The 60,948-nt window shown below is 37.4% G+C and overlaps 8 protein-coding genes, 1 long non-coding RNA gene and 1 other non-coding gene across 16 annotated transcripts in view; 2 read left to right on the top strand and 8 right to left on the bottom strand.

Annotated features, from left to right (window-relative positions):
• Positions 1-3,497: 3,497 nt before the first annotated feature.
• Positions 3,498-5,190, bottom strand: LOC103454453 (uncharacterized). The gene is made up of 4 exons (XM_008394036.4): positions 4,831-5,190; positions 4,614-4,720; positions 3,929-3,963; positions 3,498-3,811 (listed from the first exon to the last, which is right to left on the bottom strand). Exons 1-4 carry the CDS (start codon positions 4,831-4,833, stop codon positions 3,744-3,746), a joined length of 213 nt encoding a protein of 70 aa, XP_008392258.1. The 5' UTR covers positions 4,834-5,190; the 3' UTR covers positions 3,498-3,743.
• A 1,683-nt stretch (positions 5,191-6,873) lies between these two features.
• Positions 6,874-9,590, bottom strand: LOC103454454 (protein ABIL2-like). Of its 4 annotated transcripts, none has more exons than XM_008394039.4 (10): positions 9,282-9,590; positions 8,904-9,026; positions 8,730-8,812; positions 8,343-8,493; positions 8,158-8,257; positions 7,960-8,043; positions 7,755-7,782; positions 7,548-7,621; positions 7,322-7,419; positions 6,874-7,234 (listed from the first exon to the last, which is right to left on the bottom strand). In XM_008394039.4, the coding sequence occupies exons 2-10, from the start codon at positions 9,015-9,017 to the stop codon at positions 7,058-7,060; spliced, it is 909 nt and encodes a 302-aa protein (XP_008392261.3). In that variant the 5' UTR covers positions 9,018-9,026; positions 9,282-9,590; the 3' UTR covers positions 6,874-7,057. The 4 variants fall into 4 exon arrangements, with proteins under 4 accessions (XP_008392261.3, XP_008392260.3, XP_028948777.2 ...); XM_008394038.4 differs by having other exon boundaries at positions 8,730-8,815; positions 9,310-9,487; XM_029092944.2 differs by having other exon boundaries at positions 9,310-9,483.
• A 1,204-nt stretch (positions 9,591-10,794) lies between these two features.
• On the bottom strand, positions 10,795-14,093 carry LOC103404687 (26S proteasome non-ATPase regulatory subunit 8 homolog A-like). Of its 3 annotated transcripts, none has more exons than XR_003768421.2 (7): positions 13,888-14,089; positions 13,340-13,418; positions 13,014-13,116; positions 12,591-12,854; positions 12,203-12,314; positions 11,226-11,385; positions 10,795-11,143 (listed from the first exon to the last, which is right to left on the bottom strand). XR_003768421.2 is itself a non-coding variant. In XM_029092756.2 (6 exons), exons 1-6 carry the CDS (start codon positions 13,990-13,992, stop codon positions 11,003-11,005), a joined length of 804 nt encoding a protein of 267 aa, XP_028948589.1. In that variant the 5' UTR covers positions 13,993-14,093; the 3' UTR covers positions 10,795-11,002. The 3 variants fall into 3 exon arrangements, 1 of the variants encoding a protein (XP_028948589.1); XR_011575201.1 differs by having other exon boundaries at positions 11,226-11,379; XM_029092756.2 differs by lacking the exon at positions 11,226-11,385 and having other exon boundaries at positions 13,888-14,093.
• An 858-nt stretch (positions 14,094-14,951) lies between these two features.
• Positions 14,952-17,152, top strand: LOC103404676 (small ribosomal subunit protein bS6c-like). The gene is made up of 2 exons (XM_008343615.4): positions 14,952-15,433; positions 16,757-17,152. Exons 1-2 carry the CDS (start codon positions 15,062-15,064, stop codon positions 16,994-16,996), a joined length of 612 nt encoding a protein of 203 aa, XP_008341837.3. The 5' UTR covers positions 14,952-15,061; the 3' UTR covers positions 16,997-17,152.
• A 9,838-nt stretch (positions 17,153-26,990) lies between these two features.
• Positions 26,991-29,468, bottom strand: LOC103404851 (uncharacterized). The gene has a single exon (XM_008343822.2). It carries the CDS (start codon positions 29,466-29,468, stop codon positions 26,991-26,993), a length of 2,478 nt encoding a protein of 825 aa, XP_008342044.2.
• Positions 29,469-32,626: 3,158 nt separating this feature from the next.
• Positions 32,627-40,089, bottom strand: LOC139191403 (uncharacterized). The gene is made up of 5 exons (XR_011575460.1): positions 39,855-40,089; positions 39,687-39,765; positions 33,746-33,896; positions 33,098-33,491; positions 32,627-32,990 (listed from the first exon to the last, which is right to left on the bottom strand). It is a non-coding gene; the product is annotated as an uncharacterized lncRNA (long non-coding RNA).
• A 2,960-nt stretch (positions 40,090-43,049) lies between these two features.
• On the top strand, positions 43,050-45,583 carry LOC103404667 (RING-H2 finger protein ATL58). Of its 2 annotated transcripts, none has more exons than XR_011575550.1 (3): positions 43,050-43,402; positions 43,768-43,853; positions 44,842-45,583. XR_011575550.1 is itself a non-coding variant. In XM_017325039.3 (3 exons), exons 1-3 carry the CDS (start codon positions 43,154-43,156, stop codon positions 45,305-45,307), a joined length of 672 nt encoding a protein of 223 aa, XP_017180528.1. In that variant the 5' UTR covers positions 43,052-43,153; the 3' UTR covers positions 45,308-45,583. The 2 variants fall into 2 exon arrangements, 1 of the variants encoding a protein (XP_017180528.1); XM_017325039.3 differs by having other exon boundaries at positions 43,052-43,402; positions 44,971-45,583.
• Positions 45,584-50,449: 4,866 nt separating this feature from the next.
• Positions 50,450-50,531, bottom strand: TRNAS-UGA (transfer RNA serine (anticodon UGA)). The gene has a single exon. It is a non-coding gene; the product is annotated as a tRNA-Ser (tRNA).
• A 1,118-nt stretch (positions 50,532-51,649) lies between these two features.
• LOC103404841 (cellulose synthase-like protein G3) lies at positions 51,650-56,269 on the bottom strand. The gene is made up of 6 exons (XM_008343814.4): positions 55,623-56,269; positions 54,656-54,805; positions 54,104-54,229; positions 53,557-53,991; positions 53,123-53,470; positions 51,650-52,272 (listed from the first exon to the last, which is right to left on the bottom strand). Exons 1-6 carry the CDS (start codon positions 56,205-56,207, stop codon positions 51,721-51,723), a joined length of 2,196 nt encoding a protein of 731 aa, XP_008342036.1. The 5' UTR covers positions 56,208-56,269; the 3' UTR covers positions 51,650-51,720.
• Positions 56,270-60,714: 4,445 nt separating this feature from the next.
• The window catches only part of LOC103404658 (cellulose synthase-like protein G3), a 4,629-nt gene continuing 4,395 nt past the window's right edge, over positions 60,715-60,948 (bottom strand). The window contains exon 6 of the mRNA XM_008343593.4: positions 60,715-60,948. This exon is cut by the window's right edge and continues 548 nt beyond it. Coding sequence (XP_008341815.3) covers positions 60,945-60,948 — 4 coding nt within the window. The 3' untranslated portion in view covers positions 60,715-60,944.

Here is a 60,948-nt window from a genome sequence, read left to right as displayed (position 1 = left end):
AGTACTTCAAATCATACATAAGCATTACTCATGTCAATCATACATAAACATTCATGAGCATCACTCATGTCAACATCCATGAGCATCACTCATGTCAATCAACATAAACATTCATGAGCATCACTCATGTCAATCAGCTTCAAAAGCTTCATTTACAAAAGCTCTAGCTTCAAAAGCTTCATTTACAGAGCTCTAGCTTAAAAAACTTCATTTACAGAGCTCTAGCTTCAAAAGCGTCATTTACAAAAAGCTCCAGCTTCGAAAGCGTCATTTACAGAGCTCTAGCTTCAAAGCTTCACTTACAAAGCTTCACTTACAAAGCTTCAGGGCAGGGTATACAAATACCGCCTTCGAACAACCGTCACTTCGGCCCATACATGGATTCAATTTGAAATCTCCAGCCAATATACTCTATTGACTAAAGACTTGGGGGACTACATTATGTACCATATATTGGGCCTCAACTGGGCCTCATGAAAAATACTTGGGGGACTCTAACCCATTATTCATGTATTGAGGAGTAAGCCCTTATTCTATAAAAGAGACTCCCTCACCATCATTAGAGAGAATCAACTCTAGCCCATTATTCATGTATCAAGGAGTAAGCCCTTATTCTATAAAAGGGACTTCATCACCATCATTAGAGAGCATCACTGCCTACTGAGCAACCGTCTCGCCACGAGCACCACTCCTAACCCATCATTTATGTATTGAGGAGTGAGCCCTTATTCTATAAAAGGGACTCCCTCACCTTCGATGCCACAAGCTGAGCCAACCAAGGCAACATAAGCCACAAGCCGAGCAGTCTCACAACATGTGCTACTTCTAGTTGAGCATCATTTCAGATTGAGCACCGCCTCATATCGAGCATCAGTTCAAGATAACATCTAGTTACTTCGGCCTACATATGGACTGAGTTTCAAGTCTCCAACCAAAAGACTCTCTTGACTGAAGACTTGGGGGACTACTGTTTATACCATACTTAGGGCCTCCGTATTTAGATCTCGTATAAATACTCGAATGACTTAAATGTAATTATGTAATAAAAGAATGGGCAAATATGTAATAAGTGAAAAGCCCTTATTCTATAAAAGGACCCATCACTCTCCTCATTAAGGGATGGCCATTTCTGGAGCCTTCTCACCCCTCTCAAAGCTCTCACTCTCAGAGCTCTCTCTCCCTCAGATAAATACATAATCAGTGTGGACGTAGCCTAAACCTTGGGGTGAACCACAATACATCTTGTGTTATTTACATTTCATGCAGATTCACGGTCAGATTTACATTGTTCCAAAACCTCCGGTTTTGTGCATCAACAAGGTCAATAACTTTAGATTCATTATCAGATTAATGGACTGCAAGTCACTTTTAATTAATTCAATAAATTGGGTCATATCGGGTCGATTGTAGAAGCTAAATAATATTAAAATAATATTATTGGATCGAAAATATAGCCCTAAAATAATTTGGGCTTGGTGTCGTGAGCAAAAAGCTTGAATGGCTGCTAAAGCAGCCCATAGGGTGGTTGCAGGCCACGGGTCCAGAGATGGGACAGGCCCAAGGGCCTATGGGGTGGCACAGGCAAGTCCAGCGAAAGCTGGCCTGCAAGTTTGAGTTACAGGAGAAAAGGCCCAGCCTTGTAAGCTAGTGCATGTCGTGGGAAACACCCAGCCAACTGGGCTGGATTTGAATGAAGGTTGCGGGCCTAGGTTTGCTGCGTGGCTACGGGCCACAGTGTAAGGGTGAAAGGCTGCAAGCCCATCCATTTGGTATTAGTATGCATAGTGGTGGTGTGGTGGGTGTGCAACACCATGCCCAATTTCCCCTTCTTTTTTTTTTTCAAATCCCTTAGGGTTTAGGAAACCCATATTTCCTTCTAATTTAATTTTGTACTCTGACTCACAAATTCCACATAACAATTTAATTGTGCGATGCATGGGGAATGTTTTCATATTTCGTGGACGTTTCAAATATCTTCTTTTATTTTAAGCGTACCTGATTAGCAGAAAACGAATAAGCCTTTGAATTTGGTGGATGATAGCCTCCTCCAACGATGTTTCAATTTCTCAGCTTTTGGCAAGAGCATGCTGATAACGTGTTGTAGGCCTATTTGATTTAATGATCTAGGGTTTAGAGAGAGAGGGGGGTTTAACAATATTGAGAGAGAATAGAGATTGATTTAATTGTGAGGTGTGTTTGATTCACCCCATTGTGCCTTTATTTATAGTAGTAGAAATGGTAAAACCTTTCCCTTTAAGATTACAATATTTAATAAGTAATCTAATCCTAATAGGAATATAAGATACTTTCCCAGATTCCCTAAGATTTACACAATCACAATCCTATTCTAAATATGACTGCAACATAAATAAGTTTTTCAGTTATAACTTATCGGTTGGCAATTTTCACACACGTAATTTTTAAGTACTTATATATATAAGGTGGTCATTTTCAATTGTTAAATGAGGTGTGTGAAAATTACCACACACCTTATTTTACCTAACATACACGCTAAAATTATTAAACAATTAAAAAGGTGCTCAAGAGATAAAAAAAAAAAATTTATCCAAAAATATTGAATGTTTGCTCAGTTTGCAATAACAAAATGCTGATTTTGTTACTTCCACGGTTCCACCACGCCCATGAAATAGCTTTCCAAATGCAAGCTCAAACTTACCCAAGCGGAGGAAGATGAACCCTTCAAATCCTGATGATGCGACTATAAAACTTCCCATCAAAAGTTGGTTCGTAAGGAAATAATTGGAATCAACCTGCTGTGCCAAAACTAATTTAGATGGCTCATATGGTGCCTCATATTAGATCAAATTGAATGATTCACGGGATTTAAAAAATAAATCGTTTATATAATATACAAAGACAAAATATTTCAAATAATCCAACTGTCACACCCTTAACTCAGAACTCAAAAAACTTATATGGTTAATATATAAAAACGAAATACACTCAATACTCAAAATGCTCGTATGATTAATATAAAAGAACAAAATACATGAAAAAATCCAACTGGTGCTTAGAATAACGCAGAAGGCTCTTTTGGTGGCTGGTGCTTTAGATTAAATTAAAATGGATAACACACGATTCATAATGGAGATCATTCACAAAATATAAAAAAAGATCGTACCCAGTGCACAAAGCTCCCGCTTTACGCAGGGTCTAGAAGAGGTGAATATCCGCTAGCCTTACCCCCATTTTATGGAGAGGCTGCTCCCAAGTCTCGAACCCGAGACCTACCGCTCATGGACGAAGCACTAAAAAAGAGAGTACTTACATTCGATGCTAGTCGTCGAACTAAAAAAAGCGTGCGCAAAAACCATTTTCGGTTGCAAGAGATCGTGGTGATCAAGCAAACATTGGAGAGAGAGAGTCTGCCCACTTTCCTGAAGTTTAGTCTATCGTTATAAGGATAGAGAAAGAAATAACGAAAAATCAACAACTAACTCAATTCATTCAGAAGGATTAACGCATGCGAACGCAGAAACAAGAAACTGGTTTCAATTCATTCATGAACGGTAAGAGAAACAAAGAACTGTGGAATACTAATCTAAATCACCAACTACATGTTGAAATCATATGTGCAAGCCGGACACCTATCACATAAATCCATTAGCGTTGCAGTTCGAGCAAAATCAGGTTAAGAACATGAACCAAGCGACGCGTTGGAACAAATAGACAAATGAACTAAGAGATCCAGCTGCTTCCTGGAGCACAAAAGCAACTTGTGCCTAGAAAAATATAATTGAGATCCCCATTGTAAAGCATCCAAACGCAACCCAAGGGCTCAAGCGTTCGCCTGTTTCAAGTACCCACACAAAAGTCATCCACCGGAAACATGGACTGGGGAATCAAAATTATTCTAGCAGCACCAAGATCGCAAATGAATGAAAGAAAACCCTTAAAAAAAACGTACCTATTCTAGCTGCCTTCCAGAAAAATCCCCGGAACCTGCCAGGATGAGAAACAAAGTCAGAACACGAATTGATCGTGAAGTTTGACATATCATACAAAGGCATGGAAGCATGAAGGACAGTAAAACACAAACATTACTGATTGGAGGAAAAACACATAATACGGCGGAATCAAATAGAACCAATGCAAGTACCACTAACTACACAATTCTTGCAGGATAAGCAGTAGAATACGTAACTAGTATAAATCATAGTCCAAATACCAACCATCTTGTGCGTGTGCATCCAGTTTTCAAAATCACACCCCTTGTCTTCGTGACGTTGAAGGGAATCAAACTTTAGACCTATCCTCATCCTAAACCCCTTTCCCCACCCTCGCTCGGTACTTGGGCTAACCGCAAGTGCTTAAAATCACAACCCTTTTGTTTTTAAGCAATCCTACTCAAAACCGATGCTAAACACAACACCCGGGCAGAATTAACATTTAAATGAAGTTTTCTTAACCTCAATTAACAATGTGCATAGGAAACATTGATTAAATGCTGAAAAATGCTTCATTGCATACGATTGGATTATGCTAAACTTTTATTAAACACACTCTAATTAAAGCAGAAAATTAAATTCAAATGAATAAAAACACACAGATTTACAAAATTAGAGAAGCAATGGGGAAGTGAGACTACCGACCCTGTTTTCTGCTCCAGGACGGCCGGAAACTGCATCTTCACAAACGTGCACGTGCAAATCACGAGCAGCACCACCGTCAAAAACGAATTGAAATTGAAAAGCGCCGACTGGATGCCATAACCAAAAAACCCAAATCAAAAACCCTAATTTTTAATCATAAACCCAAAATTTCAATCAAATTATATATACATGGATAAGAAAAGTCACAGATTATTACCATGTTTCGACTCCGAATCTTCGATTTCGTAAGGATCAACGAGAAAGATCGGAGATCTGAGCAAATGACTGAAGATTTCCGAGAAAGCCCTGCAATACCTACCTTGAAAGAGAATCCACAAAGCTGAAGCAGTTTTAAAACGTCGAGTCGTTTATATGGAGGTCATCCAAATTTACTGGAATACCCCTGGGTTTGGTTTAAATTACGCAGCTGAGTACCGGCAATTCGAAAATTACGAACCTGGCAGATGTTTGCTAGCATTTATCGGGATTTCTTGCTTCACATTTGACATACTGGCAGGTTCTGTACACCACACAACTCACTCAAAAGGCCAAGAAATATCATGACGGTTTCTTACAATTTTCGACTTCTTGGTCTTATGGAAAGCGGGTTGAATTATATGATAGTCAACTGACTTAAGATACAAGTAATTCTAAGCCCATAGGGATTTACAAAACCTAGCCCAACAGAATCCTAAACGGATTCTCCTACACTAACACTATCTTTCTATTCTAATTTGCAAGTCTCATTTACCTCAACGGATGGCCATTCAACCATCTCTTCTTACTTTTTTAGTTATCAATCTCAAATTTTGCCCCTTAAATTCTTAAGTGCTCAATTAGGCAAGTAGAAAGCACTTAAGAATTTCTTTGTTGCCCTGTGTGTGTGATTGCAAACAAATGTACTTAAGGCAAACTTGACGCACATGATTTAACTTTTTTAGCTCTCTGTTCAGATGATACTGTTTGATGCAAGCAGGAATCATTTAGACAGCAGGTTCCTTAAGAAAGATGAAGTGGTAGCATCCGGTGAATCAATAAGATTTGATGCTCATTTAGTTGAAATTGGAGAACGCGAAGGAGATCGTAAACCTGAAGCGGATTTGCATACAAGAGAAAACAAACATAATGTTGTTGCTGAGGCAGGAATAAAGCCTGAACAGGGTAGTGGTGCTATCACAGATAAGGCTGCTGGAAAAGGTTAGTAAGTGAAAGGTTTTTTTCTTTTAAATTGAACTTTTGCATCTCTGAAAGTGACTGCTTAAAGTTTTTTCCTCCATTGATCCTATCTTCCCCACCCCTAATGACCAGGTTTTATATTTGAGCTACCAAAATATCTGGTGGAGGTCGGTGGACCTTACCCAAGTTCCGGAGATATGGTGCTGTTCCGGTAGTAGTTTACACATTGATGCTTGCTGAGGTCTTGATCATGTCTCCTGCATTGTTTTTGCCAGAGGGTGAAGGAAAGTTTGACAACAAAGATTGTTCAAAGAAAGCTTCAAACTCAAATCATAGTATCTCTAGTGTTGAGGAAACAAAACCAGGGAGGGCCGTCCCTACAAACAAGCCTTTGCGTGACGGTTGTCCCATAGTTTCTATGTATAATGTATTGCCATTTTTTCTCTGCTGGTGCTATTCCAATTTAAATTATCTGCAGTTCTTATCAGCCACCAAAATAGAGGAGGAATTAATTAGAACTATTGGCACTGCTTTGCGTAAACAAGGTGCCGTTAGGATTTATGTAGTTGAACCCATTTCATGGTGAAGAATTTGTGGCCATGGTTATATTTCTTGAAATTTAGGAAGACAACATAAGTTGCACTGCTATCTTTTATTTATATGATTTCTTGTTTTTCCAATGCATTTCACTCTTTTGGCAACCATCAGAACTTTTTGTAGCTTTGATACGATGTATTGTGTTTGTAATTGTTTCAAGCAGCATTATTCAGGCACTAAAAAGCGTGACAGAGCATACGCTTCAGAGAAATCACGTCCGAGTTTGTGTGCTTCTCATGATGCTGCTGATGAGAAAAGAACTCGTTTTGAGGAGCTTGTTTTGGAGCAAATCGAAGTATGCCCAAGTTTTGATCTTGGATTTTAAATAACTTCCGGGAAATGTTCTTTCATCTCCGGTGATAACTTATAGTGGATCCTTGTTTACTGACTGAGTTAGCTATCTAATCGCCTCATGCAAGAGCCGAGAGTGACACCAGAAAGCCCTAGATCTTCTCTAATCAATTGCCGAATGGCCAGTGCTTGTAAATTGTGAATTGGAAGATTTTATTCACTCTGTTGCTCTCTTGCGGAAATGCAAAAAAAAACTCGAAAACTGAGCAGTTCTTACACTTTACTTGGAACGATATACAAATTTGTAGCACGAGCAATACAAGCGGGAAAGACTAAACAAAAATTCGGACAAGCTTCTACCTCTCTTCTGTTATGTGCTCTCAATTCTCATCCAAATATTTGTAGAATATGGTGTCCTTCCTAGACTTTCCGAAGCTAAGCAAGGCCTTATAGAAGCGTTTATTTTTGCCCGAATGCTGCTCAGTGTCTCTTGTCCTGGCTCTTTCGGTATCAAGAGATAATGACGTTGATCTCCTGGTCCGGGGCTCTGACGAGTACTGCGAATATAATTTGAACGTTATATTCTTAATATCATCATATGTGTTGGATTGTATTTGACATTCTGCAGTTCAAAAGTGCCTTACCCTCTGTTTGCTGCTAGAAGAGTTCAGAGTGCTTGATCTCTTCACATGAGAACCACAACGTGGAAGTGGAAACCGGTGTGGCGAGACTGTTCTTTTCTCTGAGTTTATGTATAGAATTAAAATAAATAAATTGCATATAAACATAGCAAGATCAACGAAAAGCTCGCCAACGTATTATTTTCAGTTGTAATTTGTTTGTATGGAAGAAAATTTCTTTTGCACAAACCATGTTTGGATGCAATTCTTGGGAACTGAAATGCTCCGGGTGAAGATTCTGGAGAGTGCAATGCAGACTTTTCACTGCATCAGAATATATAGCACACGCGATTAAGAGCATTCACTATGCACTGAGTTTTTGTGTTTGAATCCCCTCTCTCCCAATATCCGTTGTATCAAAAAATAAAGACGAAAAAAAAGCGTTAAAAAGATGTACCTGACAATTGGAGAAGTATTCCTCGTTGCTTCAGAAAAATATTCACACAAACAAATTATCAGATTTTTCCCAGTAATTTAAACCTTTTCGGGTGTTAATCGAGCAAATCGGATAGCTAAGAAATGAGGCCGCAGTCTCGAATTCTATTATCTTTCTCGTAATAACTACAAAGAAAACTACCAACATGTAAGGATGGAATGAATACCAGATTTAACCTCAAAGAAATCCTCTTTGGCAGCGCTTCGATATGCCAAGGCAGACTGGCCGACAGCATCCATGGCTGCCCCAACTGAACACATAGTAACTCTCAAATTAAGAATGCAGCGTAATACGAAGGAAACTTCAAATAGTAGTCAACCAAAACAAAAAAAGAAACTTCATAGAACTATAAAAGGATACTTGCCTGGCAAGGTATATCGCCTATGGTGCATCGGAAAGCTTATGGCTAGCGAATGTTTGGAGACGCCCCCTTGACCGATGAAATCTTCACACGTTCTCAGTCGCTGTGATTGCCACAAAAATGCTTAGAATTTGTCAAAGTTAAACAGAGGAAAAATGTTCCAACTCCTAAGGAGTAAAATGCCATACCTGTTGAATGCAAGACATCCTGAGCTCAGTTTCTGAAACTTCGTCGACTTTGTCATCCAAAAATACGTTGACCTTATATGCCATTGAACCTAAGTGATCCACAGTGTTGATAACTGCCTTCATCACATAATCTTTCAAAGTCTCCACCACTCTACCCGAAGAAAAAAAAAGAAAATATCGAAACAACAATTAAAGATTCGAAACCTAAGTACACTACAGGAAAGAGCTAGTTAGAAAAAGGGCAGTGATTTTCACACTTCCGTTTTCTCCTTTTGCACTCCCCTTGTTTATGATTCATTCAATTCGAGCGCTAGAAATAAATGAGTGCAGGGGAGAAAAGGGGATTGCAAAAATCACTTCCCTGGGAAAAACAAGTCTTCAACTCACAATTGTTGTTGGTCCTCTTTTCTGTAAGATATTTCGAAATATTCAGCTGCTGAGTACAACTGTTTCCTCAGATTCTTCAGTTCCTGCTGAGCAAATTGCCATAACATTTAACAACTCTAAAATCAATAAGAAAAATGATCAAATTTATAGGTGAAAAAAAAAGCACACAGAGACATTGAGGTTCTCTGAAAAGAGCACTCTCTGCTGCATGAAGAGTTCATCATCATGGTGGGAAGCTTTCTGTCGAGGAGGAGAAGCAACTGAAGAGGAAGAATTCACAATCTGCATTTTTTCCACCTACAACACATATATATAGCTTCTGATATAATTATAGCTGAAAGCAAAAAAATCCCATGAATCTATGAAATTAAAGTTGTTCTGGCAACAGAAAATTCAGATGAAAGCAAAAAAAACCCAACACACACACACACATATATATATATATATTATATAACTTCTGATATAATTATAGCTGAAAGCCAAAAAACCCCATGAGTCTATGAAATTCAAGTTGTTCTGGCGACAGAAAATTCAGATGAAAAGTAAGCTCACTGCGCAGAAACTGCAATCCAAAACGCACTTGTTGCTAAAACTTGAGTAGTCTGAATAAGTATCCAATTATTGAGAAGAGCAAAAGAAAGCTAATTGGTTTTTGTTTCATGGAAAAGTATGTCTCTGTTGACAAGAAACTCTCAGAATATAGAATAGAAGATGCCGACATTCCACTCAAGAAAAAAGTGAGTGAGAAACTTCCGTTTGTGGTTTTATTAGGAAATCGACAAATTACTACTAAATTTTCAAAGCAAAATATCAACAACTAGGCTACTAATTATTTGTTGTTAAATTACTTGTAACACCAGCAGAGTGTGTTGTTAATACAAGTGGATAATATAGTTGATCAAGAACACAGGGTAAACATGTCCACATGTTATAATATCAGTAGATTGGTAACATTACGTAACAGTGTGATAATTATATTGAAAACTTATTTGCACGTAACGGGTTCCTTTAAGAATTCTTTGAAAAATAGGACAAAGAAAAGCCTAATAAGTCAATTAAAACGAGTCACTTGTCGTCCGCATGGCGGTTCGATTAAGGTGAAACGTGGGACCCCAAAATTGATGGGAATAGGGTGAATCTTAAATCTGATCTCAACTTACATCAAGGGTGGAATGATTACAGTGCATGGCTTGCTTGGCTGAAGAAAGTTGAGTGTGAGTGTAAATAGAAGATGCAATTTTTGTTCATCACACATTTAATCCAGTGGTTCAATTTTATCATGTCTTACCTTTCGACCCAACTACTTTGCCCTCCCCCTTTATGATGATACCAATTTCTTGACTTATAGAAAGTGATGGATCATGGGGAAAATTAAAGTCAAGAAATTGTAATTTTTTTTTAACAAACGATATTAACTAAAGTAAGAGAAAGAGAGTAGGCTTAGTCTTACAATAAACTAGCAATAATATTGTTCAAACTCGCCACTCTGGCGAGAATTGAACTTAAGACCTCTCATTTACAAGTGAAAATAAATACCATCAGACCGTAGTACTAAGTGACAAGAAATTGCAATTAATTTGGTAGAAAGGCTAAATATGGTAGGGAATGCCAACAAGATATTTTTATTGTATGGCAGTTGGGGATTCCAATTAGACGTTGGAATTGGATTTATTTGACATTACAAATAGGACTGATGGCCACTTGTAAACCACCATTAATCATTAATTTGCATTAGCTAGGCTTTTTGATATAGATGATATCTTGGTAAAAAGATTGATTCAAACTCAAACGCATAAAAAGTACAATTACTAGCCTGTGAGATATGAAACTTTCGGGGTACGGATAGCAGGGCAGTCTCACCTAAGAATCATCCCACAACGCATTATACTAGACATTTTTTTGAGTGACGTTTAACTCAAGCAGACAGATTTGTAATTAAAAGCAGGGTGTTGCTATTCGCCTCTTTTTATCTTTCATGCACCTCCTCTTAATTTCTATCATTTGATTTGATAACCAAAAATTATGAGAGGTGTATAGAAAGTAAAAAAGTGTGTCAATAGCACCATTCTAAAGGTAAAGCAACCTTTCTGATTAATGAAATTGCAAGAACATAAAATCTGAAAAATATTGCCACCCAAAGTGGTCAAACTAAAATACAATAGTACACACAGTTTTGGGCTCGGTTCTAAAATTGAGAAGAAATTTTGGAAGTGACAGTTTGAGCAACAGTTGTGAATCACAAAACAAACAACCAGAATGCGGTAGCAGCTCTTTTAGACAATCCGCTCCAACTCTCTTGCGTAGCTGAGAGTTTGGTTGATGAGTTGTAAAGAAGGTATCTCTTTGCAAGGTGCAGACTCCTTTGCCTTCTGGAAATAGACCGCATCATTCTTCACTTCCCACTCAGGATGATCCTGTATCCACGGAACAAAGTCTTATAAATTTGTAGAACCAAACATAAAACTAATTGGCAATATGAGGAGTAGCCCAACTTACTTATAAGCTCATGCAAGGTCCCTCCTACCATCGATGTGGGATTCATTGTCAACACGCCACCTCACGTGTGGCCAATTCTCAAGCCTAACACGTGGACAACACAACGGGATGACGTGAAGCGCATGTTGTCATTTGACTTCACACATGGGACAACCTGGCTCTAATACCATAAAGTTGAGGTTCCACCATAAAACCAATCGGTAATATGGGGAAATGATCGTGTTACTAGAGCAGGTGGAGCATAAGCAGTAGTGCCTTGATGCTGTGTATATAGTTTATATTTTGATTTTATACTCAGAAGTTGAAGCCCATGAATAGACTTGTAAACGGGTCGGGTTTATTGGGTTTGGATCAGGTTCAATCCGACCCGTTAAGTTAACGGGTCACCCAAACCCAACCTGTTAAGCTAACTGATCACCCAAACCCAACTCGTTAAGCTAAAGGGTCACCCGTTTCACCTGTTAACAATTATTATTATTATTATTTTTTGCATAGAGTTTATATTTTGTTGTTAAGACCTTATTGAAATTACTAAAACATCCTCAACTAAAGGGTGCTAACGGGTTGACCCAAAGTGACCCATTATTTAACGGGTTGTTAACGGGTTGACCCGTTAGTGACCCAACCCGTTAAGCATCCATCCAAATACTAATATTAACGGGTCGGGTCGGGTTAACGGGTCGGGTCCAAAATGCCAGGTCTACCCATGAAGCCCATGGCCAAGCCTTGGGTAAGGTTTCCATTCAGTCTTTTACTTGGGAATAAGGGGCTCGATCAATTTAAATCATTGGAAAGTTACATGTCAAACAGGTGCCTTTCCCACTCATGATTTGCAAGGATATGCATTTTTAACTTTCTGCCAGATAGCGGTAGGCATTTTACGTGATTTCAAAAACAGAAGATCAATTATTCTTAAGAAGTTCAGTCAATTTGGACTTTTTATGAAAAAGGAAAATAACATGTTACACGCGACGTACCTCACTGACATATGCCAAAAGTTCACGGTCAGAAGGAAACAGCAACATTTGACGGGCATCCTTAATAGAGAGAAAATCATACGCCTTCTCGCTGCATCCGGCTAACTCATCCCTAAAAGTGACAGAAGAGATCAACCAACTAGAAATCCGCAAAGACATTTTAATTGTACATTGTAACATATCATCTAAATAGCTAACTACACAATAAGTTCAATAACAGGAAGATGACGGGCTCAAATCATTCACATATTCCTATGAGCCACGGACAATGATGGAACATTCCAAAGAAAATACATTCCCAACTTCCAGATATTAGCATTTCTTGTCACAAGTTTGAAGAACTTTTGCAATTATTTAAACATAATAATTACTAAGTAAAACAAATTACCTGACTGTTTTAGCCAGGAGATCCATGAAATAAACATAAGTCTCGTGTGGTACTGTCTGACGAGCGCTCAACACACGGTTGTAAGCCCCCTCCATGAAAGATTGCTCTAGCTCCACAGCATGCTTAATGCAAGGGTTCTCCAAAGCAGCAGATGAAAGAAGTTCCAGTTCAGTGTGGAACTCAGCAATTCTATTCTGGACAAGGAGTCTCAACAGGTTGAGACCTAAAATTGGGTACTCTTGAGGGGATGGTGGAAGACGATCTCTACTCCATAAGAAAAGTAAAATTCATTAACAATCTTTCTAAACAAACATTTATTTCTGTTTAGAAAAAAAGACCGAGTAATTGGTATAAGATAAACAAAGCTATAACCGCATAGACAGAATGCAACTTCATAGTTAGCTTAAGGGGATGATAACTTACCGAGCATCTACGTAATAAGACTTCAACTGAAAGAAATCCCTTTCAAATGCATCTTGATCCTCAATCTTAACACTAAGAACAACAGCATGCTCATATATATCCCCTGACAGTTTTGAAACATGAAATTGAGGAGGTAGTTGGGTTAAGATAATGAAGGTGACTACACCAATGAACAATGTTAAACTAGCACACTCTTTCGTAGCCACATAAGTAGGTAGCAAAATGAACTATAAAAGCATAATTTTTGTTTCTGGCGCATTCACTAATTAGTTTGGAACTACACGAACAGGAAAATAGAAGCAATAGATTTGGATGAAGAACATTACTAGCTAATGTTAATTCCTTGACAGCATTAGGTGTGTCTTGAAACAACGGCGGTAGGCTTCCTAATTCAGTCAGCTTAACCTGAAAACACAACCGATACAACTCAATCCACATACAACAACAACTTAATTCCATACATCTTCACATAAAAACCAGTCAATAAATCCTCCGAACTAACGTCTTTGAGTGGCATTTCACTCCCTAGCAGCTTAACAACCAAATACTTGCGACAACTCGAAATCTCGAAATCTTGTAAATTCAATTCACCAATACCCAAAATCTAATTATAAAATATTTCAAAGGAAGAAAATCAAAACGACAATCGCATTACTCTTACTGACCCAAAAACCTAATCACATCGGGGCAACAAACAAGAATCATACTTTAGCACTAACACACAAGAATCATACTTCAGCACTAACACACAAGAATCATACTTTAGCACTAAGCAGTGAAACGACATAAAAATATTACTAAATCATGTGAATAAGCAGCTGATAATCTCGAATTGGGGATTGAAAATTAGGGTTTTTGAGGATTGGTGAGTTACCTTGAGCTGGGAGAGGAAATTGGAGCAGGTATCGAAATCGCTCCGTACGAATGCAGCTTTGAATCGCTCGAAGAGCTGTGCGATCTCTGTGAACTTCGGATCCATCTCTCTCGTGTTCCTGCGGTTGCTTGCCTCGTCGTCTTCTTCTTCCTCCGATTACTTTTGCTTTTTTGCTTCTCTGAGTTTATGTTCGCTCTTTGCTTCCTTTACAAGAAGAAAATAGAATTTTATTGGGCTTCAATATGGGCTGGTCTTGGGCCTGCAGGTTTGATTTCATGTGCCGGGGTGGTAATGGGCCGTTTTCGAATATACCCGCTAAACAATAAATTAATAGTATTTATCAGAAAAAAAAAATCAAGAATTATGATTTCATTAATGAAACATTAGCTGAATGATTATTATTCGTATTCCAATTGTGTTAAGAGCAACTCCACCCATGTGGGTTGCTCGGGGGACAGTGGAGAAGAAGGGCCGGAGGCCCGGTGGAGAGATGTCCAGCCGTGTGGAGGCCGAGCGACGGTGGGAGCCTGAGCGAAGGGGGGGTGGGGAGTCGACGGGCCTGTGGCATGAGGGCTTTGCAATTTTTTATTTTTTTTGTGTCAGAGAGAGAGAGAGAGAGAGAGAGGGGGGGGTTTTTTATTATTTAAACAAACAAAAACAACTATTATTTTAATTGCTTATTACCAGGGGAGAGGGTTCCAAGGGTGGAGATGTAAATGGCAATTACTGTTCATTAATGGTAGTTACTATTCATTTAAGGCAGTTACTGTTTAATATGGTGGATTGAATAGTGGATTGCCAGGAAGGAGGGCTCCATGGGTGGAATTGCTCTAAGAGTGTGAGGATTACCACCACTTATTATTCTGGTTTAATAATATTTTTCTTTATTTGTAAGTAAGTAATAGTATTTTTCTTCATGTGTAAGTGAAAATTTTTAAGTTCCTTTCTCATAAATTTGAATCGAATTAATGCTAGTTTATTGCTAACCAATTGTAATATTTGGTCCACATGTCCGAATTGTCAACCCGTCAAATTATATTACGACCTACGGTAAAACGCAACATATACACGACCCGTCGTTTCATTCACCACTGTCATCTCCTCTAGTCCCTTATCAATATCCACCTAGGACTGACCCAAAAGCTTTCTTCTGTTCCAAACAGAGGTTCCAGCAATGGCTTCCACTTCTTCCCTCATTTCATCTCTTACCCCTTCTTCAAATTTCCCGTTTTGCCCCAAAACAATTTCCCAAATCCCATCTCTACCTCAAACCGTCTTCTTCCCTCGCTTTAACCGAACCGGACCGAATCCCAGTTCGCGCCTAACCGCCAATGTCCAGTCCCTGGAGTTCTCGGGCTCGTTTTTCGAGGGCGGGTTCCAGTCGGAGGACGACCCGACTTCCCCGCCCGGGTCGGGCTTGACCGCCGTGGAGGAGAAGGAGGAGCCCCCGTGCCCACCGGGGCTCCGACAGTACGAGACCATGGCGGTGCTCAGACCCGACATGTCCGAGGATGAAAGACTTACTCTTACCCAGAAGTACGAGGAGGTAAAAGGAATTTCATTTTTTTTTTTTTTTCCAAATTCTGTTGCCTTTTTATTTTGGTGAAGTAAATTTGATTTCTTTGGCTCTTAATATTAGTGGGTTTTATCCATTTGTTTCAATTTTGGCTTGTAATCTGTTTGGCGGATGAGAAAATTTGAGGAAAAGATAAGAAAAATTAGTGAACAAAGTTGGAATTTTTGGTTGAATTGATACATATAATATAATGGCAATTGGCGGATAGTATTTGATGCATTTATTTCTTAGTGAGTTAGGACCTTCAGAGATGTTTAGTTTTGAAAAGTTTACTTTGCATTTGCAGTGCGAAACGCTTTTCGCTATTAGAGCGATATGTCGAAGATACTACTAATCTAATGATTTTTGAGTCCTCATAATGTAGGTAAGTTTGCAGTACATCTGCTGATTTAATATGCATAAGAGAAACTTTCCTCTGAAAAACTGTCTTTAGGTCCCCAATTGTGTATATTGAGAAGTACTCATATGGTTCTTCTGGATCTTTCGGACATCTTTTATAATCTAGTCGAAGATATAAGTTCACGTCATGGATTACAAGATAGAAGTAGTTGTTGGTTTATCATGATACCAAAGCAGGAGATCCCAAATTTGACTTTCTACACATGGGAGGCGTTATTAGAATTTGGAAATAACCATATCCTAATAGCTTAAACCTTTCGGGAATAGTGGTAAACTTGTATCTTTTATTATCATCATATACGTATTAGTCTGTTAACCGTGGTTGTTTTCGATGGAGAAGTAATAGTTGTTATTTGAATTGTATGCTGTGTTTGTTTGGATGTGCAATGAATTAGTACAGTGAGCAATCAGTCACAATGAGAATGTGCAATACTACACGAGCTATGCCCTTGTTTTCTTAATTTTTTTAAATGGTGGGAAAGTTGGGTACTACGGGCAAACCTGATATATTGTGATTGTCACCCAGTAATTCCCGTAATATCAAGAAATGCCAGATTATATCTTGTCATGCGTTATTTTACCCCTCTGATTTCTAGTCATGCATTTTATGCCTTATTTTTAGCTACGAAGATACGGAGAACTAGGCTGTGGACTTCCTGTTGATCTCATGATGACTTAAGTGTGGTGTCTTAGTGTTGGACTGGTCTAGGCTTTTAGACATAGCTATACATGTACGATTGCGTCATGGCTGTGATAACCGTGTAAGAGCTTATTTGAAATAAGATGAATTTTGACACATGCAATTTACTTTAAGCAGCATTACGTTTCCTGCTCAGGTTATAAAACAGTGTAGTTGGTTACAAGGTTTTATTCTGATGATCCATGTTTTTGCAGTTGCTAATAGCCGGGGGTGGCATGTATGTGGAGGTCTTCAACAGAGGGGTAATTCCTCTAGCGTATGGCATCCAGAAGAAAAACAAAGCCGGAGAGTCTAACACTTACCTGGATGGTATCTACCTCCTCTTTACCTACTTCACAAAACCCGACTCTCTCGAAGTTCTTGAAGCAAATCTCAAAGCCGACGATAATGTCATCCGATCGATGAGCTTCAAAATAAGGAAGAGGAAGTACTAGTTTAGTTTGAATCTTTTGTCCATCTCTTAGAGGAAGGCAGGAAAGAAAAAGTTGCGTGTACAATGTAATTTCGGATGTTCTGAACTGCCCATTCGTTCCTTTGTAACATATTTGAATTAACGGCCAAAGGAAAAATATGCAGTTTCCAGAGTGAAATTTGTAGCAGAAACTCGAATGGAAGAATGAAACTTCAAACCTTTTTTCTTCGATTCGAATACAGATTAGATAAAAAGGCCAGTTGCTGGCAGAGATAAGGTTAGCTTCCTATGTGCTTTGCGCCAAGGCGAATTAAACTACGTCAATGGACCGTATACATCCCTATTACGGATGATTTCAAGAGGAGAATCATGATGGGTGCAGAGGTGAATTCAAATTCGAGTGCAGAGGCAAAAGTCCAGGTCTGCTAATGCGCTGAATCCCCACTTTGTTGGTGCAACCTGGATGTAGACTTGTGGAATGAATAGGATACACGTATTTGTTCTGTCGTAGGTTCATCGCATTGCTCAAATTATCTTTTAGGCTTTTAGCACAGCAGAATGCGCAATCTCAATGGTGGGGGTTTGCTTTTTTGACCAAAAATGAACCAAGTCCATATTTAATTGTCTTATTTAATTTAATCAAATGCATAAACTTGTTCTTGGATAGCACTAATTAAAACACACCTTTGCCTTCAATCATCTTTGTTTATGGTGTCTGCCTTTTTGTAAGTGATGATTAAGCAAAGCACGATGATACAGCCATAACTCACAAGCCGCCGCCTAATGGTAGCCGAATTGGACACATTCTTTTAATTATCTAGATGCAGAGATTCCATGGGTGCTAAAGGATTACTCGGAAATAAAGTAGGAACACTTTACTCAGTAAGAACAAACTGTGTGAAATAAGATATAGCTAGTAGCTTTTTCTTTATACAAGCGATATCAACTTCTCAACAAATAACAAGGCGATATCGAGGAGGAATGAATTCAACTGAGTACTTTGTGTGCAAAATAAATCATCTTAACTGCTTGAGTTATAAGTTACTCTGGTGATGGGATTATCTTAATTAATTAAAAGGACAACGACACTAGCTCAAATTTCAACGTTTTAATACGATATGTGGATCGCAATTGTGATAGTAAAAATATGCCGTCTTTAATCTTGACGAATTTGTACCTACAAAATAATTAACACCTTTGATTATAGACCAAAGCCTCATGAGCCAACAAGGTGGGTGGTTTGCCCAATGGATCTCCAATGCCTAATTCAATAACTTTTAAAAGAGTGAGTGTTTAGGGTTGTATACATAGCAAAGAGCTTACCAAAATTTAGTGGAGATTGAGGTATTTATAGCAAGGATAGGCTGGTCATAGGGTTAGGGTTTTGCCCCACCCGTGACGCCATCTTATTGGTCAATGAATGAGGAAAGAATATTCTCAAGATAATAATTAGGAGATAATATCTTGAGATGATGATAGAAACATTCATGGTTGATTGTGATAAGGATTCCTTACTCGATGGAGTTGGTCTTCAATTGGGAATGTATTAAAGATAAGATTTAGTAATTAATCATATCTTTAATGTCTTTGACTTTTCCATGCCATGAGCAGGGGAGTTTTGAGCAGTAGTCTTGGACCTTCAGGATGTTGAGCTGCGCGTAGGAATATTTGTATGCATTACCCATTTAATGAGGGCATTCATGTCTTTGTAGAGAAAAAGTCCACGCGTCGTCCTTTGAATTTTTGGGGTTATTTTTTGCTCCATAACAATAACTTGATACTATATGTGGTGTTTCTCATGAGTCATGACAGTTTACTGGTTCTAAATTAATGAGGTTACCGATAGGGCAATATATATATATATATGTATGTATGTGTATATATATATATATATTAATAAAAGAAAGATAATGGATAAAACGAGTTGAGTTACACATAAGGTTTGATTAATGGTCTACCAAATTATCCTTACTCTCCAAACCCGCACAAAACAGTTAAAATAGCCAAGACCCCTGGATAGCCATCAACTACAAAGGAGGCTATTTCTTTCATACTCAAAGCGATTAGAAAAAGGCTAACTCCCAAATAAAACGTCCTTACTTTTTGAATTCCGATGGAGCAAGAGATAAAGAATCTGTTAACATATCAAATAACGAGCAGAAAACTGACTGCAAACTCTGATCATTATTTCATTTAATGAAATGAAAGAAGAAAACTACTTATTACCAAAATGACTACATTATGGGATGGACTACATCTTGCCTCATAATCTATACAAAGTTACAAGAGGTGTATTTATAAAAATCCAATCCTGGAACAAACAAATGAGCAATCTTCAAGCTTAATAACAAGTAAAAAATAAGTATTCTACTAGAAAGCGCTAATACATAAAATATAAAGGGCATGGTTATTCGCACACTCTCTTTTACCTCCTGCAAGCATCTTGTTAAATTTTGTCATTTAATTTTTTTTAATTTATTTGATATGACGGCCAAAAATTATGAGCAGTGAATGAAAAATAAAAAGAGGTGTGTGGATAGCATCACCAATATAAAAAGTAAATATAAAAAATAAATCAAATTGCCATATCGCTAACTTTTCCAACATAATGAACAGCAGCCACATTGTTCAGAATTTAGAGAGTTTTAACATGAGTTAGTGCTAGTTAATAGCTAGGAGAATCAAATTGTAGCTACTAATCTAATTTGTGCACCTGCAAGTGGCCTTTTACCACAGTAGTGAAATGAAGTTAAACCATTGCATGACGACGTGGATTCAAGTCAGTGACTAATCTAATAATATTTGTCGTTTAAAGAAAAAATAATAATTTGTGCACTTTAAAATTTAGGGACAAAACTTGGCTGCTTAATAGTTAGCAGGAAGTCCTTCTGAATGGCTATTGTGGATGCTTACCAGTTTGACACCTATCCATTGTTTTTCTCTTTTCTAAAAAAATTATCCAATATTAAAATATTATGTAAAGGATCAAAACAACCTTATGCCCCGGTTCAATTCGTCCAGTCGTCTCTTTTTCCTCTCTTTCGTTTCGCACAGACCCTAACTTTTCTTTTGTTCCTCTTCTTAGACAAAAGTCAATCCTCTTACTCATGGATTCTATTTAATTTCCATATCTCATCAGCAACATCAAGTATATATGCACCCATTTTAATTTCAAGTTTTGGCAAATTTAATTTGTAAGATCCCAAATCGCCCAGGGGTGAGGATCCTGTAAGCCTTATATGTATATTCTCATCTTTACCTAGCTCGAGGCCTTTTGGGAGCTCACTGGCTTCGGGTTCCATCGGAATTCCGAAGTTAAGCAAGTTCGCGCGATAGCAATCCCATGATGGGTGACCCACTGGAAAGTTTTCGTGTTAGTTCACAGAAACAAAATCGTGAGGGCGTGGTCGGGCCCAAAGCGAATAATATCGTACTACGGCGGAGTCGAGCCTGGGATGTGGTGGGGGCCCCAGGCCGGGATATGACATAATTATCGTGAGGGCGTGATCATGGCCCAAAGCGGATAATATTGTGCTATGGCGGAGTCGAGTCCGGGATGTGATGGGGGCTTAGGTAAGGATGTGACATAATTAGTAGGTTTTTGATATTTAGGAATTACGACTCTAATTCTTGTTATTTATGGTTATCGTTCTTTCACTTGTTTTCCAAGCATCTAATTAGTGGGTTTATATATATATAATGCAAGCAATATGTTTGAAAAAAAAATACTCATGTGGTGGCTATCTAAGTTTAACAACTCATTTGTTCACAATATTTTTGTTTTTCAGATTACTAAAGTGTTAATTTTGGGACAATCTCATACATCCGTTAGTCTGGCTGTTAAGTCTCTCGTTAACTGATGATGTGGTGCCTATGTGGATAATGACTGGGCGCCACGTGTCATTAATAGCCCACGTGAACATTTAAAAAATTAAAAAAAACTAAAAGCTTAAAAAATTAAAAAATTAAAAATTGAGCTCTCCCTCAAATCTCAGATGCCCAACAACCCTTGCCCTCGTGACCTTGTAACCCTTCACAGAGGTTTGCGAACCTCGTAACCGTCACCCTTCCTCTTGACTAGCAATGGTTGGGCGAAGATCGATTCGGCCACCGACAGAGGAATTGAAAGGGAAAATAAAGCGTGCCCAATGATAAGTCTGTCAACCTGATTTGCTCCCAAGAATTCGAATTCTTTGTCCATGGAGTTTGCCTATTAAATTTTTTCCAATTCCAATATCCAGTGTTTTCCCTATTCTTGCCCTTCAAAAAATTGCAGAAATTTGAGGATGAAGGTGAAGGCCAGAGAAATCCCGTTCATCTCTTCACTCCACGGCCTAATCCCACTCATTGGGTTTTCATCTCTTGTTCCTTAATCCAAGCCGCGACAGGGCTGGGTAAAGCTGAAAGCAAGCCAAACTCACTAGACTCACCAGCCCAGATCCCAACCATTTCTTTTCTGCTTGAACCACCCAGCCAACCTCGATTCACCAGGACCTGCACCTGTTGCTACTCGATAGTGGCAAGCTCGCGCCTGCCTGACCACCCGCTGCAACCTGCTAGAACCACCATAGTTGCATCTCCATCGCATCTAGATCAGCAGAAGATAGAAAAATGGACAGGGAAAGAGGAAACAATTATCCCCACCTTTTTCTATTTTTTTTAATTTATTAATTTTTTAAGTTTTTTAATTTTTAAGCTTTTTTAATTTTTTTTTATTTCCACGTGGACCCTTAACAACATGTGGTGCCCTGTCATTCTCAACATGGGCGCCACATCACCAGTTAACGACTGACTTAACAGTCACCTTAACGGATGTATGAGACTGTCCGAAAATTGAAACTTAGAGATATGACTATGGGATGAAAAAAATTTCATGTACCAAATTTTGAAAACCACGAAACTTTAGGGTAGTAAACTGAGATTAACCCTAATTTTTATGTAGATTATGGTGGAAAAAGTGGTTAATGTACATAAACATCACCAGACAAAAAACAAGATGAATTTGGTGTCACGATTAAGTTATTGTTGCTCAAAAGAAGGTTATCGACAAAAAGACAAACGGAGTGAAGTTGTAACTTATTCACAACCAATTTCAAGAATTGATTGTCGAGCACATATGACTTGTCTACTTTAGAAGAACGGAAAATTTAGGGTTGTGTCGTTTGAGGAAGGTCATAATCATGATTTGATTGCAACACCAATGAAGCATATGCTTAAAATCAATAGAAGTATGCATGAGGCTCAAAAAGCACACGCTGATGATGCAGAAAAGATAGGATTACCTATTAAAGCAACTGTGCATCTAATGAGCATAGAAGTTTGAGGTCGTGACTATCTTGGATTTTTGGATAAAGATTATAGGAATTATATACATAGTAAGCGAAATACTAAAATGAAAAAGGGAGATGTTGGTGCTATATTGCAGTATTTCCAAAAAATGCACTTGCAAAACTCCTCCTATTTGCATGCAATGCAAGTTGATGATGATGATGATATGATCATAAACATATTTTAGGCTGATAAACGTTCGGTAAGTAATTATAATCTCTTTGGTGATGTTGTGTGCTTTGATAACGCTTACCAAACCAACGATATGGTCGACCATTTACACCATTTGTTGGAGTTAACCATCATAAGCAAACTGTAGTATTTGGTGCAGCTTTGTTGTCTGATGAAACTACAACTTCTTTTCGGTGGCTATTTAATTCAGCAATGTCTGGAAAACAACCAAGAACAATTCTTACAGATCAATCAACTGCAATGTCAAGGGCAATATTTGAAGTCTTTCCTGAAACTTGTCATTGATTATGTGTTTGGCACATTTATCAAAATGTAGCCAATAATTTGAGCTATGTTTTTCACAGATCAACAAAATTTGCTCACGATTTCAGCACGTATGTATATGATTATGAAGATGAAAATGAGTGGCTACTAGCATGGAATAATATGCTTGAGAAATATGGCTTTCAAGACAACAATTGGTTGTGTGACATATTTAACTTGTGAGAAGAATGGGCTTTGGTGTATGGGGGCATACTTTCATTGCAGACATGAAGAGCACACAAAGTAGTGAATCTATGAATACTGTCTTAAAAAAATTATTTGAAGCCTAAACATAATTTTCTACGATTCTTTGAGCATTATGAGAGAGTGTTGGTAGATTGAAGATATTAGGAATTACTTGTTGATTTCAAGATGATGGAGACTAGTCTTATATTATTAGCAAATATAGAAATGTTGCAGCAAGTGGTGTAGGAATTTACTTGCACAGGTGAAAGTTCACAAACACTCCAAGGTGTAGGACATGAGGCTCAGTTATTTGATAGCTTGCTTCAAGTAAGGACTTTTAACTCTTTTAATTTTAATAAAGTTATATCAAAATTTAATTTCTAGACATAAGAGTTGAGCTTGAGAATTCAAACTTACTCTTTAAACATAAAAGTAAGGATATGTCAATGTTGGTACTGGTTCAGAACAACATTTTCAAGCTACACAAGAAATTCAATGCACCAATTTATTGTCTTACTTTGAAAGAATTTTTAGCTTGTCAATTTCTCTTATCTCGTTTTTATTTTCTAATATATTAATTTCAACTCTCATTTTTTATTTTTCCTCTCGTAGGATATACCAAAGGGAACCAAGTTTTCATTTTTAACTTCGGGAAGTTTGGACAAGATTATATGTTGGCAACAAAATGTCTCTTTCACCCAACTGCTTAATGTGAGTATTACATATATAACAACTATAATACATACAAACAAATATAGATATGTAGAAATATTGATCCTATTATACATTTAGCCGCTTGACTTTTTGTTTGTAGGAACAAATTTCCATGCTTTTTCACAAGATGAAAGAGCCAAACAAAATGGAAAATTATTTATAGATTTTTTGTAAAATGGAAAATTGGAGGTGTGGAGTATCCACCTAATATTTTGGCGTCATGCAACATGAAGAAAAAAGTGGAAGATATTTCTTTTTGTTCTTGGCAAATTTTGTGCAGTATAGAAAGTTGAAGTGGAAGTTGCACCATTTTCCTTTTGAATTGTACTATCTTTAAGTTAAAATAACTTGTAATTGTCTTTGAATTGGCATAGCTGCTTTCTAAAATAGTTATCTAATATTTTATACAAGTATTTTGAATATTGCATAAAAAAAATGAAGAACCCATTAATTAAATTTGGCTAAACTTGAAAATTAAAACTGGTGTGTGCATGTGCTTTTGCCAAGAAGAGGAACAAAACAAAGTTGGGGTCTGTGAACAAAAGAGAAGAAAGGGAGAAGACTGGACAAATTGAACGAGAATATAAGGTTATTTTGGTGCTTTACATGATATTTTAATATTACATAACTTTTTTAAGAAAGGAGAAAAACAATGAACATGTGTCAAACTGGTAAGCAGCCACAGTGGTTGTTCAGCAGGACTTCATGCTAACTATTAAGCAGCCAAGTTTTGTCCAAAATTTAGTCTTGGTGCTTAGATACCAAGTTGCACAATTACGATGAACTGATACGATTAAAGGATCATCAGAATCCTTACAAAAAGAATTTGAAAAAGATCTTAGTCTTTGTACCAGGTTTGTATTGCTAAAATTTAAAAAAAAAAAAAGCAAGTAGAAAAAGAAAGAAAGCTAGAAATTTTCAAGTGCTTGGTAAACACCTTATAATCAGTTTTTTTTCACAACTTTTAGAGAAAATAGCCAAATTAACAAAAGATAGCCTTGAAAAACCAGCTTTTGCACATATTTTGGTTGAGGCCCTTTAATGAAACTATTAAATACTCAAAATGACCTTACGCAATTAAATAATTTATACATCATCCCAAGATTCTCGGTGTGTTGCTTCGGAATCCTTCGAGTTGAAGTGGTGATGCGGCGAGGAAGATTGCACCAACTCTCCATGTCCATGTCGTCGATCTGAATAAATCGTTGAGAGAGAATACGTCGTCAATCACGTCGAAAACGGCCCACAACCTATCAATGACGGCGTTGAGGAGAGCAAAAGGGCTACGATGAGATTGTCACTACCCCGCGAAGATTCGAAACTTATCAGTGCTTGGGAACTCATGGAGGGGCTCAAAGAAGGAATACCCATCTCGAATCCAGTGAAGAAAAACCCGAAATCGTGTTCTCTCGTCCGTTCACTTACTCCCTCGCCAATAAAATCATTCTGAGAAACACCATCATCCTTTCTAGCAAGACCAAATTCGAATTCGGTTTTGGCACCGTGGACTTGCCTGGATTGTATAGGAAGAAAGATAGATTTTTAGGCTTGTATGAAGAATCAAACAGAGCAAATGAGGGAGAGGAGATAGAGTCAGTTTGCTTATAGGCCCTCCCAATTCCGGTTCCGTGCTCTTTTGTTTGTGTGATCACAGTTAAGACATGTCAATATTTTATATTACTATTCATTTTTGTCTTATTATCTCTATAAAAAATAATATAAAATGTTAACGTGATTTAACCGTAACCACAAAAAACAGGAGGACACGGAAGGGCACCGGAAGTGGGAGGGCAAACAATCCTTAAAGAGGGAGAACTTGTAGAAAATAATAAAATATTTAAAATATGGATGAACAGTGTGTCTGCTGTGGTCATTATACTTATTTACTTCATTTTTATATAAAAGTTTACTAAACATTTTAATATTGCATTTTAGACTCAAATTTTTTTTTGCAAATCTAATTTATCAAGCATCTAACTACTTCATTTCACAACTTATTAATTCTACAACACATTAAAAGCAATTTTTTTTTTAAAGTACATGAATACCAAATTAGAATTTCGAGTAGAGAAAGATTTTATGTAAAACGTGAATGTCAAAGTAGCGATGTTTAAAAATAATCACATGCTGCCATGTGTCCTCAAGATGATTCACAAACTACCTACCTTTGATGTACTAATGCTAAGAAAACTAAACAAAATTACCATGTCATTTAGTTTATAAAAATTATCTCTAAATTTAATCTCCCTAGTATTATCACTTAAGAAAAATGTGATGATTTTACTTTTTGTTACCCAAAGTTTATGCACTACAAGAAAAATGACTAATAATCATTATTCACATAACGGTTTATTATTGGGTAACAATGATGTATGATTTCCTGATTTTACTTCTACTAGCCTCTCTGCACGCACTAACGTGCGTGCGAGATACATTTTTGCATCACGGGCGCTACGCGCCCCTAAATGTGTATTGTGTTAATTTTTTTTCATTGTAATTGTCAATGTATATGGTTTAGAAAGTATGATATGGTTGCACATAACAGGAAAAGTTGTTGACGTGGATACTCTTTCACACACAGCAGTGCCTATTACAGTGTCCTCACGCGCGTGCGAAAGACACTTTTTTCATCACGGCGCGCTACGCACGACTTACACATTTTAGATGTATTTATATGCGAGGATTGGTTCAATGTATAGAAACATAAAATAAAGACGATTATCATCTCTAATAATACAGGTAGTAATTTAAAGTATTTATCTAGAATTTGTAACAAAAAAAAAAAGTAATAAATAACATAGAAGATCCTTATAACTTAGTTGCAACTAAAAGCTAAGTAAAAAGTATAAAAACAATCCAAGAACTTTAATTGGCTTTGATACACTTGACGGTTCTTCATATCATGAACTCATATCGTTGTCCTGTTGAAAATTTAATGCGTTCGGTTAGAATCAAATATTAGCATTATTTGTAATTGAATTGCATTAAAATTTGAAAACGGGAATTAAACATTAAAAGAAAGAATATAACCTTATGTTGAAATCGAAGGAAGCAAAATATCTTTGTACACAACATTCTTTGTGAAGACTCCTTCGTGACCGTGTAATTCTCCTTTCTTTACCAAGACTTTTGTTGTAGACGCTGATACTCCTCTTGATAAAGCCATGTACAATTGTCCATGACTAAATACGTGATCTGGTAGATAAATACCCACATTTGGTATTGTCTGCCCTTGTGATTTATTTATGGTTGGTGCAAAACTCAATTTCACTGTAAACTGTTTTCTCATCATTTCAAATGGGAGTCCTGCGCTTTCTGTGGTCTTTAAAGAGATTCTTGGTAAAAAATACTCTAGTTCCAGCAAATTGTCCAGATAAGATTTCGGCATCAATTAGATTATTGTAAGCTCCATGGCAAGCCAGTCTTGTACCATTGCACAACCCCATCTTCGGATCGATATTTCTCAAAAGCATTATTGGGGCACCTTTTTTCAAAGTTAACTGATGAGGGGGCATTCCACCAGGTGATATTGAATTCAAGAACTCTTGTTGATACAAATTTCTCACATCGTCCTGAACTGAATCGAAAGAGTATAAGATATGTTCAGTCCCCGGAAATTTATCGATGATCATTTTATTAAGCTTGTCAGCATCCTCATTTTTTGGAGTTATAATTTCCCTTTCCACCAAGTATCTTGAATCACATACATGACATTCCAAATCAGGGAAAACTTCATTAACAAATTGGACAATGGATTCTTCACCATTCCATGGAATGACCATACATGATGGTAATTGCATCATGTCATCTATCATAGTTTCTTGTTCCCCATTACCAACATGAAGTAAGAACTCTGAAAAATCTTGATCATTGATGGATCTCATGTTGTGCTTAAGACGAACGATTTTCACATGTCCCCAAAATGAAGCATTAATCATACTTGCTTGCATCAATTCAAACCTTGTACCTTTTGGAACAACTGGAAGAACTTGTTGAAAACATCCTCCAAAAATCATGACATTTCCTCCAAATGGCACGTCAACACCTATTATATCTTTGAACGTTCGATCGAGTATCTCAAATGCAAATTTGTGTGCCATTGGTGCTTCATCCCAAACAACAGCTAATGTTTTTCTTATCAATTCTGCCAAATCTGATTGGATACTAATAGAACAAGTGGAAGATGCATCTGGACTGAGGGGAATTTTAAATCTAGAGTGTGTTGTCCTTCTGCCTGGCAATATGGTTGCTGCAATTCTAGATGTTGTTGTTGCCAATATAATATGACCATTGCTCCTTAACGTTGCTAACAAAGCACGATATAAGTATGCCTTTCTCGTCCCTTCAGGACCATCCACAAAAAATATGGCATTGTCTTGACGTTCATTAGCAGACACAATCGAATTATACACTGCCATTTGGTCTTCATTTAGATTATGTACCGCATTGAGGTCTGCTTCAGAAATGTCAAGTGAAACTTCATCTTGTATTACCCTTGGAAGTGTGTTGTCTCTAACAAAATCTTGTGTTATTTGTGGTATATCGTAATCAGATACAGACTTATTATGTTGCACTAATAGCCCATTCAAGTCTTGCAAAAGCTTGTTTAAGATAGAAGTATTATTTATGGTACTTGAGACAGAATAATCTTCTACCATAAATGAATGAAATTCATTCCACAATCTTCTTACTCCATGTGGTTCACAGTAAACCAAGATGGTAACAAACAACCTTCGTAAAGCTGACGACATTCGAATGTTAGAGGCCTCACGAAGACACTGTATGATGCTATCATCATCTTCTAGCAAACCTTGTTGTTCCACTACCTTAATAAATGTTGGTTGTACGATGTCATTAACTGTTCTTAAATCGTCAAATGATGTTGGTCCTCTAACATGATTAAGAAGGATGCGTAAGTAGAATTTTTCACCCTCATTTGGCGAAACTACATATATTCGGCCAATAACTTTATGGTTATTCATCCTCTCACTCCAGACTTTATCTTTTTGACTCCATCTGAACCTTTCAGAGAACTCCCGGTATAAGTATTGTCGTGCTTCCGGGCAAGTGGTATTCTTGGTAAAAAACTCTGTCAACATAGTCATCGAGTTTGTGTCATCTGCCAAAATATCTGACACTCTTTGGTGAGGGTAAAAATGAATAGTTTGTCCTTCAGGGAGATGAATTTGTAATCGTTCGACCAATGGATAAAGTCGATTAGTTACAAATTTGAATATTCTCCATAATGTTTCAGGTGCACAAACCCATCTTGCATCAACAAACTGCTTTATTTCATCTTGAATAGGTTCAGGATGGACTTCAAAAGCTACTCGATCGGGACCTTTATAAACATATTTGTACAGATACTTAACACTCTTAATGCTGCAACAAATCTCAACATTAATATGACAATCATATCTGAGGAGTAACCATGAGTTATAAGGAATAACCCACCGATTATCCACCATTATACGTGCATTTTGATGTAACGAGACTAGATTATGATTGTCTCTTCTACGATAGATTGGATAAGAATCATTTCCTTGAACTGTAGTTGGTGCAAATGGCTTAGGATAATTTCGTTTACAACTACCACGTTTCATACAGGGTGATCGTGAATTATGTATTCCACATAGACCATGTATCATATGCCTTAACACGGCACCATACAATTCAAGCTCTTCATTTGGAATTGGTATTTCAGCACGTACCATCTGATCATAATCATCTGGACTATTAAGCTTATCATTTTCTTTTAACATGAGAAGCATGTGAACATGGGGCAGACCGCACTTTTGAAACTCAATGACATATACATATGCAAGAACCCTGCCTAAAACACCTTTTTTTTATAACATCATTCTTCAACTGTTTGAATTTTGCACGAAAAACCCTTGTAAGCAAATCTGGTCGATCTTGTGGTGCTTGGCCAGGTAGCAGCTCATCACTTATTTCTTTCCAATTTGGATTACATGTCATTGTTAGGAAAATATCTGGTCTTCTATATTTTTGCACCAAAGTCATTGCATCTTGATACCTTTGATATATGTCATGGGGACTACCAACAAAAGATGATGGTAATATAGTCCTACGACGACCGATGTTTCCTGTATTTGTTTTGTTAAAAGTCGTTAATAAGTCTAAATATGTTTGTTTTGTTTCAACCCATTAATAAGTCTCATTTAATGTGACAAAACATGAACATGAAGAATATATTTTTTTTATTATAAACTGATTAGCCTCATACCTGCATTATTTTGTCCTGCAGCTAATGAGTCTTGTAGTCCTTGATAAAATTCAGATCGAATTGTGTGTTGATTATCACGCATCCCTCTAAGCTTTTGTGATTCGATCTTTATGTAGTTGTCAACTACATATTGCTGCAATAGGCGACCACCACGAAGTAGAAGCAATTCATCATGTTGACGGATCTAAAATGATAAAATTCATTGTTCAACACAATATAAGTTTTAAAAATTAATATTTATTGACAGAGATGAAGGTGGTAGGTTACCTGAAGAACATACGAATAATAGTCACAGCATGTCACTTTTTTGTTGGTATTATTTCGAGTATTCACATCCCATCCGTACGTTCCATAAGGTAACAACAATGGATATTGTAAAGGGTCATAGTAGCCGACACAATCTTTGATACTCTTAAGTTAACCATTCGTAGTTTGCACAACAATATCTCGACCTCTAATGTTTTCTGATCCTTCACCACCTACTATGATTGCAGCAACCTGAGATGCAGACGGTAAACAATATTGTCGTTGATTCGTAGGCTGCTCCTTGATAATCAATCTACAACTTTGCAAATCTTGATGTTGCGCAAGGTGGTGAATTGTTTGCACAAATGGATTATATTGATTCAAGATTTGTTGGATTTTTTCAACCACATCTCTGTTTAGTGCTTCACTTTCTCTCATCCGATTGTCTATTTCATGAGCAGTGTCATATATATACATTTGTAGGAATCTTGGTCTACTATCTCCAATAGGCAAGAGACTTCCAATCTTATGGTATATGGAACCTTGAGCACAAAATGTGTAAATACCACGTCTTCCTGTTACTAGGTTTTCGTCAACATGAACTCCCATTGAAGTGAAGGCAAAAATGTGGTTGTAAGCTCGTATATTCTGCCTAAAATGTCTTCCCTAGGCAGATTGGTTGCAAAAAAGCTCAATCATTTCAGGAGGGGACGGTGTCAATGGTAGAGCAAGCTTTCCACGTAAGCAACGCATTTCAAATGTTTCATGAGAGAACAAACGGGCATGACAATCTGGACATGTGGTTGGATTTGGCATGTGAAATCTTGGGATTCCCATGTTTTCATTGAAGTTTCTAGCACAATTATGAATTGGCCTTGTTCCCATCGGATGTTGTCGAGGTGGTACGTCCTCGTTAGGCTGGATATCATTTTCATTAATGAGATTAAAATCATTTGCTTCAAAAGGAAACATTAAAAGTGTTTTATGGTTTAGAGAGCATAGTAAAAAATGTAGGTATTAACAATCCAAAACTAATACCTTCATTGATGATGGGTGGATAAGAATGATTCATTGGAATATTCGAATGGAATGATTGCGCTGTTGTATTTTCTGTTATAATAAAATGAAATGGAAGTAAGGTAATAAGTGGTGTTTACAATAATGATGATATTGATGTTTATCTTTTTCAAAGTTGTACTATGGTAGTTTGTGCAATTACCATTATGAGTAAAACTTTGAATAAGTCCATCCTGAGGCAAGCATGTCCTATTCGATCGGGCAATTTGCCTTATATGAGTTAAGCGCATTGTTCTTGGAACTTGATTGCTACTGCCTTCTCCAAACGGCACTATGTTGAGTCGTTCAACATGATTGCTACTACCTTCATCGAATTGCACTATGTTAGGGTGTTGAACTTGATCGATATCGCCACCAAATAACATTATGTTTGAGCGTTGAATTTGTTGAACATGATAATTGGATCGTCGCCGTGCTAAGTAATCATGTCTTTGCCTTGAACTCATTGAATTCCGCCTCATACGTTGTTGATCCCGCCATTGCTCTCGTTGGCTTTGTCTCTCATCAGTCACATATGCATTTTGTTGCTCTAAACCAAGTAACGTAATGGTGTACGAATAATATTAGTAAGCATAGAATATTATTTACGTACCTACATACTTATTTTTTTTTTGCCTTTTGTTTTTGTAATTGAATCAGTGGTATACATTACGGTTTTTTTTTTTTTTTTTTTTCGTTTGATTGGAAACAAATAGTTTACAGTAGACTTAGTTTATTAAGGAGTAAATATTATAACAGTGGTAAAATAAAATTAGTTTACAGCAGACTTGATTTACCACATAGTGACACGTTTGGAGAGGAGGACAAAGAAATGGTTTCTACTACCTTAGTGTTTTGGGGTTAAAAAAAACGGAAAAACAATAAAAACGGAGGTTCACTCCACTAATTTTGATAGAACTTTTCATTTTTTTTAATTATGTTGCTAGATCGATATTCTATATCTATATCCATTATCATTTCCTAAAATTTTTGCCCTTTAATAATGGATTATAAATTTTGGTTGATCGTATCATGATGTTTTTTTAAGTTCACAATTTTTTCCTTTTAGTATAGATATACTATATCTTTATGCGATGTTATTTTTAAAATTTTCTTTTGACTATTATAGTTGAATTGTTATTCCAAGTTTTCATAAAATTTTGTATCACCTATCGTTCCAGACATATTCCTTTCCTTTATTTTTCATTTTTTAATTTTTTTCCTTAATTGGTTTATTTATTTTTTCATTTTTTTTTGTTTGGAGTACTTGTTAAAACGTTGGTCAGTATGGTAGATATATACAATCCAAATGTTGAAATTGTTATAGACATCACAGAATTATTAAATGGATGTTTGCATTAATAGTACAAAAAGGCAATGTTAATGTAAAATCACTATTCCATTCAATCTTAATAGATGTGTCTTAATAATTCGTAAAAACATATTCATACAATATATTGTTTTACAAATATTTAATTAATAGAGACCAAAAAAAAAATTCATAGTTACCCGCCGATGTTGGTCCTATGTCCTCTTGGTTTACTTCCGCTTGATTTTGTACTATATTTACCGAGTTCAATCGAGTTTGATAATTGGCACGCCGTCGTATTGAAATTCACGCCCGTTGTGATGAATTCATAGATTGTCGTCTTTGCCTTTGTTGATTGCTCCTACGATACCTTTGGTCTGATTGTTGAGAATTGTTAACATTTGTTTGTCCGAAGTGAACTTCATGATTGCCGACCTACATGGAGAAATTGCCAAAGAGAATGAATTTTATTTTTATTTTTAAAAAGAAGAAAAAATAAAGCATCTCTACAGAAGAGGAATAATGCAGATAAGGTAAACAACCTTTGGCATATCACTTCTATCAATTCCCTCCATACTTGATATGTTGAAAGCCTATGAAGATCTTAATACTGAAATTTCAATTTGATGATTCTTAATAAAGGTAAAATTGAAGAAAAATATGAAAACATAGCATTGAAATTGAACAATAAAAAATGATGCTTGCACAAATTAGATAAGACAGTAGGCATAAAAAGGTGATGCCTTCAACGGCATATACCACCCTAATGGGAGGAATACCTAGCAGCAGCAGGTAAATTTTTTTTTTATGTGCAGTTTCTAAATTATTTATGCATTTTTTTTTAAATTTCACTATTAATTTCACTATTATACTTTGAAGTCATCCGCAAGAATTTTCTTTCAACCCTTCGATTTCCATTTCCTGCTCGTATATAGTCTGTAAACATAGTAGTAAAACACACAGTTAAGTAAATTCCATAGCTTGAAACATAATTTAGTAAAATTTCATAGTCTGATGATATAAATCACACATTTCGATCAAATCACACATTTCAACAAAATCCCATTTATTATCAACCACAAATTATGCAATTGGACTTTCTGGGTAACTTTAAATTCCCCAAAAAGCAATCTAAAATACCAAAATCAGTGACAGACTACAAAGCCAACATAAAAAAAACGAAAACTTACGGAAAAGCTTCACTTTGTACTCCCAATCCTTTTCACGAATCTGCAAGGAAAAAAAAAAGAAAAAAATCAGTGACAAACTACAAAGCCAGCATAAAAAAATCGAAAACTTACGGAAAAGCTTCACTTTGTACTCCCAATCCTTTTCACGAATCTGCAACAACAACAACAACAACAACAAAGCCTTTTCCCACTAAGTGGGGTCGGCTATATGAATCCTAGAACGCCATTGCGCTCGGTTTTGTGTCATGTCCTCCGTTAGATCCAAGTACTCTAAGTCTTTTCTTAGAGTCTCTTCCAAAGTTTTCCTAGGTCTTCCTCTACCCCTTCGGCCCTGAACCTCTGTCCCGTAGTCACATCTTCGAACCGGAGCGTCATTCGGCCTTCTTTGCACATGTCCAAATCACCGGAGCCGATTTTCTCTCATCTTTCCTACAATTTCGGCTACTCCTACTTTACCTCGGATATCCTCATTCCCAATCTTATCCTTTCTCGTGTGCCCACACATCCCACGAAGCATCCTCATCTCCGCTACACCCATTTTGTGTACGTGTTGATGCTTCACCGCCCAACATTCTGTGCCATACAACATCGCTGGCCTTATTGCCGTCCTATAAAATTTTCCCTTGAGCTTCAGTGGCCTACGACGGTCACACAACACGCCGGATGCATTCTAACACTTCATCCATCCAGCTCGTATTCTATGGTTGAGATCTCCATCTAATTCTCCGTTCTCTTGCAAGATAGATCCTAGGTAGCGAAAACGGTCGCTTTTTGTGATCTTCGCTAGATTGCTCCGGTCATTAGTGTGGATAAGTATATAAATGGATAGAGATAGGAAAGCAAACACAAGATGTACGTGGTTCACCCATATTGGCTACGTCCACGGAATAGAAGAGTTCTTATTAATTGTGAAGGGTTTACACAAGTACATAGGTTCAAGCTCTCCTTTAGTGAGTACAAGTGAATGATTTAGTACAAATGACATTAAGAAATATTGTGGGAGAATGATCTCGTAATCACGAAACTTCTAAGTATCGGAGTGTGGAGTCGTCTTGACTTGCCTTATCTGTCTCATAGGTAGATGTGGCATCTTCTCTGGAAGTACTCTTCCTCCATCCAGGGGTGGTATCTTTAACTGGTGGAGATGCACAAGGTAATGTATCAATTTCACTTGAAGCTTACTTGTAGTTTCAGGCTTGGTCAAGCGCGATACAAACCATGTAGTAGGAGTCCCCCAAGTCGCCGAGCTAGGGGGTCTGCTGAAAGAGGTGACAGACAAGGTAAGCAATCAGAGCTCCGACTGATTGTTCACCTTCTCCCCATCTTGCAGCAGCATGAAGGATAAAGAGAAGAAAAATGAGAAGAGATGATATGAGATACTTTTGCTTTTGAAGAAGTAACTTTCCACAGGCTTATTCTTGAACTGAGCTGGAGGGTTTTCTGGTTTCCTCCAGAGTATAAGGCCGACTGAAGAATTTGAGGGTCAAAACAAGTCCATCAAATCTAGAGTACGTTCCACCCTGCTGATATGGGATACTTTTGCTTTTGACAGAGTAATGGATGTATCGGCACGTGTGCTGTTACGCTTGTCTCCACATGCTTCCTTGTATCCTTCGCACTTGCCCTATCTGTTCCTCAAGCAGATGCAGAATCTTCCCTGGAAACATAAGATGTTGAAGATGAGTACTCGAGAGCAATGCCAGGTAAGTAATCAGGTAAGGGGTTCCAGGCAGTCAGTTCTTGGCTGGAAGCTTGATTCCAAGTGCTGACTGATTGCTCTCTTTCTCCTTGTCTTGCAGGTAAAAACAAGGCCAAAGGAAAAGACAGGGAAAAAGCATGATATGGGATACTCTTGCTTTTAACCCTGATGATATGAGATATTCTTGCTCTAGTATAGCTTGTTTGCAGAGGTATTATCGGGGGGAAAGAAAGCTGAATATTTCGAAAGGCTTCGTTGGGAGTGCCCTCTCAGATATGATGAAGGGTTGAGCATTTTTGCAGGTCTGCCTGTCCGTTGGGGATGGAGGTTGACATATATAGGAGTCTCCCTAACAAGTAGTAATGCTATTCCTTTACCCTGCTTGGTCATAGCACGGTAGTGGGAGCTGTCAGTTTCACATGTTTTAACTCTGTCAGAGCACTTTGAAAAAGTGGTCTGTGGTATCTGGCTCTCGAGATTCGGAGAACGATGCCTCTTCGATTTTTGAGAAAGCAATCATGCTGGGGGTCTGGCTCTCGAGATTCGGAGAGCAGTGTCTCTTCGATTTTTGAGGAAGTAATCATGTTGGGAGTCTGGCTCTCGAGATTCGGAGGGCGGTGCCTCTTCGATTTTGGAGCAAGTAATCTTGTTGGGAGTGTTGTCTCGAATGTGAGTAAAGGTTGGGCATGTTTGCTAGTCTACCTTGCCACGAAGCACAAAGGTTGATACACAGGGACTTTCCAATTATCCAGCAATGGTACTGTTCCTTTACCCTCTCTTCGATTTTGAGAAAGTAGTCATGTTGGGAGTCTGGCTCTCGAGATTCGGAGGACGGTGCCTCTTCGATTTTGGAGCAAGCAATCTTGTTGGGAGTGTTTTCTCGAATGTGAGTAAAGGTTGGGCATGTTTGCTAGTCTACCTTGCCACGAAGCACAGAAGTTGACACACAGGGAGTTTCCAATTATCCAGCAGTGGTACTGTTCCTTTACCCTTGTGGGTAATAATATGGTAGCTAGACCTTCAAAATTTATGTGTCTAAACTTTGTTAGTGTTGTTTCTTTGCTATTCTTTTACCTTTCTTGGTCAGAGCGATATAGTGGGAGCTGCAAGCTTCACGTGCTCAACTTTGGCAGAGAACTTTGGCAAAGTTATCTGTGGTACCCATGAGCTATTGTTGCGTGTGGGAAGTGGGTGATTGAACAGTAAGATTCATGTGCTTTCTACTTCACCAGAAGTCTTCGACAGAATGCCCATAATTTCTGCAAAGCTGAGTGTGCGTGTGACAGGTGCTGACAAGGCTAGAAAAGTAGGTGCCTCTTCGATTTCTGAGATCGGCCCTCGTGGTCTCTGAGCAGCCCAGCTTTTGAGAAAGCGAGCGCCTCTTCGATTGATTCGAAGAACGATGCCTCATCGATTTTTGAGAAAGCAGTCACGCTGGGGGTCTGGCTCTCGAAGATTCGGGGAGCAGTGTCTCTTCGATTTTTTAGAAAGTAATCATGTTGGGAGTCTGGCTCTCGAGATTCGGAGGGCGGTGCCTCTTCGATTTTGGAGCAAGCAATCTTGTTGGGAGTGTTTTCTCGAATGTGAGTAAAGGTTGGGCATGTTTGCTAGTCTACCTTGCCACGAAGCACAGAGGTTGACACACAGGGACTTTCCAATTATCCAGCAATGGTACTGTTCCTTTACCCTCTCTTCGATTTTTAAGAAAGTAGTCATGTTGGGAGTCTGGCTCTCGAGATTCGGAGGACGGTGCCTCTTCGATTTTGGAGCAAGCAATCTTATTGGGAGTGTTTTCTCGAATGTGAGTAAAGGTTGGGCATGTTTGCTAGTCTACCTTGCCACGAAGCACAGAGGTTGACACACAGGGACTGTCCAATTATCCAGCAGTGGTACTGTTCCTTTACCCTTGTGGGTAATAATATGGTAGCTAGACCTTCAAAATTTATGGGTCTAAACTTTGTTAGTGCTGTTTCTTTGCTATTCTTTTACCCTTCTTGGTCAGAGCGATGTAGTGGGAGCTGCAAGCTTCACGTGCTCGACTTTAGCAGAGAACTTTGGCAAAGTTTTCTGTGGTACCCATGAGCTATTGTTGCGTGTGGGAAGTGGGTGATTGAACAGTAAGATTCATGTGTTTTCTACTTCCCCAGAAGTCTTCGACAGAATGCCCATAATTTCCGCAAAGCTGAGTGTGCGCGTGACAGGTGCTGACAAGGCTGGAAAAGTAGGTGCCTCTTCGATTTCTGAGATCGGCCCTCGTGGTCTCTGGGGAGCCCAGCTTTTGAGAAAGCGAGCGCCTCTTCAATTTCTGAGACCAGCCTTCGTGGTCTTTGAGCAGCCCAACTTTTGAGAAAGCAAACGCCTCTTAGATTTCTGAGATCAACCCTCGTGATCTCTAAGCAGCCCAGCTTTTGAGAAAGCAAACGCCTCTTCGATTTCTGAGCAGGCGCCTCTTCGATTTCTGAAGCTCCGTCGAGTGCAGATTTTTATAAGGGCTGACATTAAGTTCCAAAGCACACTTGAATCTCCACCAGTAGAAGCTTCATTCTTGCACTTCTAAGATCTTGATTTGTCCGACCTCTTCTCTCTTCAACACCTTTGAAAATGTCTGGCCCCTCCGACCGTCGTTTTGACTTGAACCTTGTTGAAGAGGCAGCCCCGCCTTCTCCAGACAACATATGGCGCCCATCCTTCGTCTCCCCTACTGGTCCTCTTACCGTTGGGGATTCCGTGATGAAGAATGATATGACCGCTGCGGTGGTGGCCAGGAACCTTCTCACTCCCAAAGATAACAGACTACTTTCCAAACGGTCTGATGAGTTAGCTGTTAAGGATTCGCTGGCTCTCAGTGTTCAGTGTGCAGGTTCTGTGTCTAATATGGCCCAACGCCTATTTGCTCGAACCCGCCAAGTTGAATCATTGGCGGCTGAAGTGATGAGTCTCAAACAGGAGATTAGAGGGCTCAAGCATGAGAATAAACAGTTGCACCGGCTCGCACATGACTATGCTACAAACATGAAGAGGAAGCTTGACCAGATGAAGGAAACTGATGGTCAGGTTTTACTTGATCATCAGAGATTTGTAGGTTTGTTCCAAAGGCATTTATTGCCTTCGTCTTCTGGGGCTGTACCGCGTAATGAAGCTCCAAATGATCAACCTCTGATGCCTCCTCCTTCTAGGGTTCTGTCCAGTACTGAGGCTCCAAATGATCCCCCTCCGGTGCCTTCTCTTTCTGGGGCTCTACCGACTGCTGAGACTTCTCCTAAGCAACCTTTGTGAAGGCTCCCTCTTGTGTGTTTATTTTGACTCATGTATATGTACATATTTGTAGCTTATCGGGGATATCAATAAATAAGCTTTCCTTCATTTCAACGTATTGTGTGAAATACACCAAAGCCTTCTTCGCTAAGTTCTTTGAATTTTCTTTTGTTGAAGCTTGTATGTTGAAGCTTTCTGAGTGGAGCATGTAGGTTGGGGTAGTGTTCCCTTAATTTTCCGAGTGAGGAAAACTTCTCGGTTGGAGACTTGGAAAATCCAAGTCACTGAGTGGGATCGGCTATATGAATCTTAGAACGCCATTGTGCTCGATCCTGTGTCATGTCCTTCGTTAGATCCAAGTACTCTAAGTCTTTTCTTAGAGTCTCTTCCAAAGTTTTCCTAGGTCTTCCTCTACCCCTTCGGCCCTGAACCTCTGTCCCATCGTCGCATCTTCTAATCGGAGCGTCAGTAGGCCTTCTTTGCACATGTCCAAACCACCGTAACCGATTTTCTCTCATCTTTCCTTCAATTTCGGCTACTCCTACTTTACCCCGGATATCCTCATTCCTAATCTTATCCTTTCTTGTGTGCCCACACATCCAACGAAGCATCCTCATCTCCGCTACACCCATTTTGTGTACGTGTTGATGTTTTTGTTTAAAGGGTTTTTTTAGTCCAATTATTATCAACCATTTCAACAAAATCGAAGAGGGTTTGCAATCCTCATCTCCGCTACACCCATTTCAACAAAATCCCATTTATTATCAACCACAAATTATGCAATAAAGACACATTTAAGCTTAGTACCTTTGAGGAATATGAGTCGATGAGTGCCTAATAAACATGCATGCTGGAAAATTATTTAGTAAATAAGAACATGTCGGGATCGCATTGAGTGTAAAATTAATTAGTAAATAAGAGTAAGTCGGGCTGAGAGTAAATAAGAGTAAGCCGGGTTGAGCCGGTAAACTTAAGACCATTTTATACCTTTCTCGCCTGGGCAGTTCATAATCATGTCAAGAAAAAAGTATCTATTATTGTCCCTCTGTGCAACCAAATTGCAACACTGTTCCAAAAAACACATCCGAAATTTAGAAACCCCAATTTTATTTATGCAATGAAAAATTAAAAAAAAAAAAGATAGTAAATTATAACCGGAATTCTTTATGGAGAGAGCGAGTCTGAGTCTTCGGAGGATGCGATCGTAGTGGGAGAAGGGGCGGCCGAAGGCGACATAAACGACGACATTAGAGGTGGAGTGGAGAGGCTGAGAGAGAGAGAGTGCTTGAGAATGCGGTGGGGGACAAAAGCGGCGCTGGTGTCGACGCAGTCTTTGAGGAGCACAAATGGTAGAATGAAAATCCAGAAAAGGAGTGAAAAAGAGACTTGAGAGAATAGCTGGTTAATTGTGGGAAGTTACTGAAAAAGTGGGGGATTAATACGGTTGAAAATGATAAACACCACGTTTATTTTTTTCACTCACGTCTCTTTTTTTTCCTTTTTTCAGCTTTTTAAATAATTTGTTGTTTTTATTCCGAATTTTCTTTTTTTTGTGACAAAATTGCCCTTGTAAATTTGTTATTATTATTTTCAATCAGTTTTGGATTTTTTTGTTTAAAGGGTTTTTTTTAGTCCAATTATTTTTGATGAAGCATTGAGACACCAAACTTGACTTCTGGCTTTCTAATATTAGAGATATTGCCATGTTTTTTTAATGTTTTCTATCATTTAGTGATGTGCTATATATTGCTCAATCTCTTTTGTGTTTATGTAATGATGAAAAGTTCACAGCAACCAATCTCACTTCAGTGTAGTGCATGAAAGAGAGAAATCATCTTTTTCTTTCTTGTCATGAGATTAAGTACTTCTAGACAACTTAGAAAGTGAAATAATGCTTTCTGTGATCATTTGCTGGAAGTAAGTTCTTCCTTATATAATATATTACTATATATTAAATTAAAAATTTTGTCCCTATAACTTGGGCGAAGTTCTACTTCATTTGTACCTGCAGTTTCAATTGCGATTTTAGACATGTAATTTTCTAATTGTTTCTCTTCAAGGAAAATAACTTAACTCTGCCAATCTTTCATAAAAATTAGCAACTGAATGACATATTTTACTGTAAATTGGTCCCAAACCCCCTTAAATGTGTGCCAAATTCTTCATTTAATTTGTTTAGCCCTTAAACCTAACTAAAGAGACCTCGTTTTTCTTTGTGAATACTAAATGAAGCTCACACAGTATATGTATAAATATAAAAAATTTAACAAGAAAAAATATACGAAAGAGAGAGAAGTTTGAGAGAAATGTGAAAGAGAGAGTAGGAGAGAAAGAATGTAGAAGATATTTAAATTTTTATTTTTTTTTAAATTTAAGATTAGAGATGTTATGATGACATTTGAATGAGGAAAGAAAGAAATTCAGCAAAAATTAGTTTGTTCGAAATTACATTACTGTCCATAATTTATTTTGTGATAGAATACCAAATTGTCTTTTTACCCACTTTTAGTTGACAAAGAGAATTTTATTAATAGATAGTTTAAATTTTGCAAGCAGTGGATTGTCATAGTGGATAGGGCATTTCGCACTGTGTTTTGGGTTCAAATCCTCACCTTTTTTCGTAGCATACGTTAGATTATATATTAATATTGCTTCTATAAAAACAAAAAACATAGAGAGACCAAATCAGAAGGAGAAACACTAGGGATGTTATGTTGTACATCTTAAACATATACCAACAAACTTGATGTCCTTTGGTGAACATGCAGGCCTAATTATATATAATTATGGATTTACGTTATTTATGATCAATGGACCAAAATTTATATTTATAAGTTAGAGAGGTGTGTCAATCAGTTGAAGTTGAGACAAACCACCATCCATGCTAACAACAGCCTAACTCTGCATATATATTTCTCTCTCGCTTTATATAGGTTTGTTAGGTCATCGACCTGCCAACCATGCATGGACGACCAGATCGACCAGCAGCTAGCTTAATCAAGACGAATGCACTAATCTTGGCCTAAAGCAACATTTACACCTAATTATACACAGTAATTTTCTTCTTCTTCCTGTTTTAACTGAATTCAATATTTTTACTATAAAACATGGAATTGAAAGAATTTATGATGTTTTAGTGATAATCTGATAGGCATAGGTTTCCCGTCATTGAAGTTTATTGAAAGAAGGAATATAATCTGAGAGGCATAAGCCCTCTCACATTCTCTCCCTCACCTCTCAGATAAATACAATAATCAGTGTGGACGTAGCCCAAACATTGGGGTGAACCACGATACATCTTGTGTTATTTACTTTCTTGCAGATTCACAGTCGGATTTACGTTGTTCCAAGACCTCCGGTTTTGTGCATCAACATCATGTAAATTTGATCTCCAGAAAGCTTATTGCTTTAGTTTTTTATTTTATTTCTTTTATAAGATTAACAAAGGTATTATGTGTCCTTTCCCCAATCTAAAACCAATGATCATGTAGCCCTTTGTGAGTTCTCTCAAGGCAAAAGATTTTCACAAAAAATAAAAAAAAAATATATGTGTATATATATATATATATTTTTTTTTTCCTTCTATTTATCCAATCTAAAATGGAAAATAAAAGGAGATGTTTTTCATTCTAAATAAAATGACTTTTTAAAGTGCCGATAACAATATCCTAAATAAAAAGGACATATGATCTACTTGCAAGCTCGAAGAATTTATCTGATTGATAGACACTTATTTATCCATTGATTAGTACTCGTTTAACTCTTTTTAGATTGTAGTGTTTAAGTTTCCAGCAGACACTTAAAACAGTGTAATACAAACCCTAAAGTTATCAATCATGTCAGAAATGTGATAAAGTTACTGCCAATTAATAAATCCAATGATGCTTGTGTATAAGATAAAAACTTAGGGTCCGTTTTGATAAATGATTTGACCTTTTGTGTTAGAGATAAAGAGAAATATACACCAAAAAGGAGGAATGAAGAAGAATGGTAAGAGGAGGAGGGAAACAAATAAAAATGAATGGATGAAAAGAAATCCCTTAAAGGTGAAAACAACTTGAAATAGTTTGAAATAGTTTTTAGTTTCTCTTTGTGGTCCATTTTTTATACATTTCTTCAACATCTTTTCTACATCCTTCCTCTACTCTGTATTTCTCCTTTTCATCATATAATTTCACATATCTAAAGCACGAAATATAAAAACTAAAAACTAATAGTTATAATGACTGAGTATGTCATTATTTGCATTTCACACATATGGTATTATAAAAGATAATGTATATATAAAATATTTTTATATATATATAAAGCGCCTCTACTTTTCATACTTATAAATCCCCCACCAACTTCTCTCCATAAATACACTCATCAACAAGGCATTTCTGCTTTCCTACATATGTTGAGCTAATTATTAACAGGCAAAATAATCTCTCCAGGTTTTAGAAGTTGATCAGATGGGCAGTCTTCCTCAAACACCAAACAGTACTAGTAATCCTAACCTTTATCCTCAAGCACTCCAACTTAAACTTTACCACGCCTTCATATTCTCGATTCCTATCCTTTTCTCCATCATTCTTTTTCTTCTCTTCTACTTGTTCTACCTCAAAAGAAGGGCTTCCGCTCTCTTATCTTCTTCTCAACCAGTTTTTCCAAGGAGTAATTATAATCTTCAAGCTGCACCTACCAGATACCATGTTTCCACTGTAACTCTCTCTCTCTCTCTCTCTCACACACACACACACACACACAACATTAACATACATGCATGCATACAAATTAACAAAACATTGGTGAGGTAGGGTAAGGTGATGGTAAGAGTAAGTTAGAGATACAGCAAGAGATTACATATTAATTTAATATTATTTTTGATATGGTTCAATATATTTTGAGTTCCAATTGCAGACCTATTGCAGCGAAGCGATCATGTTCATACGTATTATGTCCATTGCAATTAACGATTATATTAACAAAAGACATATTCATACAATTTGCAGAGTCGGATTATATACATACAGCTTCATTTATTTCCATATCCAACTTTAGAAATGTTATTACATTATATGTGTAGGCTTGTCCGGTGGGTTTGAAGGGGGAGCTCAAGGAGAAGCTTCAAACAATTTTATTTGATGAAGAACAAAGGAAAAAGGATTCACAGTAAGTTTAAATTATTTCTACCGTGTTTTTTTTAGTTACAAATGAGGCTTCGAACTTTGCATCGTAGCATACTCCTACCGGTATAAAATTGAATAGGCCTTTGTATTAAAGACACAAATGCGGTCCATAATCAATCGTGCCCTACAAGTGGTATGTGCCAAGATGGTGTCATATCATGAAGTTGAAAAACCAGTATGCACTAATTAGCCAACCAACTATTGAGATATTTGACCATTTAAAAGAAAACTAAAATAAAAAAAATAAAAAAGGAGTTAAATTTCTACCTCAACTCCAATAGAAAAGGATACATCCTTGAAATTCTCATCTAGTGATCATGGAGTTTTATTCTTGCTACCGGTTATGGTCTAAAAAGGCCTGCAAGGGTAGTTGTAATAGAATCTCTTCACATGTGAGTTTAGAACCTTTCATAGCAACCACTGTCTTTCTCAAAAGTGCTTTTCAAGACACCCTTTTAGAAATTCATTTTAAAAAAGCACTTGTAGTTTTTACACTTCTTTTTGAAGCACATCTTTATTGTAATTAAAAATGTAAGTGATTTCGAAAAAAGGAACTTAAATGTTTTCTAACAGAATTATGCACGGGTGCACACACATACATTAGTTCACTTTTGATAAATTGAAAGTGTTTGTGGTGCGAAACATTGTTAAAAGCACTTTTAGGGATGTGAAAATGTTTTTCTATAGTAAAGCATATGTATGAGAAGTGGCATATTTGGAGGTGGAGAGACAAATCGTGAATAAAGTTCAATAAAATTGTGTGTGCAATTGCTTTTTATTCTTGTTGATAGGTAACGAATATTGAACCACAACACCTCACCAGCAGCTCAATATTATTAGCTTATTCAACCTATCATCATGTACTTCTATCGCTCCTTTTAATTTGGTGAAATTACCAGATTTTATGTTAGTCTAATTAGGTTTTATAGCTAAACATGCACCTAAAGGAACCCTAAATTTAATTGTGACAGATGCTGTGTTTGCTTGAGTGAATTCGAAGTGGAAGAGGAATTACTGCAAGTGCTATCATGCAAACACGTGTTTCATGTTGATTGTATACATCACTGGCTGCATAACAACACAACTTGCCCACTTTGCAGATGCTCTGTGATTCCCATCAGTACCATACTCGACAGTCCCACACCACCTGCAGCTGCTAGGGTGTTCGACCCAGTAATACAAGAGCAGCACCATAGCATAATAATCTCCCATCAGAGTCCAGTGAGTATTGTATTATTGGACCAACAAAATCAGCAACAACAGAATCAACCGGGCAATAATGCTATTTCTAGTGTAACAACACCAATTGAAGAAGGTTCATCATCAAGTGATCAAAGTAGTACAAACTTAAGGGACTCTGGGAGGTTACCCGGGCACTATACTAATGAAGATTTGGGAGAACCAGTCATTGTCTATATCCAAGCTCATGATTCATGAGACAAGGAGTGTACATGCGTAACACGAGAAAAACTTATATGAGACTATTTCTGCCACATGAGAGTGCTGAATGCATGATATAGAAACCACATTCTCGTGAGACTATTCCTTTCTGATGGTGTTAAATGAAAGAAGTCAAATTGTAGCGAGATTCCAATTTTGACGGCAACTAGCTAGATGAGAGAGTAGTTATATTTCTTAAACCTCAATGAAAGTGTTTATAAACCTAATTGTCAATAGTCTCAATGAAATTTGGAGCAGTGGAAGTTCAGAGCATACATGTTCTAATGTTCATTTTTATTTTGTAGTGGTAGCCCTAAAAAATATGAGCTATGTGACAATATTGAAAAATGGAAAAATCACACCATTTGCAAAGGAAATATGAAATTCTCCTAATTGATTGTACAAAAAAAATTAGAAAACATTCAATAGGGATATTAAAATTTTCATCACAATTGGATATAAGAGTCAGTTAGCTGTATAGAAGATAACAAGCATGAATGCCCACTCTTTGCCCCGGGTTTCTAGAATAACATTTAAGACAATACTATTAACATATATGTAAGTTTTATATATCAAAGAATAACATTAAAGACAATACTATTAACATATAAATAAGTTTTATATATCAATGTTTACATGCACGTTGTTTGAAAAGGTAAATTAGGAACATATACAGTGATCAAAAGATTAACAACATTAAACTGCTCATTATTCAAAATATTTAGATAGACTATAAACATGTTACTGAATCTAGATTCTCTTACTTCACTGTTTTTGGCTCATCTTTATCTTCATGATGTTGAGTTTACAATTTCAGCTAGTTTCTACAAATTTTGAAAAAAAAATGAGTTGTTAGAAAACAAAAGGGGGGCATATAAGTAAAATTGAGATAGAGTTCATTTGTGATCCTGAAGGTGCAAACGAAATTTTTGTTTCCCTCTATTTTCATATGTTGTAGTTAATTTCATGAAAAAACCATATATAAAGGAATCTTGTGCAAACAATGCAACATATAGAGTGTTAAAAAGCGAATGAGGAATATATTAAGTCTGAGAGCAACAACATATAAATGAGTAACATGTAAGGAATGTTAAAATAGAGAAGACATTGATGTACAATGTTGTACTGGAGAAGGGCATATATGTAGAATAATATCCTAGAAGATGGTGGTCTGAAGAACCAAATTGGCTTATAGCATGCTTCTCAATAGTTTTAAAAATGGATTGGATTCCTATATTTAAGCAATTGGCACTTTAAGATAAGACAATTGTATTTAAAAATAAATGATCAGATGCATACTACTATGTGAGAAGGGCTGAGACTTTTACCTCAATATAAAAATTGAAATTCGTATTTCTAAAAGAAATTGAAGACAAATTAAGATTAGAATTGAACATATAGTAAGAGTAAATTCAACATTATTTTCTCAGGAACTAAGTTATTGTGTATCAACGCATATCATCATTTTTTAACATCTCGCATCTCTTATGTCACAGTACCACTAAATTCAGAATTGAATTTACGCTTAGAAGTTTTCAACATCACCTAATCCATCGTAGAAAGTCAGAGATCTAAAATTAATTTTTATAGGTCTTTTGACATCAGATGAAGTGTATCAATATAAAATAGATAGCCAAACATTCTCAAAGCCACCCTCTCTGTATTACATCTACATACAAATGCTCCCCCTTTGAATTCACATATATAAACAACAATTTATATGGAATCAAAGACCCATACTTTTATAATTACATTAAAAGTTCAAAACCACCTTTAAATATTCTATAAAAAATAAAAATAAATCTCAGAAATGCATATCAGTCCAAGGTTTCAAGTTCTCAGAATGGGGAATTACTGATTAGAATGGTTAATTCTCTGCTCCTTTTGAATGAATCAAGCATACCATTTGAAAACCATTGTAACTTTTGTCCATACTGCCTAAACCAACGTAGTCAATCGGGCAATAATGTTATTTCTAGTGTAACAACACCAATTGAAGAAGGTTCATCATCAAGTGATCAAAGTTGTACAAACTTAAGGGACTCTGGGAGGTTACCCGAGCACTATACTAATGAAGATTTGGGAGAACCAATCATTGTCTATATCCAAGCTCATGATTCATGAGACAAGGAGTGTACATGCGTATACACGAGAAAAACTTATATGAGATTGTTTCTGCCACATGAGAATGTTGAATGCATGATAGAAACCACATTCTCGTTAGACTATTCCTTTCTGATGGTGTTAAATGAAAGAAGTCAAATTGTAGCGAGATTCCAATTTTGATGGCAACTAGCTAGATGAGAGAGTAGTTATATTTCTTAAACCTCAATGAAAGTGTTTATAAACCTAATTGTCAATAGTCTCAATTAGGGGTGGGTTAGGTATGGTTACCGTACCAAAACTCTTGTACCAATTACCGTACCAAACTTTCGGTTTGGTAAAATTTATTATCATTACCGTACCAAACTTTTGGTATACTGAAGTTCAGTATTGCCAAAAGTTCGGTTGGCATGGTAATTGCCATTTTGTTTTGGGACAAAATCTGTTTTTGTTTTTTTAACCCAATTCAAGGGCAAAACTTTTTTTTTTGTACCTTTATCTCATACATTATAGATTAAATTCATTTATTATTCATCATTCACAATTCACACACATAATAATTCAAATGATGAATCAAGATTCATCATGAAAATTAAGCTTACAATCCATATAGAAGTGACGAACCAAAAAAAATAGAAGTTAACAATCCAAATAGAAATTAAAGTTTCAAACCAAATGAAAATTGGAAGTAAACTTCAAAAAGGAGAATTCATGATCAATTATTCAAGCTTGAGATGTCGAAGCTTTTGGAGGAGGCATTGAACTTGTAGAAGATTGAGTTTGTGTCAAGCCTACATTACAAACAAAGAAAACATATTAATTGGTAACAAGAAGAATTAAAGTTGAAAACCATTTAATAACAAATTTACTAAAAAAATTAAAGCATATCTTTCTTGTTTTCTCTTCTTCCATTTTCTTGTAAAATTGAAGCGTATTTTCCGTTGGTTCTTTATAGAAGTTTACTTCATCTGCCTAAGCCAACCACTAGTACGCACTAGTGCCTCCATTATTTTAGGAGTCAAGGATACCCTAAAAGGGTCAACTAGGGTTGGGCACAGGCCGGGCCGGGCCTAATTTTGAAGGGACCGGACCGGACCCGGGTGTAAAAGAAACGGGCCGGAGCGGGCAGGGTGCAACAAATTTTAAAACATAAACCGGACCTAACCCGGCCCGTTTCAAACGGGCCGATTAGGGCCGGGTACATTGGTCCTTTTTTTCGCCCATTTCCAAATCACCCAGAAAACAAAAACAATTCAAGTTTTCTCAAAGAATCCCAGAGTAACAGTAATAAAAGAAAAAAACTTAGCATACATCTCTCTAACAAGCTGGGAAATGTACTGATCCGTCACAGCTACTAAATCCTTTTCAGCTTTCTGCAGAACTTCCTCTTTGTTGTGTTTACTGATTCTGTTCAAGTTCAAATTCCACAGCAACATCATTTCAATGGTGATATAAATAAAATTATTAAAAAAAAAAACCAAAATCTAAAACCCAAAAAACAGAAACAAAATTTGAAGCAAAAGGTCGCAGCTTTCTTACCTGTGAACCTTAAAGATGACCTTTTTGCTATTAATGGTGATATCGCGACTTGCTTTTACGACCCTGTCCCGCTGGTCATTCTACAAACCTTTGAGTCGCTCACACAGCTGCAAATTGGTGAAGTTTAAATTAGGGATTACAAGATTGTTGAGTGAAATCAGAATATTTGGAGAAGGCGTCTTTCATGGAGGAGCTTTCGACGGCAGTGGTGGTGTTCACAAGAGGACTCGACTCGAGTGGGAGAGGGAGCGACGACTTTGATCTGAAAGAAGATAGGGTAGAGGTAGCATCGATGAAGACCGCTGTGGCTTCAACGAGAGGAGGAGTGAGCGGTGGAGTAGGCGTTGAGGAAGCGATGGAGTAGGCAAGAGTCCATCTTGAGAGATGATAGATCCTGGAAAAGTCAAGAGAGGAGGCGAGAGTCAGCGACTAAGAGAAAGAGTGGTAGAAAAGAACGGTAGAGATTTAATCTTCGTATATGGACGGTGGAAACGGTTCGGGCCCAGGGACCCGATTTTTCAGAAATTTAGACCCGCCCCGCCCCACCAATTACATGGACCCATCCCGACCTGCCCCATTTGAGTTTACAAAACTTGAACCCGCCCCGAACTAACTAGACCCGGCTCGCCCTGCGGTTCCTAGATCCGTTTGCCCACCCCTAGGGTCAACAAGCCTCCTCTCTAGGCTAAATGTATTTTCACTAGCAACAGTAGAAGTGGGGGTTACAAAGATATTTTGGCTATTTGTGAAAGAATTAGGAATTCTTTTGTGTTTGATTTCCACAATTTCAAGAGATCAAAGTCACCAACAATAATGCTAATATAAGTAGGGTTTTATTTTCAAATTATTGGAATATTATAAATATAAATTATATATCTATTATATAATTTATAAATTATATTGTATTTTCGGTATGGTACGGTAATACCGTGGTAATGATATCCATCACCAATACCGTACCATTACCGATTGGTACAAAAAATTTGGCACAAAATTGGTATGGCACGGTTGACAATTTGACAAAAAAAAATCCACCCCTAGTCTCAATGAAATTTGGAGCAGTGGAAGTCAGAGCATACATGTTCTAATGTTCATTTTTATTTTGTAGTGGTAGCCCTAAAAAATATGAGCTATGTGACAATATTGAAAAATGGAAAAATCACACCATTTGCAAAGGAAATCTGAAATTCTCCTAATTGATTGTACAAAAAAATTAGAAAACATTCAATGGGGATATTAAAATTTTCATCGCAATTGGATATAAGAGTCAGTTAGTTGTATAGAAGATAATTTAGGAGTGTGATATCCACACACCACTTTTTACTTCTCTCACATCCTTTTAATTTTCGGCCTTCAGATCGGATGAATTGAAAAAAATCAAAGAACATAAATGAACAAGGGATGTGAGAAAAGTAAAAAAAAGATGTGTGGATAGCACACCCCATAATTTATTAAAATACAAATTAAACTACAAATTTGGAAAGAAAAAAGAATGATCGTCGACAGCAGGGTTCGAACCTGCGCGGGCGAAGCCCAACAGATTTCAAGTCTGTCTCCTTAACCACTCGGACATATCGACAAGTTACGCTGAGAAAGAAAATTCATTTATAAATAATTCTAATTATTTGTTTTCACTCTACAACATACTTCTTGATCTACATTTAGTCCACGCTTATGACATGTTTACATTTACTACTCTATAATCAGAATTAAACAAAAAGTTTGACTGCGATTAAAATGTAGTTATGTGTTTACAAATCATGGAGGAATCAAAATAGAAGTGGGGTCCACACAGAATAAGAAATTTAGCCATTCATTTTGGAAAAAAATGGATTCTTTAGGGGAGGTAGTATTCTTATTCCGCCAGAAAGAAGGGTGGTAATGCATATTTTGTAGCCATAATGCACTCACATAATTTCTAAATTTTCAAGTTCACTATTAATTAGCATACTAATGTCTTATAGAACATGAGCATTTTAACATTCATGTTGTTTTTTTTATTCCGATTCAAGTGAATCAGTCGACCTAAACAATTTTTTTATTTTGGAAAGAAGCGATAAAGTTATATTACGAAGAGCAACCCCAATTACAATAGGTATCAAATGGGTAGATATTTTCCAGTGACCAATTTATTGATTTGAAGATAATTCGCACAAAAACGCAAATGATTTTAAACGCTTAGATGGCTACCACACAAACCACACTACTAGAACTAGAGGTCTTGAGGTAGATATGTCACAAAGATAAGACATAAAAACTTTCGTAGAACTAAGAGTCCCAAGGCAAATATGTCAAAAAGACGACTCAAATCTAGTACAAACATAGTTCACATTGTATTAGCAATGGCCTTAAATTATGATTATGATTATGATAAGTAGTGTACAAATCTTTAATTTTTTTTATTGCTTTTGAATAATGAAAAATTATGATTAAGATTAGTAGTGTGCAAATCTTTAGCATAATTCACTGTGAATTTTGCATAAGCAATAACTCTTGCCACGAGAAAAGAAAAATGTCGATTCCTTTTTTTTTTTTTTTTTTTTGTCAAATTTTGGGTTGTTGTTTAGGGGGCAGGAGCAGAGCACCAACCGTCGAACCCAAGACCATGATGTGTCGTGCAAGCGCACTCAACCATGAGGCTGGGGAGAGGGTCGGTCAAAGAAAAATGTCAATTCACTAAGATGAATAACAAAGACATTAAATACTATGCACTTCTGCATAAATTTGACTATTTGAGACCAATTTCTAAGGCTATAAATTTTGCATATTCAGTTCCTTAGAGTTACATGAGCTGCTGCAAATAGAGCAAATGCTAGAGACGTTGAAACTACAGCAGTTTTTTTAGGAATTCTTCCTTTATCCTTCCTATTGATTATGGCTTCATATATTGGTTTCGAGTTCATTGTGCCAAAGCCAGCTATAAACATCTGCACAAACACTCCCTCTATGCTACACTTGCCTCTAAAAACCTCCACATTGCCCCAAGCAAAGGCGGCCAAGTTAACAATGGCTGCCATTGTTAGCGGCACAAACATTGCTGACGGAACTCCGAACTCAATGGTGCCTTGTTCATATCGTTTGCTGTGGTCATCATCGAGGACTTTACTTGTCACATTAAATCCATGTGAGGCAATGCCAAGGGATTTGAGAAAGAACTCAATGGTTCCAAACAAGAAGCTTGAGAGTCCCCTAATCAACCACATCCTTTGGTCATTCCACCACGTTTGGACCGTTCCACCAGCTAACACAAAATCTAGGAGATCTTGAATATAGGCTCCAAGGAAAAGAAACACATATAGGAGAAACCATGGCTCTGAAACCTGCATTGAGCACTTCAATCTTTAAAAAAACAGAGTAATATTATACTTATCACATTTTTCATACCACATTTATATGTTGGAGAATGAGGTATGAAAAATGTGGCAAGAGTAACATTTTTTTTTGAAAAAAAATCATGAATTGTTGTAGCACATCGTAAGACTGACATGATTGCCACATGTTCATGATACGTCATTAGAATGTTTTGAACATGGAATACATTGAAATTTTGGAATATATATAATATGTCAAACTGTCTGATAATAAAATGAGTTAACTCGTTATCACTGTTTTAAAAATCCCCGCCTAGCGCCGCCCAAGCCCTACCTAGGCGCTAGGCAGCTGCCCAATTAATGCTTAGGTATTTGAAAATTAAGAAATGACGCTTAGACCTGTTGAGGCACCCGCCTAGACGGCCTAGGTACCCGCCTAGGCACCGACTAAGTTGCGACTCACTTAGACAGAAAATAGATAGCTTTCAGTTTACATTTTATTTTATTTTTTTCAATAAATTGTAAAGACTTGTTGAATATTTAAATGAACACACATTATATGCTTGTTTCCTATGTTTTCATTATGTCCAATACTTCATAATATATATGTCATTCTATTTTGTAGTTTGTGATGAAATTATATATATGTCATTCTATTTTGTAGTTTATGATGAAATTATATATATTTTAAGTATAAACAGACACTTATTTATTCAAAATTTAATAGATTTACTTAAATCCGCTTATTCTACCTAGGCGCTAGGCTCCAGGCTGCCGCCCAACTAGCGCTTAGTGTCTTTTAGAACCTTACTCGTTATCTAGAAAAACAAATTGCGAAGGGTGAATGTACATTAATTACCTTAGGAAATGTAGTTAGTCCGTTGAAAAGAGCTAGCTGGGGTAGAAAAGCATATGTGGTGAGGGGGATAGACCAAATCGGCCAAAATGCGTAGTGAGCATAAGACAAGCCCATCAAAGGACCCATGACACAAGTTCCATATGTAATTGGACTATACTTAGAGAAAGCCACCTCAAGGTCGCCTATTGCCCATCGCTTGTTTTGGTTCAAGACATCAATAAGGTTCATTGGGGCATCCCCATAAAATGCTGCCCTAGTTGGATGGCAGAATATCGACTTCCATCCCTCACAATGCAGACGATAACCCGTGAAAAAATCTTCCACTAGTGAACCATATCTCACACCAATCTACACAACATTTAAGTTTTTCTGTCAAACACTACTAAAGAACTTACCTTCTAAAATAAATCTGAAAGCTGCCCTAATTAACGTACCTTCGAGCCCCAATTGGTACTAATCTCATAACTGCAAGCAGCAACACGGTGTGCCAACTCCGTAACCTCTGGAGACTGAATGGGATTGCTCACTACATTGGTTGGGCAAAGTTGAGGGATTTCAGGAGGTAGAAGATGTGATGGTTCTCCAAAGAATGCTCGTCTAGAGAAAAAGCTCCCAGTCCCTAAATAATTTGGTCCCAGTAGCCCATCCATTCCTACTGGGTTAATTTTATACAAACGCTTGTGTTCGCATGCATATATGTCGTTCTTGTTGATTCCATGAAAACGTTGAGGAAACTGCACAAACCCCACTTTGGGATCTGATGATAAGTAACATAATGCACGATGAGGTGTTTGTGAGTCGTTGGAGTAGGTATCACAGTCTAGGGTTAATATTATTGGAGCGTTGGTCATGGTAGCTGAAACTCGAAGCTTTGTTAACACCAACAAAAGACACAAGTGAAATGGTTAATCAGCTAGTGAAGAAAGTTAATCGTAAAGAGATGGTTTTATGAGAAAATTATGTATAGATATGAAAGCTTACGAGGGCATTAAGCGCACCAGCTTTAAAATGATGGAGTGACGTCCTTCTTTTTTCTCTAGAGACGTATATTAGGTTTGGCATCAAATGGTCTGAGACGTCTTTGTCTTTGCTACTGTCCAAAACAACCTGCTCATGGTATTGAGACACACATCTCTCAGCACTAATGGGTTTCATTTGTGCCGTACAAACTTTTAACGATTTTGTTAACGGACTTAAACGTTAGGGAGCAAAGTGACATAAAAATTGAATTTCAATGCATGTTACCCTAAATAAGCATTATATAAATAACTACAAACTCAATATGTTTTGGAATCAGATAGATGATATTTTTTAGCAAATTGTCTACTAAAAATATAACATAATTGTAATTTTCTTTTGGCTAGAAGATGTTGGGGGCATAACCCCTCAGAAATTAATAACTGTGCCAAATAGAATAATTACTGTTGCTTTTGAGGTAACCCTTTTATTTTTAATAATTCAGAGGAGGTGAGATGAAGAATCAAAGTATTCTTTCCAGGTCATAAAAGTGCTTTCACTTGAGTTAGAAAATACTTGGATAACTGTGGGATGGTCTGGTTTGGTAAATTTATCCGTCCATTTGCTAAAAGCTTGAATTTCCCGCTCTCCCGTTACATGTTCAGGACCAACCGTGCCGATCTCAATTACATTGTTTACCCTTACTTTCACGCCTTGGTACACATCCTGTGCCATGATTCAGAACATGTAATTAATTAAGCCAGTATTGGCAGCTGCTTTATAAAGTAATCTCATTGATCTAAACCAACAAAAAAACAAAAACAAAAGCACTAAATATAAAATGGTGTTGATCAATTTGTCATTATTCCAAAAGAAAGTTTGGCTCCTTTTTTCTGACAAGTAGCCATTTTTATATTTATATCAATTACAATTTGATATGTGTATGAATTTTTTTATTTTTGTTTTTTAATCACTTACTTATGTGTATGAAAAAACTGTGATTTGCATAAATAAAAGAATAGTCAAGCAATGACTATGTTAGTATTATTTAGAATCTTTTCACTTGAGTTAGGATGTTTCCTTCATAAAATAAAAGACATTACATAGAAACATTCATGAAAATTTTAGCCCCAAATGGTCTTTGCAAACTAGATTTAAAATGAATTACAATTAAAAATGACCAATTACAAAACAATAAGCAAACTTCAAGCACTTCTTCAAAAGCAACCTCACCAAAAACCAGAAAATTACAAGAATCAATAGAACATCTAAGTCTCGTATTACACATTATTTTGTTATACATATTAATATCTACATACATTTCAAGGCCGACCTTAGAGGTATGCCTGTGCAGCCACCGTACAGGAAGAGGTTCCTAGCAGATGTAGTATTAATTTCATGACAAATAAGTTTTGACAGCGTAACTGTTCTCCTACCAACTGTTTTGGAAAATATGATATCCTAATCATAAGAATACGTATATTTGACAACCATAAATCTGGTAAAATAACATTTATTAACATATATACTGGCTATTACGTACCTTGATCTTCTCAGCCTCATAAAACCGAGAATGATCGGTAGCAAAATAAGCTTCTGGGTTGCATTCCACAATCTTGTTCTTCCTGCAAAAAGGCAACCAGTGGCTTGCAAACTTGGCAGCCTCCATGAAAGAAAAGAGAGTCAGCGCCGAGCCCCCGTCATCTGAAACATACACTGAAAGCTTCTCTGTCGGGTAATCATAAGCCATCACCGACAAGGCCGTGTTGACCACGTTCATTGGCGGCTCCTTGTACGGATCGGCAGTGCATATGAACACGTCCAATGCAGGAACATCCAATTCTTGTACAACCCTTTTCATGTTTTCGGGGAATTCGTCACGGTATATCGGTCGCATTCGAAAAGATTGTGTGGTGGTGAACATGAAAGCAAGAATAGAGTCGGAGACAAGGAAGGTGAGGGTAATGAAGAAAGATGTTGCGGTTGTGGAATTGAGGAGAGAGAGTGAATGGTGATAGAGAAGGGTTAAGATGGCACACGAATGAACCACCGCGAATAAGCGGTTTGCGGTGGTTTGACGAGAAGGCTTGGACGTGTGAAGTGGGAGGTCGTCATGAGTGGTGGTCATGGTGTGTTTGCTGCTATGTCACACGCATGGGAAGGAGTTTTAGTTATAGGGTTTATACCAGATCGATCTGAATATATCAAAAAAGCATTTCACGGTACATGCATATTCCAAATTCCAATTTTATGCTAGTCAAGCATATGAATTATTGTTTTGGCAAGACAAAATAAATAAATATCATTCTTCGGGACATTTGGTTTAAGTGGTAAAGAAAGACTAGAATTCGACTTGATTTTCTCCATTTTTCAAATTGATGAACTTATAAGTATTATCGTAAAAACAAATTCAGTGTATTATAATAGTGGTGGACGACAAAATTATAATAATGGTATATGATAAATGTCACATCCCGGTCCGGGGCGGATCACTTTCCGGGCCCGCTCCACTACCGTAGCACGATATTGTCCGCTTTGGGCTTATCATTCCCTCACGGTTTTGTTTCTGGGAACTCACGAGCAATTCGAGTGAGTCACCCATCCTGGGAGTGCTCTGGCCCCCTTCTCGCTTAACTTCGGAGTTCTTACGGAACCCGAAGCCAGTGAGCTCCCAAAAAGCCTCGTGCTAGGTAGGGATGAGAATATACATTTAAGGATCACTCCCCTAGGCGATGTGGGATGTCACAATCCACCCCCTTAAGGGCCCGACGTCCTTGTCGGCACACCACGGCCAGGGTATGGCTCTGATACCAAATTGTCACATCCCGGCCCAGGACGGATCACTTCCCGGGCTCGCTCTATTACCGTAGCACGATATTGTCCGCTTTGGGCTTACCATTCCCTCACGGTTTTGTTTTTGAGAACTCACGAACAACTTCCGAGTGGGTCACCCATCCTGGGAGTGCTCTGGCCCCCTTCTCGCTTAACTTCGGAGTTTTTACGGAACCTGAAGCCAGTGGGCTCCCAAAAAGCCTCGTGCTAGGTAGGGATGGGAATATACATTTAAGGATCACTCCCCTGGGCGATGTGGGATGTCACAATCCACCCCCCTTAGGGGCCCAACGTCCTTGTCGGCACACCACGGCCAGGGTATGGCTTTGATACCAAATTGTCACATCTCGGCCCAGGACGGATCACTTCTCGGGCCCGCTCCACTACCGTAGCACGATATTGTCCGCTTTGGGCTTACCATTCCCTCATGGTTTTGTTTATGGGAACTCACGAGCAACTTCCCAGTGGGTCACCCATCCTGGGAGTGCTCTAGCCCCCTTATCGCTTAACTTCGGAGTTCCTACGGAACCTGAAGCCAGTGAGCTCTCAAAAGGCCTCGTGCTAGGTTGGGATGAGAATATACATTTAAGGATCACTCTCCTGGGCGATGTGGGATGTCACAATAAACTTGATACTTCTAGTTCAATTAATTTTTATTTTTTTTCGTAACAATAATTTTTTAAATGTTATGTATTACCGCATGCGACTTGAATTAACATGCATATGATAAAGTTAATATTTTATAATTGAAAAATAATTAAAGGTCAAATTTTTTTCATGGTTCCTGTAGTGACACCTTATTTTTAATATGATCCCTGTAGTGAAAAGGTTGTTAATTACATACTTGTGGTGAACTCCGTTAGCAATTAAAAGTCCAAATCAAAACTTATGTTAGTATTCCATTTAAAAACGTGGTTAAAATCGTCATTTTAAACAATTGACACAACTCATAAGCCTAAATCATCTATCCTATGAGTTCTCTAATAACTTCCCATTTCTCAATGATCATCCATGTGCATCGGAGTGCTTTCTTGGGACAATGATTGATGATAATGGAATTCGCGGACAACCAATGATGGATGGTCATAATAAGATTTATAAGTCGTTTTCAGATGTAATTGAAGAAAAAGAGGAAAGATTTCGTGAGAGGCGTACATATGATCATTGAGAAATGGGATTTCAAACACATACAATTTGCTCGGCTTCTTAGTTAAGAGAATTGTTTGAAATGATGATTTTAACCACATTTTTAACGAAATATTAATAGAAATTTTGATTTGCACTGCAATTGTTAACGAAGTTCACCATAAACATTTAACTAATATTTTTTTTACCACGAAGATCACATTAAAAATAAAGTGACACCGCAAAACCACGAAAGAAATATGGCCCTAATAAACACATTATAACATAAACGCTTTGGTAATACTACATAACGACTGCATTGGAAACTCTGAGTGCACATCCGAGTGCACCCCATAAAATATTATATTTATGTTTCCTTTTTCAGTAACATAAGTAACAGAAATTGTTCGCGTCAGGAATTTCCGTCGGGGATGTTTCCTGGCCGACGAGCACACAGCTCCCCGGGAGGTTGGCGCCGGTTGAGGGCTGCTGTCGGGCTTCTGCTTCACTGTCAGACTTTGTCGGGCAAGTCTCGTCGGGCAAGTCTTTATCGGGCAAGACTCGTCGGGCAAGGCTGAAAGAGAAGGACAAAGTTAACTTTGAAAGGTGCCTTTGTGGGGCCTTAGGTGTAAGTCTTGAGGCTCACAATCAAGATTAACTTTTAGGTGCTCGGGCGTGCCACTGCCATCTTCAGCATGGCAGATATAAAATGGATGTCGAGTTTTAGTTGTATATATATATATATACCCGAGAAACCGTGTTAGTTATAACAGGTGCCTTTGTGGGGCCTTAGGTATAGGCCTTGAGGCTTCCTATTAAACTAAACCAGTGCTCGAACACATCATATTTGTTCTCGTGAGTGCAGGAGTCTTATAACTATTATACTTCTGATTACCCGAGCTCGAGAGGTAGAATGAACCCAAATAAGTGCCTTTGTGGGGCCTTAGATGTAGGCCTTGGGGCTTCCCATTAGAGTTTGTTCTTATACTCAAACGTTCTAGACCGCAGAACAGAATGAATCCAAATAGGTGCCTTCGTGGGGCCTTAGGTGTAGGCCTTGAGGTTTCCTATCAGAATCCATTCCATGCTTAAACGTTCTATGATAATCATAATATAATAGAAATAAAACTAAGAGGTAGGTCGATTACTTGCGCCCCAAGTAACTTCGGACTTCTCGTTTATCAAGGACTGTCGTGGATGGGTTAAGTCCACATAAAGTTCTTTTTTATGCCTTGAGGCCAAGGACTTTTAACTGATCAGATTTGCATGCCCGAGGGCTTCGGACTTGGATCTGGTTTGAACACTGAAAATATATTCAAATCGGATCCAAGTAATGAGAAAGCCTTTTAATGTCATTTTGCTAGAAATAACTTGCATATAACTGGAAGTATATAACATATTGCTAGGCTAATGAATGAAAAGACAAAAACAAAGAAGGTCGGGCAAGGTTAAACCTTATCAGGTAAGGCTGATCGTCTTGCAGGTTCCTATCTTTGTAATTTTGTCAAGGGTCTGAAAGTTTAGAGAGAGAGATAGAGATAGAGAGATTACAAAAGATGAATCGATACTACAGCAAGGTTGAACAGGGTAGCAGAGCTATTACAAAGGTTTGAAGGAAGGTTTATCCCGCGAGGGATGAAGGCTTGTCCCGAGAGGGATGAAGGCTTGGGCTGACTACAGCTTCGTTTTGAAGGCAAATCTGGCTTTGAGTAGAGTTTGTGCTTGCATTTGTTTGTTTGATTGAGTGTCCTTATTCCTGGTTTCTCTTTCTTCTTATATAGACAACTCGGCTTGGTCTCCTGTAGCAGCAGCCTTGCCCGAATGCGGTTTGAGGGTGATGACTCATCAACTATTTTACATGTAATGCCACCATAAAGTACTTTATGGGCTGTGTAGCTGGTCAGTCTATACCACTTGGCCCTTGGGTAGGTAAGCAAGTGGTTTTCATGAGCTGCACCAAGTCAGAAGAGGCCTTTTCTGCTTTTCTGGGTTTCGGCCGGGCCTTGGTCAACTATTCCTTCAGGCCTCCTTTTTGGGCCAGCTCCTTTCTCAAGCCCAAAGTCAAGTTTTGATCCAAACAGAAATAAAATCTGCTTTGCAATCATGGGCGACATTTCCTTATGGATATATGTAAATCCGGTTGGACCATGAAGTTTTAGGTGTATCAGATTCAAATTCTCATCATCAACAAATTATTTAAAGGAAAACTCAGAGAGAGGTTTGGAAATTTTGAGTTTTAACGGTAAAGATAAAATAAAAGGTAAGATGAATGCTACTCTGATTGACTTTTTAGTGTAAAAATGTAGGTTTTCAAACTCTTTTTATTAGTTTCCCTTATTTAAAGGAAGATAGTTTGATTTCGTGTGTTCTCACGTCGCTCCCTCCTACTTGGCCATAGCTTTATTATTTAATCTTGAGGGTGTTGGTGGAAGGCCCTATACAACGTGCAACACTGCACATGAATCACTGACATTGGAATTTTGGAAAATGGACATTATCCTAATATTGTTCAGCACATGTCATCTTAGCAAGATGCAAATAAAAATGTCTATTAAACTATAGGACTATTATAAAATGTTTATATCAAATTCATCGTGCGTTAATATAAGTTTTTCATCATGTCTGATAAAATATTAGTCTAATACATAATACATCCATCATAAACTTTGAACAACGCATTAAAGTCTTTGATTGATTTTATAAATGTAGAAACTTCTCAAAAGGCCTACTTAATGGAAACCTAACGCAATGGACGGAAAGTGGTCCAAAATACAAATTTTATTTTGCAAATTGCAAAAGAAGATTGGTGGAGTAGACAGTAGAACACTAAGAAATCTGTGTGGGCAGAGAGCACAAAGCTGCCTTAGACCCCTAAGGCTAAATACAGTTTTGAGAGTGTTGATCATCATCAG

This window comes from Malus domestica, chromosome 14 (assembly GCF_042453785.1).
Source record: "Malus domestica chromosome 14, GDT2T_hap1".
NCBI classification, from domain to species: domain Eukaryota; kingdom Viridiplantae; phylum Streptophyta; class Magnoliopsida; order Rosales; family Rosaceae; genus Malus; species Malus domestica.
The sequence above is the reverse complement of the archived record's forward strand: the minus strand, read 5'-3'. Positions and strand labels throughout refer to the sequence as shown.

Bases quoted from the DNA above. Each gene is read 5' to 3' on its own strand.
- LOC103454454 (XM_008394038.4), bottom strand. From the start codon at position 9,017: ATGCAGATTGTGAATTCTTCCTCTTCAGTTGCTTCTCCTCCTCGACAG. The intron at 8,494-8,729 runs GTGAGTTGAAGA...TTCTTCGGGTAG, and splicing joins AAAGAGGACCAACAACAATT to AGTGGTGGAGACTTTGAAAG. The intron at 7,622-7,754 runs GTACATCTTTTT...ATTCTGATGCAG, and splicing joins AATACTTCTCCAATTGTCAG to TGAAAAGTCTGCATTGCACT.
- LOC103404667 (XM_017325039.3), top strand. From the start codon at position 43,154: ATGGGCAGTCTTCCTCAAACACCAAACAGTACTAGTAATCCTAACCTT. The intron at 43,403-43,767 runs GTAACTCTCTCT...TTATATGTGTAG, and splicing joins CCAGATACCATGTTTCCACT to GCTTGTCCGGTGGGTTTGAA. The intron at 43,854-44,970 runs GTAAGTTTAAAT...CCCACTTTGCAG, and splicing joins CAAAGGAAAAAGGATTCACA to ATGCTCTGTGATTCCCATCA.
- LOC103404851 (XM_008343822.2), bottom strand. From the start codon at position 29,468: ATGCTTCTCATGTTAAAAGAAAATGATAAGCTTAATAGTCCAGATGAT.
- LOC103404841 (XM_008343814.4), bottom strand. From the start codon at position 56,207: ATGACCACCACTCATGACGACCTCCCACTTCACACGTCCAAGCCTTCT. The intron at 54,806-55,622 runs GTACGTAATAGC...ATCATGGCACAG, and splicing joins ATGAGGCTGAGAAGATCAAG to GATGTGTACCAAGGCGTGAA. The intron at 53,992-54,103 runs GTAAGCTTTCAT...GTGTTAACAAAG, and splicing joins CTGGTGCGCTTAATGCCCTC to CTTCGAGTTTCAGCTACCAT.
- LOC103454453 (XM_008394036.4), bottom strand. The intron at 3,964-4,613 runs GTCGGTAGTCTC...TCATCCTGGCAG, and splicing joins GTCCTGGAGCAGAAAACAGG to GTTCCGGGGATTTTTCTGGA. The intron at 3,812-3,928 runs GTACGTTTTTTT...TACTTGAAACAG, and splicing joins CTGGAAGGCAGCTAGAATAG to GCGAACGCTTGAGCCCTTGG.
- LOC103404676 (XM_008343615.4), top strand. From the start codon at position 15,062: ATGGCTTCCACTTCTTCCCTCATTTCATCTCTTACCCCTTCTTCAAAT. The intron at 15,434-16,756 runs GTAAAAGGAATT...ATGTTTTTGCAG, and splicing joins TTACCCAGAAGTACGAGGAG to TTGCTAATAGCCGGGGGTGG.
- LOC103404687 (XM_029092756.2), bottom strand. From the start codon at position 13,992: ATGGATCCGAAGTTCACAGAGATCGCACAGCTCTTCGAGCGATTCAAA. The intron at 12,855-13,013 runs GTAAGTTATCAT...CTTATGGAGTAG, and splicing joins TCTTATTACGTAGATGCTCG to AGATCGTCTTCCACCATCCC. The intron at 12,315-12,590 runs GTAATTTGTTTT...TGTCACTTTTAG, and splicing joins CTCCTGGCTAAAACAGTCAG to GGATGAGTTAGCCGGATGCA.